Below are 72089 nucleotides of genomic sequence, written 5' to 3' on the forward strand. Positions count from 1 at the left end.
TAGCAAAGGAACAAGCTAGAATTGCCTGAGAAAGAGAAAGTAAGTAGTAATACTCATTTGTTTTTTACTCACAATGAAGTTCAAGAAATTAAGGCCTTTATAATTTTTTTTATTTACAAATGTTAGTTGTTAATTGTTAGTTTTTTTTTGTTAGCAAGGGGATCGAACCCACGACCTTTGCCTTTTTCATTCTTTCTTAATCACTCAACCCACTTTATATCTCCTATTAAGGCGTCATGGAAACTTAAGACAATATTAAAATTTTCTTAAGGCCTTTATAATAACAATATTACAATTTGAACTTAAGACATCATGGAAACTATCATACCCTAATTTCGTCCGGGAACAATTGTTTGCCAACACGTGGAGTTTCACCAACCAAGTTGAGCTGCTTAACACCAATTGTCGCGCATTCCGAAGGGTTTTACGACGTTTCGGAATGAAATGAGCAAAATACTCAAAATGGAGGCAAAATGGTCAATTTTTGGGCATTTCTTAGCCCCTGGGCCCATTAGAAGACCTAGGGGAGAAGCAACCAGCTTGCCTGGGCGAGCTGGGCGACAAGCTCCTCCCCCTATTTTGTTATAAATAGGCTTGGGAGGCTGAGGAGAAAGGGTTCAACACCCTTAGTGAGCAAATTCCACTAAAATTAGTGAGAAGAAGGAGAAAGAAGAAAAAAAATCAAGGCTGAGGCGCTTCCGTAATGCTTCCGTGATCAATTCCGTGAACGTTCTTCGCCGTTCTTTGCTCGTTCTTCATCTGTTCTTTGTTATTCATTCGGTTAGTGCTTTCTTTAAGACCATCAATAAGTAAAACATTTTCTATGGTGGTAGAAGGATTGTACCTATTTTTCCAACTCCAAGAATTTTACCTTTGTTGTTGTCTCCATAGGTCACATGTTTACTATTTTTGGGATAAATATGAATAAACTTTGATGCATCTCCCGTCATGTGTTTGGAGTAACCACTATCAATGTATCAACTTTGCTTCAAGGAGTCCATCATTTATATAATCATATTTTGATTTTGGTACCCAAATTTTCTTGGGTCCTTCAATGTTAGTTTTGACTAAGGATCCTTTTGGAACCCATACCATTTTTCCAATGTTACTACCATTCTTTCTCACATTTCTTTTGCATTTTTACAATTTGAAACTTTGAAATACTCATCCATGCCTAATGCAGAAGTAATTATATTCTTGCCTTTTAAATTATATTAAACCCTTATTCTTTCATCTTCATCCCATTGTTCTCTAGGTTTTTCTATTGTTGCATTCCCCACTATCATTGTTGGAATGAAGGGACCAATTTCAATGGCTTCCCATATGTTTAAATCTATGGCTTCTATAAAGATCTGTAGACAGGTTTTCCAATAGTGATAACCCTCACCATTGAAAATAAGAGGCCTATTAATAGAATTTCCCTCACGAAATGGAAAGTTAGATGAGGCCATAATTATTCTTGAAGTTGGCTGAGGCCATAATTATATGTAGGACAAGTGGCCTCAATAACTTAAGAGAGGGGTGAATTAAGTTTTAAAATTTTCCTACTAACAAACTTTAACCCCCTTTTAAATGATAGGCTCAAAATGCAGGAGAAGAAGAAACAATCAATTTAATAATGTTCTTTAAACGTGCAAGAAAAAATTGATTGCAATAAAATAAATAAGATAAGGGAATAGATAATTGCAAACTCAATTTATACTGGTTCGGCCACTTGAGATTTTCCACTATCTCTGTAAATCCTTTACAGACTTTGAACAAACCTTGGGATCCCTCACCCTTGTGTTCAAGATTCTCCAAGAGACAACTAGTCTCTTGATTACAATTCTCTCAATCCAAGAGACAACCAACCTCTTGATTACAACTGAGTTTAAGAGATGAGCAGAAAGATTCCTCTCCTTTAGAGTAGATCATTGATCGAGGCCGTACCCGAATCAAATAAACATGAAAATGCAGTAACTAGGAAGTGATCCTAGGTCGTTTCCCAACGAACAGTGACAAACCAAATGTTCATAATATACTTGCAGTAACAGTAACGATTGGGGGGGGGGGGGTTTGTTTGTTTTGTGATTAAAGAGCAGAACAAGTAACTGGAATACGAAATTACTAATATTAAAAACGGGTTGTTTCCTCTGATTCAGAAGCCATTTTCTTATCCTGGGTTATGGAGAATTCGTCCCTAACAGTCAACCACTTAATCCAACCCTAATTCAATTTACTAAGCGAAAATCAACTTAGGGTTATCAATACGTGATTAGGCACCACATACACCAGTTAGCCATTCGTCCATTAAGCATGAACGCAAATTAGGCTCAGAGGCAATTAATCGAACACGAAGCGTGCACTGATTAATATTCACGAATTTGGGATAACTGGTGAAGGGAAAACTGTCAGGAAACCACATTACAAGCGAAACCTCAAAGAGAGTTGGGCTTCGTCCTCAAAAGGAAACAACACCAGAAAATCTAGCTTTCCATGGATTCAAATAGAAAACACAAATGAAACATGAAGCAGAATTGTAAATGAACAGAAACGTAAATGAACAGAAATGTAAATGATACAGAAACGTAAATGAGAGTAGAAGAAGAAGCAAGAACGAAATTGAAATTAGAAGCAAAAAACGTAAAATTGCATTAAGAACGAAAACAGTAGCAGCAAAGCAGAAAACGTAAAACCCTAAAACAAAAGCTCTGAATAATGAATAGCATAACAGAATAGCCTTGCACGAATCCCAAGGCTGCTATTTAAAAAGAGTCACTCAAAGTCGCTGGGCCCTATTACAATACTCTGGCCCAAAACGGAATAAACACTGAACAACATAAAATAAAATTGCGAAATTTCCTAATTAGAATTTAACTAAGGTAAGCGCTGCTTAATTTGCCCTCTTCAAGTCCATAACCAAAATCCGGATTAAGCCCAATGTTTCATTAATTCCTGAAATTAGATTAAAAACATCAAATTAGCTAAATGAGCCCAAATAATAAAACTGCCTGATTAATTAACAATTAAGACAAATCAGTAATTAAAATGGTGCAAAAAGGGTTTATAAAATAGAAGAAAATGATGGCACATCAAAACCCCCCATACTTAGCCTTTTACACTCCTGGGCAAAATGAAACAAAGAACAAAATCCAAGGATATCAAAGAGAGACAAACAAAAACATTCACATATTTCTCTATGAACATCAAGGAATGAAAGGAATGGGTAACATCTAACATAAGGAGATCCAAAAAGTCAAGACATTCATGAAAATCATCCAAGCAACCCAATCATGGCAAAATAGTTAATCAGCTCAAGAATGAAAAGTGATAAAGCCTCACAAGATATACACTCTATCTCTCAAGTGTCTAGGCTACTATTTACCCTCAAAGCACCCATGAAAGCAAACACCACATAAACTTGGCAAGATTCTAAAATTGACAATCAACCCATAAACACATGCACATGAGGATCAAAAGGTCTTTTAAGGTTGTAATGGGGCCAAGGACAAGGTATGGAAAAATATGGAATAAGTGGCTAAATCCCAAAGGAATAGAGGAGCAATGGGGAATAAGTGCATATTAAGAAAAAAAAATAAGAAAATAAAAAGAAGTAAAGATAAAATTTAAACATAAAGAGTAGAACCAAGAGTTTCATCATTCTTGTGCCATTTAAGATCTTATTCACTCAACTTTATTGCTTTTTCTTTTTCTTTTTTTCGATTTTTTTTTTGATATAGCCTTTGAGAAACAACATTTCATTCAGCATGTCCAACATTTAACCAATATACAATGTACATCAAGTATGGCCCAAAATACATCATGAAGCATAGCCAACAAAACAAGTTATCCAATGAAACAAAACCCCCCCCACACTTATTCCCAAAACAATTCCAAAGCTCCAAAATTCCTTAAGGATATGGTGATATCATGGTTTTTCATTTAAGGCTTGTAGTGAGCTTCAAAACAAGGAAAGGGAAACAAGGCTCAAAAGGGCTATCAAAGGAATTAATTCAAGGTAAGTCCATTTGGCTAGAAGCTTATAAGAACAAAATTGCCTCAATCATTTCCAAAAATGCATGTGAATTAGGAAGCATCAACAAGAATCAAGCCAAGGCTATTGTGCAAGCAATCAATGGGGCAAAACACACCAAATGATTATGATGATGGATGGCTCAAATTCTCACAAAGGTAAACTCATCACTTTCAAATTGAGCTTTCAAAACTATCATGACATGTAGAGGAGAATCAAGGATTTCAAGTCACAAAATGTCAAGAACTTTTATTTTCAAAACAATTACCCATTTCTTGAACATATCCTATAATTCAAAGAAAAACATGCAAAGTCGTACATGCACACAAAATTGACCCAAAATATTAAACTAAAAATCCGACGAAACTAACAACATTAACAAATTAACACAACTGACAAATTAACAAAACCAACAAAACTAGCAAAACCAAAGAACACTCCCCCCCATACTTAAACAACACATTGTCCTCAATGTAGCACAATTAAAAGATTAAAATCAATTAAATCATTAAAGAGAATCGGACAAGTGTAATAAAAGCAAAGGAGGAGATAGGAAAAGAAAAACTCCCTAAGTCATGGTGGAGGAAGAGTAGGGTGGAGTAAGGAAGTCTCTTCCACCACTACGTCCACTAAAGAAGGGTTCGTGAGGAATGGCTTAAGTCGATGTCCGTTGACCTTGAAGCTCTTGTTTGTGGAGTCGCTTTTGATCTCAACTGTACCATAAGGAAAAACATTAGTAACAACAAAAGGATCAATCCACTTAGACCTCAACTTACCACTCATGAGTCCAAGCCTAGAATTATACAATAACACTTTTTGCCCAACCATGAAGTCCTTTTTAACTATCATGCTATCATGGAACTTCTTGGTCTTTTCTTTGTAGAACTTGGCATTCTCGTAGGCTTCTAGGCGGATTTCATCTAACTCACTCAGTTGCAACTTTCTTTCCTCACCAGCTTGATCCATAGAGAAGTTGCAAGTCTTCACTGCCCAGTAAGCTTTGTGCTCAATTTCCACTGGAAGATGACATGCCTTTCCAAAGACGACCCGATAAGGAGACATTCCTATGGGTGCTTTGTAGGCAGTCCGATGTGCCCAGAGAGCATCATCAAGCCTGGTACTCCAATCTTTCCTGTTTGGCTGCACAATCTTCTCTAGAATTCTTTTGATTTTCCTGTTAGAAATTTCTGCCTGTCCATTGGTCTGGGGGTGGTATGGTGTGGATACCCTGTGTACCACCCCGTACTTTTTAAGCAGGGCATGCATTGTTCTGTTGCAAAAATGGGTTCCTTGATCACTAACAATTGCTTTAGGTACTCCAAACCTGCAGAACAGATTAGACCTGACAAAATCTGCAACAACTTTAGCATCATTAGTTCTAGTGGGTTTGGCTTCCACCCATTTTGAAACATAGTCAACTGCAAGGAGAATGTAAACATAACCAAAAGAGACAGGAAAAGGACCCATGAAATCTATACCCCAAACATCAAACACCTCACAGAATAGCATAGGTTGCTGAGGCATTTGTTGTTGCCACGTAAGTGTATTTCCTGCTCTCTGACACTGCTCACAAGTGCTGCAGATCTTCCACGCATCTTTAAAGATGGTGGGCCAATAAAAACCACAATCAAGCACTTTGTGAGCTGTCCTTTGAACACCCAGATGACCTCCCGGTGCGGAAGAATGACAGAACTGCAGGACTGAGTCAGTCTCATGATCTGGAATGCATCGTCTAATTACCTGATCACTGCACAATTTCCACAAGTAGGGGTCATCCCAAATAAAATGCTTAGCATCACTTTTAATTTTATCTTTTTGGGCCTTAGATGCTAAGGGAGGAAAAACAGAGGCAACTAAATAATTGACAATGTTAGCAAACCAGGGAGTAGAAAGAGAGTCAGAAATACTATACAGTATATACAAATGATCATCCGGGAAATCATCCCGAATGGGTGAATCCGCATCTGATACACGTTCGATCCGACTCAAATGATCAGCAACTAGATTTTGTGCTCCGCTCCTATCACGGATCTCCAAGTCAAACTCTTGGAGCCAGAGCATCCATCGGATCAACCTAGGTTTAGAATTAGCCTTCTTCAACAAGTACTTTAGAGCTGCATGGTCAGTGTAAACAATAATGCGGGTACCAAGCAAATAAGATCGAAAATTTTCAAGAGCAAAAACTATGGCTAGAAGCTCTTTCTCAGTAGTAGTATAATTCGCTTGGGCAGCATCTAAAGTCCTAGAAGCATAATATATCACCCTGGGCAATTTATCAATTTTCTGAGCAAGGACAGCCCCCAATGCATAATTTGATGCATCACACATAAGCTCAAAAAGGGCTGTCCAATCGGGTGCCTGGATGATGGGGGTGGTAGTCAGCGCTCTTTTGAGGCAATCAAAAGCCTCTTTGCATCTGTCATTAAAGTCAAACTCCACCTCCTTTTGCAACAAGTTGGACAGTGGAAGGGCTACTTTGCTAAAATCCCTTATAAAGCACCTGTAGAATCCTGCATGACCAAGAAAAGATCGCACCTCTCGCACACAAGAGGGGTAAGGCAATTGTGAAATAACATAAATTTTTGCAGGATCTACTTCAATACCCTTATTGGAAATAATGTGGCCTAAAACTATACCTTGCTCAACCATAAAATGACATTTTTCAAAATTTAGAACAAGGTTAGTTTCAATGCATCTATTCAAAACTTTTTCCAAACTATCCAGACAACCATCAAAAGAGGATCCATACACAGTGAAATCATCCATGAACACCTCTATGCAATTTTCTAAGAAGTCACTAAAAATACTAATCATGCACCGCTGGAAGGTACCAGGGGCATTGCACAGGCCGAAAGGCATCCTCCTATAGGAAAAAGTGCCGAAGGGGCAGGTGAATGTGGTCTTTTCCTGATCCTCAGGAGCAATAGTAATTTGCATATAACCAGAAAAACCATCAAGGAAACAGTAGTGAGATTTACCTGCCAGGCGCTCAAGCATCTGGTCAATGAATGGCAGGGGAAAATGGTCCTTTTTGGTGACTTGGTTCAACCTTCTATAGTCAATGCAGACTCTCCAACTGTTCTGCACCCGAGTAGGAATCAGCTCCTCCTTCTCATTTTTTATCACTGTGAGGCCAGTCTTCTTCGGGACTACCTGGACAGGACTCACCCATTGGCTGTCGGAGATAGGATAAATAATTCCAGCTTGCAAAAGCTTGGTTATCTCCTTCTTCACTACATCAAGAATCACCGGGTTGAGTCTTCTCTGTGGCTGTCTTACTGGTTTAGCTCCATCCTCTAAATTTATTCGATGCATACATGTGGATGGGCTAATACCAGGAATGTCCGCCAGGGTCCAGCCTATAGCCTTCTTATGCTTCTTAAGAACAGACAACAACTTCTCCTCTTGCTTATCAGCAAGGGAGCAGATATAATCACTGGAAAACTCTTGCTATCATCCAAGTAAGCGTACTTTAAATTTGATGGCAGAGGCTTCAATTCTAGTGTGGTCGGCTGGATAGTGGTAGAAGGAGATGGTTTCTCAGCCTTTACCTCATAAAGAAAGTCAGAGGTATGTGTACTTCCTGAAACATGGTTAGTCCTATCTGACTCTATAAAATCAATCTCGAGAGGTAAAACAACACCACCAGACATGCAATCAATATCACTCTCAGCATCAAATTCAGACATATGATCAAGTACAATTTCAGACTCGGTGCATGAAGAGTGAGAGGCATGCAGATTAGAATAAAGATCATTCATGTATTCATCAACAACATGGTCAATTATTTCAGCACGAAATACAGAAAGATCTTCAGATGGGTATTTCATAGCATCCAGAATATTAAAATGAACAGTTATATCACCAAACTCCATGGATAGTGTGCCTGCATAAACATCTATCTTAGTTCTAGCAGTTTTCATAAAGGGTCTGCCTAGAATGATGGGAACTGATCCTTGAGAAAATCCATCTTCCATATTCAAAATATAAAAATCAACAGGGAAAATCAGTTCACCAACTCTAACTAAGACATCTTCTATGAAACCAACAGGGTAGGCAACACTTCTATTAGCTAAATGAATTACCACATCAGTTGACTGCAAGGGACCTAGAGATAGAGAATTAAAAATAGACAGAGGCATAACACTAACAGAAGCTCCTAAATCTAGCATGGCATTGTCAAACTTACTATTCCCTATAATACAAGGTATGCTGAATGTACCTGGATCTTTGCATTTTTCAGGAATTTGAGGAACAGATTTACCAATCAATGCGGAGACATTTCTGCCCATGCTAATTCGTTCACTTCCTTTAAGCTTCCTCTTATTAGTGCATAGCTCCTTTAAGAATTTGGCATATCTTGGAATTTTCTTTATTGCATCCAGCAGAGGTATGTTTACCTCTACTTTTCTGAATGTTTCCAAGATCTCTTTCTCTGCCTCTTCCATTTTTTTGTTGGAAACTGCTCTTGGAGGGAATGGAAGAGGGGGAATGTGCTGCTTCTGCAAATCAGAATTACCTGTGGAAGAAGATTCACCTGCACATAAATTGTTAGGTAAATTTTTGTCATCACCTTTTTCTGGAGTAGAGTGAAGTTTGGCAGGTTCATTTGCAGATGAGGAAGGTGCTATGGGTGGAGGTGCTTTACACTGCTTTCCCGACCTCAATGAAATGGCACTGACATTTTTGGGATTTTGGACGGCTTGAGAAGGCAGCTTGTCAGAATTCTGGGACTGTTGTTGATTCAATTGGGTAGCCAATTGTCCCATCTGATTGGTTAAGCTCTGAATGGAGGTTGTTGTCTCTTGTTGAAACTGCATGTTCTGCATAGTCATTTGCCTCACAAGTTCTTCGAGGGAAGGTTGTGGAGGGGTCTCAACTGTTGGCTGTTTCTGGGGTTGTTGCTGTTGTTGGATTAGTGGAGGAATGTATGGTCTGCTTGGGCCAGCAGCATTTTGGAAGGAAGGAGCAGGCTGTTGTTGTTCTTGCTAAGGGCTGGACCATCTGAGATTAGGGTGATTCCTCCATCCAGGGTTGTATCTGTTGCTGGAGAGGTCATAATTGTTCTGCTGTGGTTGATTTTGCTACTAAGGTTGAGGAGGTCTATTGTAAATATTTGCAGCATAAGCTTCAGGCTGCTCAATTGCTCCAGGTTGCTGCATGGAAGGGCAAAGGTCTGTATGGTGGTCAGCAGAGGAGCACAAACCACAAACCCTTGCAACAGGTACAGATTTCTGATTCAAGGCCAGCTGGGTTACCAAGTTAACCAATGCATCCAGTTTGCCTTCAAGCTTCTTAGTCTCAGATGATGCAGCTGAGTTTGTAACTACCTCATGCACTCCTCTAATGACTATGGCATCATTTCTGGCGCTAAACTGCTGAGAGTTGGAAGCCATCTTCTCAATTAAATTTCTGGCTTCAGCAGGAGTCATGTCTCCAAGGGCTCCACCACTGGCAGCATCTATCATACTTCTCTCCATATTACTGAGTCCTTCATAAAAATATTGGAGAAGAAGTTGCTCTGAAATCTGATGGTGGGGGCAACTTGCACATAGTTTTTTAAATCTCTCCCAGTACTCATATATGCTCTCTCCACTGAGTTGTCTAATACCTAAGATATCCTTCCTGATGGCTGTGGTCCTGGAAGCAGGGAAATTTTTTTCTAAGAATACTCTCTTAAGGTCATCCTAGCTCGTGATGGACCTTGGAGCAAGGTAATACAGCCAGTCCTTTGCCACTCCCTCTAATGAATGAGGAAAAGCCTTCAGAAATATGTGATCCTCTTGGACATCTGGGGGTTTCATGGTGGAGCAGACAATGTGAAATTATTTCAAATGTTTGTGCAGGTCTTCACCTGCAAGGCCATGAAACTTTGGAAGCAAATGAATCAGTCCAGTTTTAAGAACATATGGGACATCCTCATCAGGGTATTGGATGCACAAGCTTTCGTAGGTGAAATCAGGTGCAGCCATTTCCCTTAGAGTCCTCTCACGGGGTGGAGGTTGTGTCATGTTCTCAGAATGTGCAAAATCAGAATGCTCAGAATCAGAATGCTCAAAATTATAGTGCTCAAGATCAGGATGTTCAAAATCACCAATAACAGAATGCACAGATTCACCAGTAATGGAATGCTCAGAATGATCAAAAGGTATAAAATGATGCCTAACTAATCTATGAAATGTCCTATCTATCTCAGGATCAAAGGGTTGTAAGTCAGATGGATTGCCTCTAGTCATACACTACATTCAGCATGCACACAACTAGTTGCCTTGTCATGTAAATAAAGGTGTAGGTTTGAACTACAGCTACCCTCAAATGATATCCAAATGACTTGAAATTTTGTGAGCAACCTTATAAAATGATGAGAAGATAGCACAAAAAATTTCAGACAAAAATTCAAAGTCTAACTATGAAAGCTAAAAATGGTAGGTTAAGAAAAATAAGTGAATAAAACTTGAAAAATAAAAAACTTTTGACAGAATCGCTTTTCGGCGTAGGAAATTTTTTTCTACCCCAAATACATATATAATAATTGCGATTCTGATAACCGGAGCAAAAGTTATGGCCGTTTGAAGTTTCGACAAAAACAAAATTTGCTACTTTTTTGGAACTTTCAAATCTGACCAAACTAAAGGCTCTAGCTATTTTTCCCACAAAATATAGGTTAAAAGAAGTTACCACAAAAACATTCAGCCAAAAATAACAACCCTAGCTACTAAAACAAAAAATCACAAATAATTCAGCATGGGAGGTCGCTAAAATCCGTCTCTAATTGATTTCTACTACTACTCTGTTTTGCCGCAAGCAAAAGTGGTCGCTAAGTCCGTCGCAAAACACTATTCACAGCAAAACACCCAAGATTGAAACAGGGGAAACGCTTAATGGGAAAACTGAAACAGAACACACACTAAACAAAATACCAGGACACTAAACAACACTAAACAACACTAACACACATACTAACACAATGCTAACAATTAAACATAAAACACGAAAGGATTAAACACACAATACTAGCTAGCTATTATGAACCTTTGGACACTGCTCCCCGGCAACGGCGCCAAATTTGATAGAGGCCGTACCCGAATCAAATAAACATGAAAATGCAGTAACTAGGAAGTGATCCTAGGTCGTTTCCCAACGAACGGTGACAAACCAAATGTTCATAATATACTTGCAGTAACTGTAACGATTGGGGGGGGGTTGTTTGTTTTGTGATTAAAGAGCAGAACAAGTAACTGGAATACGAAATTACTAATATTAAAAACGGGTTGTTTCCTCTTATTCAGAAGTCATTCTCTTATCCTGGGTTATGGAGAATTCATCCCTAACAGTCAACCAGTTAATCCAACCCTAATTCAATTTACTAAGCGAAAATCAACTTAGGGTTATCAATACGTGATTAGGCACCACATACACCAGTTAGTCATTCGTCCATTAAGCATGAACGCAAATTAGGCTTAGAGGCAATTAATCGAACACGAAGCGTGCACTGATTAATATTCACGAATTTGGGAAAACTGGTGAAGGGAAAACTGCCAGGAAACCACATTACAAGCGAAACCTCAAAGAGAGTTGGGCTTCGTCCTCAAAAGGAAACAACACCAGAAAATATAGCTTTCCATGGATTCAAACAGAAAACGCAAATGAAACATGAAGCAGAAACGTAAATGAACAGAAATGTAAATGATACAGAAACGTAAATGAGAGTAGAAGAAGAAGCAAGAACGAAATTGAAATTAGAAGCAGAAAATGTAAAATTGCATTAAGAACGAAAACAGTAGCAGCAAAGCAGAAAACGTAAAACCCTAAAACAAAAGCTCTGAATAATGAATAACATAACAGAATAGCCTTGCACGAATCCCAAGGTTGCTATTTAAAAAGAGTCACTCAAAGTCACTGGGCCCTATTACAATACTCTGGCCCAAAACGGAATAAACACTGAACAACATAAAATAAAATTACGAAATTTCCTAATTAGAATTTAACTAAGGTAAGCGTTGCTTAATTTGCCCTCTTCAAGTCCATAACCAAAATCCGGATTAAGCCCAATGTTTCATTAATTCCTGAAATTAGATTAAAAACATCAAATTAGCTAAATGAGCCCAAATAATAAAACTGCCTGATTAATTGATAATTAAGACCAATCAGTAATTAAAATGGTGCAAAAAGGGTTTATAAAATAGAAGAAAATGATGGCACATCAATGATACAAATTGAAGATCCTAGAAGAATTCTCAATAGATTAGCAAGTGTTTGGCCAATAGTTGTTGAGAGAGCATTTGGTAATTAAGTTCTCTTTTTAATATCTCTTTTTTTTTTAGGCCAGACACATATATATATAGTCCCATCGTGCCTTTTCAAAATGGTTTGAAGAGATGTGTCTTTTCAAAAAGCTTTTTCTGAAATTTTGAATTTCAAATTTCAAATTTCAAATTTCAAATGTCAAATTTCAATTTCAAATTTCAAACTTTCTGAAAAAGATTTTTAAAATAATTTTGCTTATGGTAATCAATTACAATGGTTGGTAATCAATTGCTAGTGGAAAAATATCTTTTTCAAAAAATGTTAACAATATTTTAAAACCTTTTTATAATCAATTTAAAAACTATGTTGTGAGGCCAAACCTTTGCAATCACTAAGAGACTCTTTTAACAAAGATAGACTAAGACTTAGCTTTCTTCTTGATCTTCGTTTTCTTGGTCTTGATTTAATCTTGAAGCAATCTCTGTTTGCTTAACCTTGAATGTTTCTTGAAGCAATCTTGTTTAATTATACTTTGGCATCATCAAAAACCTGTATTCATACATTCACATTCTCCCCCTTTTTTTATGATGACAACCATTATAAAGTCAATTCTTTTTGGCATCATCAAAACCTGCATGATTCAAATTCTTTCTCTTTTTGATGATGACAACCATTATCAAGTAAATTCTTTTTGACATCATCAAAACCTGCATGATTCACACAGGTTCGATGAGAAATTCAAACCTACGTAGTTCTTTAAGTTTGAATGTTTGTGTGTTAAATTGATTTTATGTTTTTGAAAGATTTATTTTAATTGCAAACAAAAATTCGTCTTAGGCATTGGACCTTGAAACGATGTTTTAAATTTTGAAAAGCAGAGAGAATCATTAAGGCGTTGTACTTTGAAACGATCTCAAGTGATATTTGATAAAAAGAAGAAGTTATGAGTTATTTTTATCTTGGTTTTGTTTACTAACTTTCAATCTCTTTTAAAGACAATTTTACGACACTAATGATCAGTTAAGATTAAACTTTACAAAGAAAAATGAGATCATCGATGATAGATGGAGAAGATGAATATGCACATAATAACAAGGGGGACCCCTAAGGGTACATAGATCACATTCAATCCCTAAAAATAAAACTAACCGACCACTATTAGAAAATATGTTTTTTACATCGGTTATTTATGACTTTCTACATCGGTTTTTAACCGATGTTGAAAGTATTATGGTTAACATCGGTTTTCAAAAACTGATGTTAACATAAAACTACCAACATCGGTTATCTAAATAACCGATGTTATATATTAAGAACTACACCAAAAATAAGTGTATAAATGCTGAACATTGACATCAGTTTTTATACAAAATCGATGTAAACACATAAATTAACATCGGTTTTCTAAAAAAACCAATGTTAACTTATACGTTAATGTCTCAACCTACCCTTCGGCGGGAGGGTGAAGCGAGGCTCACGGGTGCGTCTTCCATAAGAGGAATATGCGCGGAGTCGCCACCAACGTTGATTCGAGGAAAACGTCAGAAAAACCGGAAAGGTGTGGTCTACGAACTTTAAGTGTGAAAGGTTCGGGAGTTATTTTTACGCACGGGGAAGGTATTAGCACTCCATGCGTCCATCACAAGGGACGGTAGCCTTCAACCAAGTGTTCAATATCATGTCTTCGATTTGTTTTATTTTCCCTATTTTACGTTTTTATATCTTTTTATGCCTTTTGTATTTTTTATCTTTTTGTGGTCGACAAGGGTGTTTCCCTCGCTCCTACGTATCCTCAATTGCGATGAGGAAATCAGACCTACGTAGTATTTTGAGAACTAAACGTTGGTTAAGTTGTTTTTATCTTTCTTCGCAAGGTATATTTTAACCGAACAAAAAGGTGTTGGACCATTAAACGATCTTTTGATTTTTGGAAAGGAGAGAAACGTTAAGGCGTTGGACCATTAACGATCTCTTGTTTTTGAAATGAGAGAAACGTTAAGGCATTGGACCATTAACGATCTCTTGTTTTTGAAAGGAGAGAAACGTTAAGGCATTGGACCATTAACGATCTCTTGGGGTGGTCGACAAAAGTGGGACTTTTGCTCCTACGTATCCTCAATTGTGATGTGGAAATCAGACCTACGTAGTTCTTGCAAAAGCGGTAAAGTTATATGTTGATTTTATGCTTTTGAACGGTCCATGTTAACCGATAAAAGCAAAGAGGACCATTTAAGGTGTTGGACCTTAAAACGGTTTTGAGTGACTTTTGCGGACGAAGCTTGATTTGTGAGTTGATTTTAGCCTTAGTTTCACTTTAGTCAATTCATTCAAGGAAACTTCCAAAGAAAAACGTCCAATTGATTTTTTTGATTATTTTATTCATAGATATTTTGATTATTTTATTATTATTTTTCAAGATATTTTGATTATTTTATTATTATTTTGCCTTTTTTTGGTTTAACCTTGGTTACAGCGTGAACGATCGGTTAGATTTTGTTTTAACAGTGATTAAACGAGATTACAACACAAATGATCGGTTGAAATTCATTTTATCATTTATTAGGTGAGAAAACGTCTTAAATAAACGGTAAAGAAGCACGTTAAAGCAGAAGAAAAGAAAGCTGAAAGTAAGCAAAATTAAAGTGAAAGTACACAAAAAAAGTAGGGACCACTAAGGGTGCATAGAATGAATTGAAAAGATTCGATTTTGGGAACTTACCGGTTGAAGACTGAAGAACGACGAAGAACAGTGAAGAATGATGAAGAACGATGAAGAATTTCCACAGAATCGCTAACGGAAGCGTTACGGAAGCACTTCGACTTGATTTTTCTTCACGAAAACATGTTTTTTGCCCAAAATAGTTGAAATGCATAGCTTAGGGGTCATGAACATTTTGAAACAGCCCCCCCCTCCCCTATTTATTAGGAAAAAGGGAGGTGCTTGCCGCCCAAGGCTTCTTGAGGAAGATTTGTAAGTGCACCCCAATTACTAAGTTCAGCCCCCTTTTTGTACTTTACGGAAAAGTTACGGAAGCCTTACAGAAGTATTTCGGAGTTGATATTCATCTTTTTTTCTCTTCCCTTTCACCAAAGTTAAGTGAAATATGCTTACCCAAGTTTTTCGGAAATTTTACGGAAGCATTACGAAAGCCCTAGAAACCATTTTTCAACAATGTGGAGGAGCTTGCCACCCAGTTGCTTCCTCCTTAAGCAACCCAACTTCCAAAATGCTCTAGAAGGGCCTAGATTCAAATTGCTATTTACGCCCCTATCTTGATAAGTTCACCCCCCCATTTTTGTGTTGTTGGTTGTTTTCTTTCCGAAATCTCACAAAACTTTACAGATTCCACCGTGATGAGTGTTAAGCCTTCCGAAGCGATCAACAATGGTCCTCAGATGAAATTAGAGTGTAGCAGTTTATTTACACACACCCCACTTTGCTAAATACACTCCCGTTTCGTGTTTTTGAGCGGTTTCTTCTCGAAACATCTCGGAACTTTACAGATTTCACAACAATGGGTATTAAACATTTTGAGGTGGTTAAACGAAGGTCGCATGCCAACAAACAATGGCCCCCAAACGAAATTAGGGTATGATAGTTAACATCGGTTTTTTTATACAGAATCGATGTTAAGTTAGAAACTTTAACATCGGTTTTGTATAAAAACCAATGTTAACGTATAAGCTAACATCGATTTTTCTAGAAAACCGATGTTAACATTTTGAAGATTAACATCGGGTTTTGTAAATAACCGATGTTAATATACGTAAATAACATCGGTTTTTGGAGGAATTGATGTTAAGTTGTATGTTAACATCGGTTTTTTTTCAAAAACCGATGTTATTTGTGTATATTAACATCGGTTTTTGTAAATAACCGATGTTGTTTTAAGGTTTTTTTTATATATACACTTTCTGTTTTTACAAAAAAAACCCAAAATTTAACCTGTGAAAGGCAATTTCAGACCACAATTCATAGCAAACATCATTTGCATTTTCTTTTCAAGCAGTTTTTAGCAGAAAGCTATAGTAAACTATGAATTGATAAATATGAATAAATGATTTATTAAGAACTATCAATAAATAACATTCAATGTTCAAATGACATAGCAAATTGCAAAAATGTAAATCAAGTAGTGTAAACTAATTAAGTAAGCTAAAATGAATTCCTTAGCATCCTAATTTTCCTAACATCCTAAGTTTGATCTCTAAGTCAGAGATAATATTGTGCCCACTGGATGCGAAGCGCCTTTAATCTCTTTGGCTCCAATGGTCTAGCATCATTAAAATACTGCATGATCAAATAAAAGATAAATTAATAATGTAATACCAATTATAAGAATATCAACTTTGTTTGAAATAAACAATTACTGCTTCCCAGTTGTTCCTGAAAATTCCTAAGATGATGGTGGACATCCAGTGCATGATGTAATAGCTGCACTCAGTGCTTCATTTTTTGTCTATTACACTAAATACATAATGAAATTTGGATATTAATTAAACATTAACTACAATTAGTGTACACACACATAAGCAGTATATATAAGTAGAAGTTTTATTTAAATCACGTACCTTAACGATAATCCACTTAGCAGCAGCCTTGGACATAGGCTGTGGAGTATCATCAAGTCCTTTCAAAGCACTGTTGAATACGAGAAACATTTAAAAATTGATGTTGTTGAGTAATGTCAATGCAAATGTATTGAAAACAACACAGACCTGTTAACTATTCCTTTAAGGTAGTTGTTGGCTTGTTATGCAAGGAACAAAACCAGACAACAAGGTTTTCCTTGGGCAGAATGACCACCATTTGCCAGTGTCCGCTGCAGTGGAGATGAATATGGGTTATTGTAGTAGTATACATTATTTAAATTCAATTGTTTTGTTTGACTTACCCATTTAAGTAGGCTCCAAGGTAGACATCGCGTTTTGAACTCTGCATCCAACTCTTGATGTAACTTTCGGAGTCAAACTACGATTGCCCAGATTTCTGAATAGACTGTGGCTCGAGGAATCCATACACATTAGAATTCCCTGCTCACATACTTGTTTCAGTCAGATGCCTATTGTTGTTAAGACAAAGTTAATTATTTATGAATTTAAAGCAATAACTTAGGTAATTAACAATAAGGTAAATTGACTTATAGAATCCACAACTGTATGAAAGATATGCTGAGACATTGACCACCGTGTGCGATTTCAGAGAGATCTTCGTGCTTGATTTATAATGGGAAGTTTGGATTAAACACCCCGAACACGGTAGCATCCTAGTTAACCTAGAAAGGCTTCAAGAAAAGCTCTGGGATGGTCAATGTCAGCAGATATAGCGGATCATTGACCTCAAGATCCGGCCTTTGTGGAGGTTTTGCTGGAGAAACAGCTACCTGCTGATCAAACATAGTTAAATAATTATGTTGAATAAATTAATTGAAAAAAAGAAGCATATAATCAAAGTAAATTACCTGTTCTGATAAATGCTTCATGAGATGTGTCGGCCAAGCAAGGAAGGTGTTAAGTGCCTGCCCCACTAAGGTAACCTCATCAGTGGGTATAGGAACGGGAGCCTGTGCATCTTTAACCTCCTCAACACCAACCTTCACTTGGCCAGGCAACAAAGGAATTTTGTGAACTGTTGATCCCTCATAAACTCTTCATAAGGAAACCAGGCGGGGAGGATTTGCTTCGATGTACAACCCGCACTTGTCTGAGTCACCTGTCTCAGGATCGTTCCCTGAGGGATCAACATAACTCTCCTTTGTGATGACATGAGGACTTGAGGGACCAACCATAAGCTCTGGAGGCAGTGCAAGCCCCTGAGATTGCATCTGGGATTGCATTTGGCTGAAAGATGCTATCAGCTACCAAGTCACTTTTTGTGTGATCGACTCCTCTTGTTGGTCCCTGATTTGTTGGGTCAGCTGTTGTAGGTCTTTAAGAGGCAGGGAGGAAGAGTTGCGGGACGTTTGTGGAGCCGATCCAAAATATTGCTTGATGGTGACACGAGCTCCAACACCACAGACATGACTAGGGTGCTCTGCTCGCCCAATGGCGGCAGTCAGGACATCCTGACGTCCATGAGGGACGAACGATCCCTGTGACGCCTGCTCCTCCAAAGAATCTTGTACAAAACAAATATATTTGTCTTAGGCATTCACAAAATAAACAAACATAGTTAGAATTCTTAATTGAAAATGACTTACGATCTTCTCAGCGATTTCCTTTGCTGCCTCAGACGTCATCTGCCCAGTTTTCTTGATGCAGACCATCTTCCACTTCACGTGGCGTCTGATGGGAGATGGAGGGTCAATGACGCCGTCAGCGGTTCCAAACTGGGCAGCTTCCTCCAGTTTCTTTTTGGTCAACCACTAGCTTTTTGTTCTAAATATTCATAACCCTCATAAGACAACACGTGGGGGGCAGTGTTTTGCTTCTGGATGGTCTGTGCCTTTTTCCGCACATCCTGAAAAAATCAAACATTAATGGTACAAATTACTATAATGAATTATAACAACTGAATCTTTTGTCGAAAACAAATAAAATGACAAAGTACATACCTCCCAAGAAGGGTCTCTGCGTCTCTGGCAAAACTTGGCCCATTTCTCCTTGCTAATGTCGTATTTTTCACAGACAGTGTCGTCCACACCGTCTTGGTCGGCTGAAAGGGCCCATTTACTAGTCAAGTCCGATTTAAACTGCCGCCACCTCTCGCCAACAATCTGAAGAATTTTCTTCTTTGTCCTATTGTCAGAAGCTTCAGGGATTTCAAATTCCGCCTGACAAATAAAAAATTAGGTTTTATTGTAAGTCAATTATAAATTTTGGCTAATAAAGAAAATCAAAGAAGCAAACTAAAATACCTGAATATCCTCCCAAATCAAATCCTTCTGAGCAGTAGGGACTTCCTTCTAGGTCTCGTATGTGATGTCAACCTTATCACGAGCGACAACCCCCAAGTATGTTCTTAATTTCTTCTTATGGGGACCATCGGCCTTGCTGGTTGTAGGGTCGATGTTGACCACTGGTCTCTCTGCCCAAGGTGGTATAGTGGCCAAGGATCATAGTCGTGTCGCTTTGCGTGTCCGCTTCTGGGTGGACAGAGACATTGATGCTACTGTAGGAGGAGGAGGAAGCGAGGCAGGTGGAGTATCCATGGTCTTGTAAAGAGAAAAACTTGATTTAGTTAACATTATAAAAAATCACAGTATGAGTTATGTAAATCAATTTACCGAAATCAAATACAAAATTAGAAAATTACATTAGATGATGCTAATTAATTCTCCTTCATCATGATCATTATGATTAGCATGAACGTCGTCAGCTTCTTCTTCTCCGACAACGTTAGGAGTGATTTGTGTGGACAAAGGACTAACATAAGTGTCCATGTATGAATCATCATCTTCTACATTAACACCAATTGTTTTCCCGTGTAGAACCACACACCACCTTTCATCACAAGGGTCTTGCACATAAAATACTTGTTTAGCTTGTTCTGCCATGATGAAAGGGTCATTGTGGTAACCTAGTTTTTTTAGGTCTACCAACGTAAATCCTATATCATCGGTCCGTACATCAGTGTTGCTGTCAACCCATTTACATTTGAAAACACATAAAGTAAATTTGATATAGTTAAGCTCCCAAATTTCATCAATGAATCCAAATTAAGGGATGGAAGCTACATCGGGATTGTCATCATGCACACTTGCGAAGTGTTGAGATTCAGACCTTAGGGTGACCTCGCTGTTTTGCATTGTACTTTTGTCATCTTGTGCTTTTGTGTAAAAGGAATACTTGTTTATGTGGTATCCTTGCCAAGTTATAACATTTCCTTTAAGCCCATCTGCTAGCTTTCTTAATGTTTCTGAAGCATTTTCATCAGCAAAGATTGTATCTTTAAACCAATCAGAGAAAGTCTTGTTATGCTTTTTCAACACCCAGTTCTTTGACATTTTTTGATTATTTTGTTTGACTAAAGCTTCGTTGATGGAAGCTTGCTTGTGGAGCTTCTATGGAAGCTGGATCTTTGAGCTTCAATGAGGTCCTTCAATGGTGATTTTCCACCACGGAGATGCAACGGAAGGTGAAGGAGAAGAGAAGAGGGGAGGCACCATCCACTAGGGAATAAGCCATGGAAGAAGGAGCTTCACCACCAAGAATGTGCCATGGATAAGAAGCTTCAAGAGGATGCTTTAATGGAGGAAAAGAAAGAAAGAAGGGGGGAGCACGAAATTGAAGGAATAAAAGAGGGAGAGAAGTAGAACTTTGAAGTGTGTCTCATAAGACTTTCATTCATCAAAGTTACAACAAGTTTTACACATGCTTCTATTTATAGAATAGGTAGCTTCCTCGAGAAGCTTTCTTGAGAAAACTTCCTTGAGAAGCTTCTTTGAGAAAACTTCCTTGAGAAGCTAGAGCTTAGCTACACACACCCCTCTAATAACTAAGCTCACCTTCTTGAGAAGCTTCTTTGAGAAAACTTCCTTGAGAAGCAAGAGCTTAGCTACACACACCCCTCTAATAACTAAGCTCACCTTCTTGAAAAGCTTCCTTGAGAAGATTCCTAAAGAAGTTACAGCTTAGCTACACATACCCCCTATAATAGCTAAGCTCACCCCCGTACCAAAATACATGAAAATATAAAAAAAGTTCCTATTACAAAGACTACTCAAAATGCCATGAAATACAAGGCTAAAACCCTATACTACTAGAATGGCCAAAATACAAGGCCCAAAAGAAGGAAAACCCTATTCTAATATTTACAAAGAAGAGAGGACCCAACCTTGGTCCATGGGCTCAGAAATCTATCCTGGGGTTCATGAGAACCCCAAGGCCTTCTTTAGCAGCTCTAGCCCAATCCTCTTGGAGTCTTCTATCCAATACCCTTGGGGGTAGGATTGCATCATTCATGCTAAAGTATGTATGGCAAAACTTCATTACTGTTGTTCAACACATACAAGTGAGCTTGTAACAAATCTTCTACACTTGGAGTGATAACATGCAGTCCTCTTGAACCCTTACCGCCCACTCTATCGTCATGGCGAGACTCAAGAAGGCCAATAGGTTTTTCCTTTTCAATGTAGTCTGAACAAAATTCAATGGCTTCTTCTGCAATGAACCTTTCAACAATAGATGCTTCCGGATGATGTAGATTCTTCGTATACCCTTTTAAGATCTTCATGTATCGCTTAACCGGGTACATCCAGTGCAGATAAACAGGACCACAACATTTGATTTCTCTGACTAGGTGAACAATTAAGTGAACCATGATGTCAAAGAAAGCAGGAGGAAAATACATCTCCAACTGGCACAGTATAATTGCGGCCTCATTTTCCAGGTCATCAAACTTGACAAGATCAAGGACTTTGCTACATATGGCATTGAAGAAAAAGCACAGGCGAGTTATGACTAACCTGACTTTGTTAGGCAAAATGTCTCGTATGGCCATGGCTAACAATTGTTACATCAACACATGACAATCGTGAGACTTTAACCCTACCAGCTTAAGCTCCTTCAACTGCACAAGGCTCTTAATATTTGAAGAGTATCCTTGTGGGACTTTTACCCGGCGCATACACTGAAAAAAAATTATCTTCTCCCTTCTGAACAAAGTATGACAAGCTGGAGGCAAGTATATTTTTTTCCCATTAGACCTTGGATGTAACTGCAATCATATACCCATGTCAGCTAGATCTTGACGGGTATTCAGACCATCTTCCATCTTGCCCTGAATGTTAAGGAGTGTCCCAATGACACTATCACATACATTTTTCTCCACATGCATAACATCAATACAATGTCTAACATCTAGATCAAACCAGTACGGAAGATCAAAGAAAATGGACCTCTTCTTCCTTATGCAACTCTCACTTTTATCCTTTTTTTGGGTCTTTCCAAATACAGTATTCAGGTGTTCAACCCGCTGGAAGACCTACTCACCAATCAACGGTATCGGTGCAGTTTCTTGCTCTTGACTTCCATTAAAAGCTTTTTTCAATCGTCTGTAAGGGTGATGAGGTTTTAGAAAATGGTGATGCCTAGTGTACACTGTTTTTCTACCATGTTTCAGTTGTATATAGCTTGTGTCTTCTTCACAGATGGGGCATGCATGATGACCCTTAACACTGTAACCGCTGAGATTCCCATATGTTGGAAAGTCATTAATGGTACAAAAAAGCATTGTACGCATTTCAAAAGTCTCCTTGCGAAAACCATCAAACACTAAAACCCCCTCATCCCACAACTTTCTCAAGTCTTCAATCAACGGACTTAGATAAACATCAATGTCATTTCTTAGCTGTCTTGGGCCCGATATCATCATAGACAACATCATGTATTTTTGCTTCAAGCACAACCAAGGAGGAAAATTGTAAATTACTAGCAGAACTGGCCATGAATTGTGTTGAGTGCTTAAATTGCCATATGGATTCATTCCATCACTGGCTAGTCCAAGCCTAAGATTTCTTGGCTCTTTCTCGAAATCTGGATACAAAGCATCAATCTTCTTCCATTGCGAGTAATCAACCGGATGACGGACCATTCCATCAGAGTTTCTCCCATTTGCATGCCAGGTAAGGTCTTTTGCGTCGTCTCCATGAGCAAAAAGACGCTTAAACCTTGGAATGAGTGGAAGATACCATAACACCTTCACTGGAGGGCCCTTCTTTGAGTTTTCATCAGAACTGCAGTCCTCATCATCCTTCACCTTGTACCGTGACGCCCTACACCTAGGGCATTTGGACATTTATTGAAATTCATGCCTGTACAGTATGCAATCATTCGGGCAAACATGAATCTTCTAATACTCCATACCTATCGGACACAATATCTTCTTCGCCTAATAGTAACTTTTAGGCAATGTGTTTTCCTCTGGAAGCATATCGTGTACTACTTGAAGCAGTGAAGTAAAGCTTTTGTCACTCCACCCATATCTGGCATTCACATTAACCAGACTTAACACCGCCGACAACAGCGTCAAGGAATTCTTGCACCCCATATACAAAGGCTTCTTTGAGTCACTCTGCAATCCTTCATACATAGGGGCATGTGCTTGGTGAAAAGACTCTTGTCCAAGGTCACGAATCATATCCTCCTAGCGATCTCCCATTTCTACATCAAACGGTTCAGATTGGAACCCATTCTGCATGTTTGTTAATTCACCATGCCATATCCATGTCATGTAATTCTTCTTAATCCCATCACACAATAGATGCTCCTGTATGTCGTCCAATATTTTTCGTCTTCCATTCAAACAATTGATGCAAGGACAATAATATTTTCCATCTTGATGTAAGCTCCATTGGAGCTTGTAGGCCTAGGATCGTCTTCATCAATGGATTCCTTTGCTTCTTGGAAGATGAATGGCAGCAAAATGGAGAAGTAAGAGAGAGAGGAGATGCCACTTCAAGGAGAAGATGAGTCTAGAAGAAGCTCACCACCATAGGAGGCCATGGATAAGAGCTTGGAGGAAGAAGGAGATGAATGAAGGGAGAGGAAGAGAAGAGCACGAAATTTTGTTCTCTAAAAGAGCTCTAAAATCTGAAATTTAATTTTCAAATCATCAAAGTTAAAAAAAAGCACACACATGACCTCTATTTATAGCCTAAGTGTCACACAAAATTGGAGGGAAATTTGAATTTCTATTCAAATTTCACTTGGATTTGAAATTGAATTTGTGGAGCCAAATTTTGGAGCCAAAATTTCACTAATTATGATTAGTGAATTTTAGTTATGGTTCAGACCACTAATCCAAGATCAAGTCCAAGATTCTCCACTAAGTGTGCTTAGGTGTCATAAGGCATGTAAAGCATGAAGGACATGCACAAAGTGTGATTATATGATGCGGCAATGGGGTGTAACAAGCAAATGCTCACCGCCCTCTAAAATTTAATTGGATTGGGCTTCTCCCAATTCAATTAAATTTATTTTCCAACACACACATCAAATATTCACTTAATGCATGTGAAATTACAAAACTACCCCTAATACAAAAACTAGTCTAGGTGCCCTCAAATACAAGGGCTGAAAAATCCTACATTTCTAGGGTACCCTACCTACATTATGGAGCCCTAAATACAAGGCCCAAAAATAATGAAACCTTAATCTAGTATGTACAAAGATAAGTGGGCTCATACTTAGCCCATGGGCCTGAAATCTGCCCTAAGGCTCAAGAGAACCCTAGGGCCTTCTCTTGCATCTCTGGCCCAATCTACTTTGAGTCTTCTATCCAATGCCCTTCTGGGGTAGGATTGCATCACATCTTCATCCGGTCGACCTCTTTCAGAAGCAAATTGCAAGAACTGCTCCACGCCTTCCTCATATTCTGGGCTGATGCGACTTTCATTTATCCAACTTCGATCCATCTAAGTAATAACTCTGTGATACTCAGAAAGTTATTTGATGCATGAAAATCTTACTTTTTACTATAGGTGTGGCACTATCCCATTCAGGAAGACCGTCTTTTATGGTAGCTTCATACGTCGGGGTTAATTCTATTTTGTTTAATTTGACAAAATTTCGACAGCTTTTCGCATTGGTCTCCAAGTACACTACATGAAATCGGTCAAATTAATTTCCCGATAATCAAGTATGCACTCAAAGAACAACTAGAGATGCATTGTACCGAAATTTCATCAAATTAAACAAAATAATGTTAACCTTAACGCATGAATCTACCATAAAATTATTAGTCTCCCGAACTATCCAAACGGACAATTCAAGATTGAATACAATGATTAATGCAAATTGTCTGCAAGAATCATCACATTCAGTCTCAAACGAGAATCTAAGGTTCTCTCATCATGAACATAATTTGTATTTCAAATATCAATCGTCTTTAATGGTAGTGAACAAGTAATAAAAACATTAATTGGTAACAAACATTTGTAAGTAGCACATAGAGTAGTGAGGACAGTCATACAATGTGAATAAGTGAAACAATTTCAAAATGATAATTATTTTAAGAGAAGTAACTGCAGCTTTATTGCCAACCTGCCTCATTCCTTAATTTTTCAACAATGTGATCTAATACTGTTGTTATACTTGTGATTTAGTTCTGTTTGAAACCTTGAGAAGGAGCACAGAAGTATTATGGTAGGTTCTAGAAACAACTAGATAAGTGTTTTATGATCGATGTGTTGTTTTTTGAGGTGGTGCCTAAACAAATTATGCTAAAACTATGTTTATGTTACAGCCTTAAATTAGACAATGGTGTCTGAAATGTCTAACAAAGATGGCACGCCGCGATTGCTAAGCTCTGACACGGCGAGCTTGTTGGACCGGGTGGAATTGGGTGTGCTCGGTTCCGCGAAGATTGCTACAACCATTTATGTGTGTGTGTGTGTGTGTGTGTGTGTGCGTGTTGTTTTCAAATTAATTTTGCTTTGAAATTCATGGGGTTTAGGAGAGACAGAGAGAGGGAGAGAGGAGATAAGGGAGAGATGAGAAGGCAAGAGCTTTAAGCAACTAAGATAATGAGTGGGAATTATATGATATAAAACATTCTAATGATGCCATTTTTCTCTACCTAGATCATAATATTTGGAAAATGGAAACATCATATGTTTCTCACTCCTTTCGAATTTAAATAAAACACCTTACCTGAATTTTAATTACATAAAACTTTTATTGGGATTTCTAACACTTTCATCAGGTTTAATGGCTTGATTTTCATCTACACCCATCTTGACTAGTTTTCTTTATCCCCTTGGGAGGGGTGCAAGGTTGATCTGTTTGTATGCTATTTTGAGGTATATTCCAATTATATTTATCTTCTTTCAACAATAATTGACAGCAACAATATGCAGCAACAAACCATTTTGGAAACAGCAAAAACACAACATGCAGAATATCCAATCAAGGCAAAAATAAGGATGTCGCTGTTGATTTCCCATATAATGAATTTCTTGAGTGTTTTCTTTAGTAGGAGTACATTGGCCTGTTTCATGAGCCTCACCATATACAACTTAGTTGGCAGCTTACCAAGTGTTTCTGTTAAAATTTCCATTTGCTTAGAAAGCAACTTGTTCTGTGCCAATAACATGTCATATGATGATAGCTTTATCAAGCTTTTCTTCGTGGGTTGGTGGGTTCTATCTCGTAGAATGGCATGATCACTGGCTGACATATTCTCAATTAGATCTGTTGCTTCTTTCGGGGTCTTCAGTTTTATCTTTCCCCCTACAGAAGCATCCAACAGTTGCTTGGTTTGTGGTCTCAGCCCATCTATAAACATATTCAATTGGATTGGCTCAAAAAATCCATGAGTGGGAGTTTTTCTTAACAAGCCTCTGAATGTCTCCAATGCTTCACTCAGAGATTCATCGGGAAACTGATGAAATTAAGAGATTGCAGCTTTCCTTTCTGTAGTCTTGGACTCTGGGAAGTATTTCTTTAGGAACTTTTCAACAACTTCTTCCCAGGTTTTCAGATTGTTGCCCTTGAATGAGTGGAGCCACCTCTTGGCTTCTCCTGCCAATGAGAATGAGAAAAGGCTGAGCCTAATAGCTTCATCTGGTACACCGACAATCTTAACAGTGTTACATATTTCAATGAACGTTGCCAAGTGTGCATAGGGGTCTTCATTAGGTAATCCTTAAAATAATTTCCCTTGTATTAAATGAATTAAGGAATGTGGATAGTTGATGTTCTTAGCTTGCACTTTAGGACGTGCAATGCTGGTAAAAAATTGTGGTACTGAACTACTTGAATAATCCTCAAGGGTAATCCTCTGGTCATGCTCTTCTGCCATGGTAATGGCTTCAGGTAATTGAGTGGCAGATTCCCTTGATGATGGTGAATCAGGTGATAATAAGTCAGAGAAATGAGTCTTCTCCTCAAGAATGGATGCAACTGTTCTATCTTGCAAAAGTTTCCTTCTCCTATCGGCCCTGTTCCTTCGAAATGTAGCTTCAATTTCTAAGTCCAGAGGAACTAAATTGCCTGTGGGAGATCTATGCATATACAATACTAACATAACAACGGTTATCCTGGTAAACAGAAAAAGACAAATAGAATTTATGAACGAATATTCACAAAAACAATCAAAGAATAACAAATAAAGAATAGACACCTATAAACGAGCTAACTTCCCAAATAAAAAGAAGTTCCCTGGCAATAGCGCCAAAAACTTGTTCGGGCTTCCAGCAAGTGCACCGGATTGCACAAGTTGTATAAAATGGTAAGAACCGAGTATCAAACACTCGAGGAACTTGTGTTATTTGGTAAGCTATTTCAGCAAATAGGCATCTAGTGTGTAAAAGTAAGTGTGAATATGAACAAGTGTATAAACTATCTGTGCAAAAAGAAAGAAAATCACGCAAGAGAAATGATGTGTAAAAACAAGTAGAGAACACGTTGGTCTTCCTAATAGGTGCCTGATGCTAAAAAGATATTCTCTATCTAACAATGCTCATGTGTTCTTATGATGTCTCCTGAAATACTAAACCTCGATTCCTCATGATAGCTTAGCCTAATCCTGATCAAGCATCGTCCACAGATTCCTCTTGTAAGACTTAACTCAACCAGGACCGCATTAAGACACACATACTCAACTAACTTATTGCACCCTGATTCCTCGTGAAAGCACAACAACTTAGCCCTACACTATCAAGGACTTTAGAGTCAGACCAGTTTCCACTGTTGAATGACCCTAACAAAGCATGCATCTACGTGATCAAGGTAAAGGCATACTGGAATGAAAACCAGATAGCACAAAGAGCACACAAAACATCATTAAATAGATAAACATATATTTACATCAGGTACCTATAGGGAAGATCCAATAGAGGATTTAGCTTTCCATACCAGGAAGCCTTCTTAACAACAAAGAGAAGATCAAGATGAAAGATTGCAAAACTGCAAGTGGTGAGGATGTCTCCTTCACCTCTAGGATCTCACAATCACTCACAAACTCATCTCAAGCTCTCTGTGGAAGCAAAGCTTCATGATGAATCAACAATGATTCAAAGGTGTTTTGATGATAACAATGATGACATCAAAAGATGATGACAAAAGTGATGAGCAAAAAGCTCAAGTGAATCAAAGAACATCCATCTCAAGTGAATCAAAGAACATCCATCTCAAGAGAATCAAGAACAAGTCAAGAGTTCAAAAATCAAGAAGAAAGCCTACAATCAAGAATCAAGAATCAAGATTCAAGATCTCAAGAATCAAGATCAAGATTCAAGACTCAAGATTCAAAAATGAAGAAAAGACTCAATCAAGATAAGTATTAAAAAGATTTTTCAAAACTTTGAATAGCACATGAGTTTTTGACAAAACCTTTACCAAAGAGTTTTTACTCTCTGGTAATCGATTACCATATTGTTGTAATCGATTACCAATAGCAAAATAAGTTTGAAAATGTTTTCAAACTGAATTTACAACGTTCCAAATATTTTCAAAAGGCTGTAATCGATTACAATGTTTTGGTAATCGATTACCAGTGTCCTTGAACGTTGAAATTCAAATTTAAATGTGAAGAGTCACATTGTTTCACTCAAAAAGCTTTGTGTAATCGATTACACATATTTGGTAATCGATTACCAGTGTTTGTTTCTGAAAAATCTAAAGATGTAACTCTTCAGAAAGGTTTTGACTTTTTCAAATGGGTTTTAAGTTTTTCTAAAAGTTATAACTCTTCTGAATGGTCTTCTTGATCAGACATGAAGAGTCTATAAAAGCAAGGCTTTGTTTTGCATTTTGCATCAATCATTTTTCCAATCTTTCTAACAAACTCATACAATCTTTTACAAGCCTTGAATCTCTTGAAATCTCTTTGAACTTCTTCTTCTTCTTTGTACCAAAAGCTTTCTGAAGTTTTCTGGTTTTCCAAACCTTGAAAACTTGTGCTACTCATCCTTTTTATTCTCTTCTCCCTTTGCCAAAAAGAATTTGCCAAGGACTAATCGCCTGAATTCTTTTTGTGTTTCTCTTCTCTCTTTTCCAAAAGAAGGAAGGACTAACCGCCTGAATTCTTTTGTGTCTCCCTTCTCCCTTGTCAAAGAATTCAAAACGACACAGTCTGAGAATTTTTTTGATTCTTCCCATTCCCTAATACAAAAGCGTTTAAAGGTTTAACCGCCTGAGAATTCTTTTGTATCCCCATTCACAAAGTATCGAAGGTGTAACAGCCTGAGATCTTTGTCTTAACACATTGGAGGGTACATCCTTTGTGGTACAAGTAGAGGGTACATCTGCTTGGGTTTGACTGAGAACAAGAGAGGGTACATCTCTTGTGGATCAGTTCTAGTGGAGGGTACATCCACTAGGTTCAATGAGAACAAGGGAGGGTACATCCCTTGTGGATCTTTGCTTGTAAAAAGTTTTTTACAAGGTTGAAAGAAATCTCAAGGACCGCAGGTCGCTTGGGGACTGGAGGTAGGCACGGGTTTGTGCTGAACCAGTATAAAAATCCTTGTGTGTTTGTTTCCTTCTTCCCTACTCTTTTACTTTCTGATGTGCATTTAATTTCCGCTTTTACTTTTTGTTAAGTTTCTCTTCTACTCCTCTTTCTCTTAACAATTTAGTAAAAGCCTTAAAAGAGTAATTTTTAATTGGTAAAGTTCTTGGAATAATTAATTCAACCCCCCCCCCTTCTTAATTATTCTGAGGCCACTCGATCCAACACTCTCAAACCGGCTCCTGCTTCGAGCTCTGGTCTATGCAGATCTTCACACAACAAAATCTCTCAAAACTCTCTGGAAATTGGACCTTTCTCTCCCTAGAAACCCTAGACATGCAAAGCTCTGAATCCCAATCCAAACTTCCTTCACAAAATCTGATTTCAGGCTTAAAAAGGCGGCCTTGTTCATGCTCGTGCGCTTAGCGCACGTATGGACCGCTTAGCACACATTAGTGAGTTTTGGCTTAGCACGCCTTTCTCGCTTAGCAGATGAACTGTAGCGGTGCGCTTAGAGAGATGAAGCGGTGCACTTAGGAAACCTGTACAGCTCATCTTCTTCTGGATTCTTCCTCGCGCTTAGCCCAAGAATGTTGCGCTTAGCGAATGCTTGCTAAGCCAGCATATTGGCTTAGCGAGAAGGTGAAAATAGCCTTTTCCAAAGCTTACCTAATTAACCTGAAATTGAGAGAAAATGATTATTAAACACACAAGATGGAAATACTAAGTATTTATTACCTATACGTAATAGAAAATACTTATAACATTACAAAATAACCATAAATTGGGAGAGTTTGATACAATTTATACAAGTTTTATACACAAAAGTTAGTCGTTTTCACAGACTAACACAAGGCTATTCCTGTTACAGAATTGCAAGTGACTAATGGCTCTGGGGTACTCCTGGGAATTTGTAGTTGCTTTTGGGGATAAACAGTGATTTTCTTGTCTAGAGAAACATTATAACGAAGAAAAAAATGATTGCTTACTAAACAAAGGGAGTATTTATTGACTCAGAATGAAAACAAACTAATTGTCAATATACTTTAACCACGATAATTGAATTTAGGCTGCAGAATTTAGGCTGGATTTCATTCCTATATTTCAAAGAAGTCAGACCTGCCAAGAGCATAGTTTTAGGCTGGATTTGGTATGAATAATTGAGTTGCATATTACATCAGAAGCCAGACTCAAATTATTAGCAGCAACCCTACTATTAAATCCATCTCTACCACAGATACCACCCCTCACATAACACTCTCACAGGACATTGAGTATTCTACGAAATTGTTTGATTACATGGATAACAGGGACCTGGTTTCATGGCATTCGTTGATCTCATCCTATACTCAGATTGGGGATATATGTGAAGTTTTGTTTCTTTTCAAGACAATAAGGTTACAAGGTTTTGAGGCTGACCCGCAGACTTTTGGGTCCGTTTTATCTATGGCTGCACCAAGGGTTGAGTTGAAATTGGGAAGGTGCTTGCATGGGCAGATTTTAAGAGCTGCTTTTTACTTGGATGCACATGTTCAAACATCATTGATTGTAATGTACTTAAAAGGTGGGAAAATTGACATTGCATTTAGAATGTTTGAAATTTGGAGTGAAGCCATCTACTGCTACTATGGCCAGTGTAATCACAACTTGTGCACAACTAGGGTCTTATAATTTGGGGACATCGATCCTTGGTTACATCAATTACCACCTACATCATTCATCATTCTTCAAGTTTTAAGCTCAATAGAGACCAAAATGTTATTCTTTAATAAGGATCAACATACACATAGCTCAACTAGTTCAAATTATAAAACCATATATCTTGATAATATTACCAAAAGTAAGTCATTCATTTCATCTAAGAAGTAAAAAAGCACAAAAGGTTCAGCTTCAGCATCTTGTACCGACAAAACTAGCTAAGACAACAGCAAAAACTTGTATTTGCACTGGACCTGCAGATTTTACTGTTCCCGGTTCGGGCATACATCAACTATGACTCATTGCTGGTTCTGCAGATTTTACTGACTGACTCTAAAGACCCAGCTGCACCCAATGGTAGTTTTCTGCAGATGTTTTTCAGCTAGTGTCCAAGGTTGCTCTCATATAGAGAGATGGGTTTTTCAAATTTATTCTTGACTTGGAACTAAAAAAGAGTGGAGTTACTTGATTAAAAAACTTTTACTACTATGGGTGGGGAATGTAGGAGGGGAATAGGGGAAGAAAAAGGTTTCAAATAAATGTCAACCTTACAGGTTTGGGAAGTTTTTATAAAAAACAGTTTGAGGAAGTTTTTATAAGGAGAAGGTTTCAAATAAATCTTCCCCACACTTCCCCGACAAACACATGTCCTTGCATGGTTGCTGCAGCATGCTGTTTTCAATTAAAATCACTTGGAAAGCTTGAAATACAGATGAAGATTTTGCACGGCAGGAGACCCATAAAAATGTCAAAGATGGCATAATTTCATACACAAATGCAGATGTAGTTGTTAAGCTACAGGGCTAGGATCCTGCTTATGCAAAAAATGTAGCACAAGCATGTTTAAGTGCCCTAAAACAGTTAATCCAGTCAGACAAGAAACTTCCAGGTAATTGTTTAGTGGGTTCAATGCTCTCAGGTTGATTCAATCCATTCATTAGTCATTTCTTTTCAGTCATAAAAAAATTTAGAGTAGAAGGTCACTTCAACACTTCTGAAGAAGTTAAAAACAACATATAGGAAAAGGTAGGGTGCAGAGGAACCTGAAGTCAGATACTGGATCCACCACCAATTGTAGTCTTCACCACACAGCTGAAAGTAGGGAAACTTGTAGTGCTTTCAATTGAACCAATAAAGTGATGTTTCTGCTTAAACCCCTATATAAAAATAACCAATTGAATATTTAAGCTATAAATTTCTATGTTATTTGAAATCTATTTGTTTTGGTTTAACTTATCCTCAACTTTTTAAAATGGCATAAAAATTATCCCAAATGACAGACTAAGCTGAAGTGGGAACCAAGAAAGTGCTTCACTAACCAACTTTATTCAGAGAAACTGAAAGACAAAAGGTAAGATGCAGAACCTCAATGTTCAACACAAAAGAAAACAAATTTGTTTTTGTTGAATTTAACAGATATTTATAGCTTTGGATAAGTAAACCATTAAGATTCACATGCCAATATCAAAATGAAATAAACATGCAGAGCATTTAATTAAGTTCACACTTGCAGGATCTTATGTCTAGGCCAAATTACCTTGTAACCTTCACTGTTGGCTATGATCAGGAAAATAATATTGATGCAATTGTGAAAAAGGTCTTAATCAGTTCATTCCTCTCTGTGTTTGCATTTGCTTGTTCACATACTCTGAATTGAGGAGAATTTTTTTCTAACTCGGGATTTATTTGTAAACCATTTTCACTCTTATTATTTCCTCCTAATTACAATTTGAAAGAGTTTCTAAGAGAAATGAAATTGAGAGAATTTGAGAACAGAAAGTGGAGTTTTGTTTTAATCATTTCTCAACTGAAAAAAGGTTACTAATACCACTGGTTATTTCTCTTCCCTCTAAATTCAGTGGGTATTTCTCATCTTCTCCAGCCCCCATCACCTAGATCTGTCTGTCTATACACTCATTGTTTGACAAAAAAGAAAATAACAATGGGAAGTTTAGTCATTATTGAGAGCTGACTCTATCTAGAGTATAATAATAAGATTAAGATCATCCATCCAACAAGACGGAGGAAGTGTGTTTTTGATTGGATCCACAATATTCAAGATTACTCCAGTTAATTTGGCTGGCCAGTTTGGTGACACAACATTCACTAAGGTGTTTGTTGGAGGCTTGGCCTCGGAGACTCAAAAGGAGACAATGAAGAAGTATTTTGAGCAATTTGGTGAGATCTTGGAGGCTGCTGTCATCACTGACAAAGCCACTGGAAGATCTAAAGGCTATGGATTTGTATGCTTAATTATCTTCTTTTATTCTCTATCCCTTATCTCTCTATATCACTATATATATAGCATCATAAATTATATTCTTGAATTATTATTATATAACAGTAGCTAGCTACCTAGATCTCAGGTCAAAATGAAGTATATTACATGTTTTTTTTTCACTAGCCTCTCAGTGGCTTTGCCAAATTCATATTCCTTCTTGTGCTAACTATATATGAATTCATGTTTATTAATGATTACCATTTCAGGTTACTTTTCATGAACCAGAAGCTGCCATGAGAGCTTGTGTGGATCCTGCTCCTATAATCGACGATGGGAAAGCTAATTGCAACCTTGCTTCTTTGGGTGTCCAGAGATCTAAGCCTTCAACCCCAAAACATGGTCCGTATATCTTTTATTTTAGCTTTGACACTATAATTAATAATCTAGCTAATCTATAACCAACTAGCTGCATTCCAAACCCTAATAGTAGTAACTAATTAACAAACTAACTAACAATCTATAACCAACTAGTTTTCATAAGAACAAATTACGATGGGAACATAAACATGCTTCAAAGAGAAGTGAGCACAAAGAGCACGTACACAGAAGCACAAAGTTACAATGAAGACATGAAGCTTACCTCAAACTCAACACCGACAATGGCAGCGAGACTCAGCTATTCAATGGTAGCGGCAATGGGTCTCAGGTCACCATGAGTTCCCCAATCCTTGCACCAGAAACCAAAAAAGGTCCTTAGGTTAACCAAAGGTTCCAGAAACAAACCTAGCTATTCAATAGAACAACACAGGTAGACGAAATGAAACGTACCTGTCACGGTCTTTAGCGCAATGGAGAATAACAAGCTTTGATGTTAACGGAGAAGAAGAGAGCGCGAGAGAATACACGGAGAAGAAGAGAGCGCGAGCAAAATAGGTTGCGTCAAATATAATTTAAAATGTAATTTCAACATCGGTTTTCAATAAAAAAAAACCGATGTTAACAAATTGATGTTAAATGATCATACGTTAACATCGGTTTTCTACAAAACTGATGTTAACGGATACACATTATTTACAATTATGCCACCGCGTGTATGTTAACATTGATTTTGTCAAAAACCAATGTTAATCTGTCGATGTTAAAACTGCTTTTTGTAGTAGTGGACGGTCGCACGAAGAACACAGAACAAGAAAACGACGTAGGGAATGATCGTGGTTGCAATTCGGTAGCGCCTCGGCTTCGTTTCCTCTTCTTTCTCTCTTCTCTTAATTTTTTCAACTTCTGAACCTTGGAACCCTTTAAAACCCCGATAGGGATTTTGAGAGAAGAGACCCTTTTGCCCTCCTTTCTTGGTATATTTTGTCTTCTTGATTGAAACACCGAATGGTTCTTTGCTTTGCATTGTAACTGGCGTTCAACACCATAAGTCGACTAGCAAGGATCAAAAGATCAATGAACGATAGTCCCCGAACGAAATTAGGATATGACAAAGGAAAACATATCCATGATGTACCTTTAGGACTAGGAAACTCAAGCTATAGCATGAACAAAACTTCTCTAAACAACAACAACAACACCAGCAATGTAACAGCTCCTACCCCTATTAGGCAGTGACTAATTATTCTAACTCAGCAAGTTTCCCAAACTCACTTCATGAAATAAAGCCACTAATTATAGGAATAAGAAAATCACGAGCATATACTAATTTTGGTGTACTAAGATTAGAGACTAGAACTACAACTTTCTCAAGCTTGACAAGAGTTAGGCCTTGTTTAAACTTTCAATTTAGTGATAGGAGAGACAGAAATGTGTTGACCTTGAATTCTATTATTTTTCTGTTGCTTTTGTTCAATTGCTTTCTAACATTAATACTAGTTGTTAGAATTTCTAGTTTGGTATACAAATGTCTACTCTTACTAGTTATGGTTACTTTGGATTGTGTGGTTGACTATAAATTTTTCGATTAAAGTCCTTGTTTGTTAAAATTATGAAATAGTCAGGAAAATGTTCATGGTGTTGAGAAATTTGTCTAACTCTAGAATAAATGCTAAACTTATACTTTCTCACACTATTTTATCAACAAATCTTTTACTATTAGATGGACCTCACATACTGTAAGTCCTACTAAACAATAAATGAAAACAAATAAGAAATGAAAATTTAGTGGACTTCCCTTCTTTTTTCTCTAATAAAGTATATTAATGCGATGTTAGAATTTGTTACTTCAATAATTTATATTTTTATTTAATAAAAAAAATCTAGTTCCAATGTTGGATTCTTTCAATCACTCTGTTTATTTGTGTGTTCACCACTGTATTATTTTTACTAATTTTGTCATTAAAGGGAAAAGCATTATACTTCCTTATTCTGTTTCAAAACTTTAGATGCTTAAGGCTAGTGTACACTCACTAAAAAATATATGCTTAAGACCGATTTCTTTAATGTATTTGTTCATCGAGCTTGTTTATGGATACAATAAAGCTGTCATTTCTATTCTAATTTTTGGTTTCCTAACAGGGTGTAACGTTATAATAAAAGCACCATACTAAATTTAATATTAGTAGCATGCCCACTTTTATTTATTTGAAAACAAAAGTATGATCACCATGTTGATTCTCATTCCAATTCCAACCAACAGTCTTATCCATATAAAACATAATTTCCACCATTCCTCAAAAAAACAAGAAACCTAAAAGGGAAAATGCAGAAGTTTAAGAGGTGGGAAACAAAGACTAAAAAAGAGGGACAAAAAATGGTTCTCAATACAGTGTTAGTCACTGCACTATGCCATGGTAAAAGAAGACATAACTAGATGTTGAATGTGCTTCAAAGACATGTTTATCCCTAACAGGACCAAGATGGGTGCCTTGTAAAGCTCCTCCCTAGGCATTGTTATTAAGCTTTCTTTTGTTCATGGATAATCCTGATGAGGTCAACTTGTGGTGGCTGGTTGGTTAAAGTTCTCAATCTCATAAAGTAGGGAAACATAGTCTCTTACAATGCATCTTTGCACTTGGGGCAATGATGCAGCTAGTGAGGTTCTAACCGAAAAGCGTCTATTGTTGGTTGAAAACTATTTCCAAACCCCCTCTTAGGTCTAGGTTCACCCTAGGCCTTTGAGAATTTCTGGAAGGGCTTCCTCAAGGGCAAAGCCTTACGAGCCTTACCAACTATTTCCAAACCCCCTCTTAATTAAGTTTGCAAGACTTACTCCTATGGTAAGTGAATTTCCTATATATCTATGTCATCCTAAACTATTTATTAGTTTTTAAGAAGGAGATTAGGGTAAAAAAAAGTCTTTCATTTTGGTTACCTCTTTCAATATCAATTGTTGCTTATGGAATTTTGGATTGAGCTCTGGGAATTCCTATTTTAATTTTGGTCTAGCTTGGTATGCATTATATCTAAATGATAGCCTAGCTTGAAACAAGCTGATGATTACCTCTACTTCACTGTGTTATGCTACTTAGTGGAATTATACACCTATAAGAGAGTTTGTAGCTATCACTCAATTGTGTTATGCTACTTAGAGGAATTACACAATGCTTTCTAAGACGGTTATGTCATTAACCGTCTTAGAAAAACCAAACTTTCAAAGGCGGTTGTCTAAGATGATCATCTTCGAAAATGATATTTTTTTGTTAAATTAAATAGCAAATTCTAAGACGATTTTTTGTGGCAAACCATCTTAGAATGTGCAATTTGAAGACGGCTTTTCACCAAAACCGTGTAAGAAACAAATAGTTATTGTCCTTTTTAAAAAAAAATTAAAACATATTCTAGTTAAGACGCTTTTCGCCTAAAACCGTCTTATAAAGAAGTGTGTTTTCATTTTTTTAATTCAAAACCTCTTCTAAGACGGTCCTCTATAATAACCGTCATAGACACTTACGTGTACAATGCCAGTCAACTGACCATCGTTGAATTCACTGACCTACCATGACATGATATTTTAAGACAGTTAAAAACTGTGTTTGAAGACCCCTAAGAATCATCGTCGAATAGCTTTTTTTTAGTAGAGCCTATTTTTTCAAGACTTTGTTGTTATAAGGTAAGTCAATAAGTGTTTTTTATTTGGTCCACAGGAGTGCAGAATTAATTTGACAACTTAATTAGAAGCTCACCGAAAGTTATCACATTAAATGATACAAAATGTCTTTATTAAATTTTCTTAATTAAGACAAATTTACTTTTCTCTTTGATTAATTTTAATTATTTTAAAATTATTAGATGAGGAAATTGCAGTGTTACAATCACATTATCTCAAGTTATCAACAAACATCTCTAGAAACCAAAAAACGGTTCCATATTCTTGGTACACCTTATTTCATATAGAAAATTATTATAATTAAAAAGATGGAAGAATAAAAAACAGTACACGCATTGAAGTTATGATTTATACTTTAAAAATTAAATGAGGTATTTATATTTATAACATAGGAATCCATAAGAGGGGAATTATTTACGTTATATGAAAAATATGTATTTGCAATTTTTTTTAAAAAATGAGTTGTTCTATAAAATTTATAATTTAAATTTAGTATGCTGAAATTTACTATAATTTATCATCGCAAATCCTAAATGATGATCTTTTACCGTTTTAGGTAAAAAGCAAGAGGATAAACTAAAATATATAAATTCTTTTAAATGGTTTCCAATCGAAAAAGATAAATTTTGGATATCTTTTATCCACAATTTATATAATGCTTTCTAAACATGATATTTTTCCAAATCAAATTAAATCACCTATAGTGAAATTAAATAAAAAAAATTATAAATAATTAAAATTTTGGCAAATATAATAATAGGTTATTAACGAGTGATTCAAAATTATTTGTCAAAAGCTGGAAAAAATATCAACCAGACAACTAAAAAAAGGAAAGATATAATTAGATAATAGTTGTTAATAATGTTTATGGTCTTAAAGCCTTGCTACTCTAATATAAATATAACCCAATCATACTCCGGAATCAATTCATTCAAGAGAAGTTCAAAAACAGTGTAACAAAAAGAAAAAGAAAAAAAATATGAAGTTCGCTATAATCACAATATTGTTCTCTTTATTTCTTCTTGACTTTGGTTTTGCACAACAGGGGGATCTTGACATATCAAGATTTGGAGGAAAACCAAATACAAATATAGGCCAGGTATCGACATGTAACATTGAACAAAAAAAATTCATTTCAACATTTGATAAAAAAAAATAGGCGTAGTCTCAAAGGTAGGATCTTTTTAATTATTATCACTTCTTCTTTTTAATTGATTTGTCATTTGCATATTCTAAAGGCTTTCTTAAGTGCCTGGACTCAAGCATGTGCATCACCAACTACTGTCAAAATTGTGATTCCAGCTGGCACATACCAAATGGGTGCAGTTGATGTCAAAGGTCCTTGCAAGGCTCCTATTGAGGTTCAAGTTGATGGAACAATTCAAGCACCTGCAAACCCAACTGACCTTAAGGCGGCTCATCAATGGTTTGTTGTTCAATATGTTAACTCTTTCACCCTGTCGGGTAAAGGTGTTTTTGATGGTCAAGGGGCAACTGCTTGGAAACAAAATGATTGTACAACAAACAAGGACTGCAAGATGCTTTGCATGGTAAATAAGTATTAATATTGAAATTAAAAATATCTTGTGCCTTCTAACACAAATTTAACTCCCTTTTATGCTTTATTTCTCAAATGTCAACAGAATTTTGGTTTTAATTTCCTCAATAATTCAATTGTCCGTGACATTACTTCCAAGGATAGCAAAAACTTTCATGTGAATGTTTTGGGGTGCAACAATTTCACATTTGATGGGTTTAAAGTTAGTGCACCAAAAGATAGCCCCAACACCGACGGGATCCACATTGGAAGATCCACAGATGTGAAGATTCTTAACACAAACATTGCTACCGGAGATGACTGTGTCTCATTGGGTGATGGTTGCAAAAATATAACTGTCCAAAATGTGAATTGTGGACCTGGTCATGGCATTAGTGTTGGAAGCCTTGGGAAGTACGATGCTGAAGAGCCCGTTGCAGGTCTTCTAGTTAAGAATTGCACTTTGAATGGAACAGATAATGGTGTGAGAATTAAGACTTGGCCTAACACGCCAGGAGCAATTACAATTACTGATATGCATTTTGAAGATCTTACCATGAATAATGTTATGAACCCTATCATCATAGACCAAGAGTATTGTCCTTGGAACCAATGCTCCAAACAGGTATTTAATTCGTTATCCATTAATGTATAGGATGATGACATTATTTTAGTGACTAAATAGTTCATACACTAAATTGATTTAAAAGACTGATTTTTATTCCATTTATTGTTCTTATGATGGCATAGAATCCGTCAAAAATCAAGATAAGCAAGGTTTCCTTCAAGAACATTAAGGGCACTTCAGGAACTAAAGAAGGGGTGGTTCTTGTTTGTAGTAGTGGTGTACCATGTGAGGCTGTAGAGATGGCTGATATTGATCTGACATTCAACGGAAGTGCAGCAACAGCTAAATGTGCTAATGTCAAGCCCACAATAACAGGAAAAGCTCCTACTTGTGCAGCCTAGAATGAGCAACAATAATGGCCTTTTTCCTTATCAATTTTCTTTTACTATTTTTCCTATGTAGAGAAGCAAGCCATCCCCATTAAAAGAGGAGGTGTCTAGTAATTGTATTCTCCTGTGAATAAATACTTCAACGTGACTATGGTAAAATAATTATCATATATATAATGTTTCTTCAATAGCAAAAGAAGTCTTCTTTATTCATCTTATTAATTAGCTTGTAATATGTCCTAAATTCATACCCAAGTTTAAAATTTAGAAAATTTAGAAAGTGTCGAGGAATCATATACAAGTGTAGAACATGCAAACACAATGACTTCGTTTATTATTTATTAATACACTACAATAATAGCTGTTAATATACACTAAAAGACTCAATGGACCTTTTCCATTGGTGAATTGATTCAACTAATACATTAAAATGGTTACAAAACTAAACTTATTCAAAGTTACCTCAAATTAGATCAAACAAGTGTAAAATGTTTTTTAAAATCTATCATTGTCTAACCTATGAAGAAGATGAGATTAATAATTCTTTCTTGAGGTAAGAATTTTCTTAGTGGTCAAAATATTGTTGAATATGATGATATTAGAATGTCAAATTTATAAATTAGAAATTTTACTCAAGACTATTTGATGTAATACGAAGCTTTAGCTTAGTAGAATTTACTATTTAAGAACTTGAAATTTAGGTGAGAAATTTATAAGAATATTTTCATCTACTTAACTGTATTTTGTTGATATGGGTAGTAGATTAGACGAGTGCTAAAAATATGGAGGTTTCAGGTGTAATACCCTATAGGATATAACCTCTTTCCTTCTTATATTACTAAATTATCAAAACTTAGTATAAAATAATATCAGAGTTTAATATGCAAAAATATAGAGTTTAAAGATACATTACATAAATAAATCCTTCATCTTGTGCATATCGCTTCGACATCATTTTCGATCACATACAACCCCATCATAGAAGGTTTCCCTTTCCTCGGTCTCACTAAAAAATAAATGATGAACACAAACATCACAAACACACGTGCATTCAAGAAAACCTCCCATAACGAACCCATTTCGATTCTTCTAATTTGAAAATGCATCACCTTTTGGTCTCAAAGAGGTTTTGATAGCATTTCTTACTGCTATTAAGATGTCAGCATGTAAAGCGTCTTTATTTTAAAAGAAGCATAGAAAACTATGTTGTAAGACAATTATAATATGACTTCTATACAAATGTAATTTTTTTATTAAAAAAAAATCACATCCTAAATTTGTTGGATCAAGTGGCTTCAAAATAATTAAGAAGGGGGGGTTGAATTAATTATTAATAAACCTTTACTAATTAAAAAATCTACCCTTCTTAGGATTTTACTATAATGTTAAGAAAGTAAAGAATAGAAATATAAACTTAACCAAAATTAAAAGCGATAATTAAAGTGCATAGCGGAAATTAAAGAGTGTAGGGAAAAAGAAGACAAACACAAGAGTTTAAACTAGTTTGGCAACAACCCGTGCCTACATCCAGTCCCCAAGCGACCTGCGGTCCTTGAGATTTCTTTTCAACCTTGTAAAAGCCTTTACAAGCAAAGATCCACAAGGGATGTACCCTCCCTTGTTCTCTTTGAGCAACCTAGTGGATGTACCCTCCACTAGAACTGATCCATAAGAGATGTACCCTTTCTTGTTCTCAGTTACAACAACCCAAGTAGATGTACCCTCTACTTGTACCACAAAGGATGTACCCTCCAATGTGTTAAGAAAAAGTTCTCAGGCGGTTAGTCCTTTGAAATCTTTTGTTTTAGGGAAAGGGAAGAATCAAAAGAATTCTCAGGCTGTGTCGTTTTGAATTCTTTGACAAGGGAGAAGGGAGACACAAAAGAATTTAGGCGGTTAGTCCTTGGCGAATTCTTTTTGGCAAAGGGAGAAGGGAATAAAAACATGAATAGCACACTTTTGTTTTCAAGGTTTGGAAAACCAGAAAACTTTAGAAAACTTTTTGCAAAGGAAGAAGAAGAAGAAGTTCAAAGAGATTCAAAGGTTGTAAAAGAGTATGTGGAAAAGTTGTTTGTAAAGGTTGTAAGTTGTCTTTAAATTCAAATCAAGGTATTTCTTTTATAGATTCTTCAAGTCTGATCAAGAAAACCATTGGAAGAGTTATAACAATTAGAAAAACCTGAAAACCATTGGAAGAGTTACATCTTTTGATTTTTCTTCAAAACTTGTCACTGGTAATCGATTACCAAATCCTTGTAATCGATTACACAAAGCATTTTTGTGAAAGGATGTGACTCTTCAAAATTGAATTTGAATTTCAACGTTCAAACACACTGGTAATCGATTACCAATATCTTGTAATCGATTACACCATTTTGAAATTAATTGGAATGTTGTAAATTCAGTTGAAAGCTTTTGAAAACAAACTTTGCCACTGGTAATCGATTACAGGAATCTAGTAATCGATTACCAGAGAGTAAAAAACTCTGGTAACTTAGAAAATTTTGTGAAAACTTCTTTTGAAAAACAAAACTGTGCTATGTTTGTTTTTTGAAAAATCTTTTCAATACTTCCCTTGTGAAGTCTTCTTGATTTCTTCTCTTGAAACTTGAACTCATCTTTTCTTGAATCTTGAAATCAAACTTCTCTTAATTCTTGAGTTGTTGACTCAATCTTGAAATCATTAACTTCTCTTGATTCTTGAATTGTTGACTCATTCTTGAAATCATTCTTTTGGGCTTTTTGTCATCATCTCTTGTTATCATCAAAACATCTTGAATCAACTTGATTCATCATCATGAAGCTTGCTTCTACAAAATTATTTTATGATTATTAAGTTATTATTTATATTTTTAATTATATATGAAATACTTTCAATATTATTAATATTAATAATTAAATATTAGTAATAATGGATTGTTAATATCAAAATGGCGAATGAATTAATTTTGGTCACTAAAATTGTACGTTCTGAAAGCCTTCTTGAGATGGAAATCTATTTCGGTGGCTACTTTGAAATTTATTTTGGGTAAAATAGCAACTAAAATTGATTTGATTGCTAAGAAAAAGAATTGTGTTGTTAACTAGTGAACGAGAAAAAATTAGTGTTATTCCTGACATCATTGACACTATTAGGGACTAAAATGCAGTCGATCACTGAGTTATTGAAAATTAGGGCTCAAAATCAATCGTTAGAATTTCCATAAAACAAATTTAAATATTTAAATCTGTAGAAGCAAGCTTCATGATGATGAGTCAAGTATGAGTCAAGTAGTTTTGATGATGACAAAAAGCCCAAAAGAACCCAAAAGAATGATTTCAAGAATGAGTCAACAAGTTCAAGATCAAGATTGATTTCAAGATTCAAGAAAAGACATCAAGAAGAATCAAGATTCAAGAGAAGAAATCAAGAAGCAACAAGTCAAGACTTCACAAGGGAAGTATTGAAAAGGATTTTTCAAAAACCAAACATAGCACAATTTTGTTTTACAAAAAAGTTTTCTAAGTTACCAGAGTATTTACTCTCTGGTAATCAATTACCAATTTCCTGTAATCGATTACCAGTGTTAAAATTTGATTTCAAAAAGCTTTTAACTGAATTTGCAATGTTCCAAATGATTTTTAAATGGTGTAATCAATTACAATATATTGGTAATCGATTACCAGTGTATCTGAACGTTGAAATTCAAATTCAATTGTGAAGAGTCATATCTTTTCATTAAAAGCATTGTGTAATCGATTACATGGTTATGGTAATCGATTACCAATGACAAGTTTTGAATAAAAGATCAAGAGATGTAACTCTTCCAATGGTTTTCTCAAGATTTTCTCAAGGTTATAACTCTTCCAATGGTTTTCTTGACCAGACAAGAAGAGTCTATAAAAGCAAGACCTTGACTTGCATTCAAATGACTTTTGAACTTCTTTAAACAACTTTTGAGAAATCTTGAAACCTTTCCTACTCATCTTTCTTCTTCTTCTTCCTTTCCCAAAAAGCTTTCTAAGTTTTCTGTTTTCCAAACCTTGTTCTTCTGCAAGTGAAAATTCGGCAGAAAATAAAAGTGTGTTATATCTTTTCATTCTATTCTCTCTTTGCTAAAAAGAATTCAACAAGGACTAATCGCCTAAATTCTTTTTGTGTCTCTCTTCTCCCTTTTCCAAAAGAACGAAGGACTAACCGCCTGAATTCTTTTGTGTCTCCCTTCTCCCTTTTAGAGAATTCAAAAGGACACAGTCTGAGAATTCTTTTGATTCTTCCCTTTCCCTTAAACAAAAGATTTCAAAGGACTAACCGCCCGAGATATCTTTTGTTTCCCCTTATAAAGATTCAAAGGACTAACCGCCTAAGAATTCTTTGTCTTAACACATTGGAGGGTACATCCTTTGTGGTACAAGTAGAGGGTACATCTACTTGGGTTGTTGTAACTGAGAACAAGAGATGGTACATCTCTTGTGAATCAGTTCAAGTGGAGGGTACATCCACTTGATTGTTCAAAGAGAACAAAGGAGGGTACATCCCTTGTGGATCTTTGCTTGTAAAGGATTTTACAAGGTCAAAAGAAATCTCAAGAACCGGTGGTTGCTTGGGGACTGGATGTAGGCACGGGTTGTTGCCGAACCAGTATAAAATTCTTGTGTTTCTCTTCTTCTTCCCCACACTTTTTAATTTTTGTTGTGCACTTTACTTTTACGCTTTACTTTTGTTTAAGTTACATAACTTAGTAGTAAAGCCTAATTGAATCTAGTAACATTAAGAAGTTTAAGTTTTAATTAGTCAAGGTACATTAATAATTAATTCAATCCCCCTTCTTAATTATTCCGAGGCCACTTGATCCAACAAAATCACATTGTGACCGTGTTAGCGACAAGAAGTATTGTCACATAAAAATTTGGTTGTAAAAGTGGTTGTTGTTTTGTGGAAATGACAAATATTTTTGTCAAGGTTAGATCGCCTCAGTGTGCGACCAATAATTTTCAATCGCTTATCAATGATTTGCTGGTAGTGAAGCTCGCAAGTGGTTAGCGAAATTGTCTTCATCCATTTATCCTCTTTGTTGCTCCTCATTTTGGTTACCGATGCCAACATCATTTCGGGCCACTCCAATTTGATTTACATCAACTACAAAGATTTCACTTATGTGTTTGTTAGTGGTATTTTCTTTGTATAGAAGCAAATGACTTTGATGTTTTGATGATGATCATGATGATTTGATGCAAATGATGCAAATGCGCTTTTCAAGTTTAAATTCAAGATAATGACTCAAGAATACAAGACACAACATCAAGATGATCACTAGTATTTTAGGAAGGGAATTCCTAATTGATATAGCAAAAGGTTTGGCCAAGTAATTTAAGTTAAAAAGTGTTTTTCAAGAGATTTACTCTCTGGTAATCGATTACCTGAGGATGTAATCGATTACCAGTGGCCAAAAATGTTTACAACAGCTATTAAAAATTTGAATTCAAATTTTAGACTGTGTAATCGATTACACAATATTGGTAATCAATTACCAGCAGTTAATAAACGTTTTTAATTCAAATTTTAAAACCTGTAATCGATTACACAAATCCTGTAATCGATTACCAGAGGAGATTTTCAGAAAAATATTTCTAAGAGTCACATCTTCTCAAATGGTTTTTACATGACCACCAAAGGTCTATATATATATGTGACTTGAAACACGAATTTGCTAAGAGTTTTTCAGAACAACAAGTGTTATTCTCTCAAAGAGCAAAAACATTTTATCCTCTTGAGAATTCCTTGGCCAATACACTTGCAATTCAATAAGGAATCATTTGAGTGCTCAGATTGTAAAATCTATCTCTTTCAAGAGAGATTCATTCTTCTCTTCTTTCTAAATTCTCTAAGGGATTAAGAGACCGAGGGTCTCTTGTTGTAAAAGAATTCTGAACACAAAGGAAGGATTGTCCTTGTGTGCTCAAAACTTGTAAAAGGATTTTACAAGATAGTGGAACTCTCAAGCGGGTTGCTTGGGGACTGGACCTAGGCACAAGGGTGTGGCCGAACCAGTATAAATCCGAGTTTGCACTTTCTCTTCCCTTAAACTCTTTTATTTATTATTGTTTTATATTTATATTCAGATTGTTCTATTTGAATCATTATTTAAGAGTTCATTTTTAAGGAAATTTGTAACTTGCATAGAAAGTGAAATAGAATTTTAATTGGGGAAATAGTTTGCAATATCTTAATTCAACCCCCCTTTCTTAAGATATCTGAGGCCACTTGTCTAACAAGTGGGATCAGAGCTTCATTCTTGTATAAAGTTTTGAAGCTTCAAGAAAAATGGCCTCAGCAAACTTCTTATTTCCAAAAGGAAATTCAATCAATAAACCTCCAATCTTTAATGGAGAGGGTTACCACTACTGGAAACCTGGATGCAAATTTTTATTGAGGCAATAGACTTAAATATTTGGGAAGCCATAGAAATAGGGCCTTATATACCCACCACAGTAGAAAGAACCACAATAGATGGGAGCACAACAAGTGAAAGCATAACAATAGAGAAACCTAGAGATAGATGGTCTGAAGAGGATAGAAGGCGAGTACAATACAATTTAAAAGCCAAAAACATAATTACATCTGCCCTGGGAATGGATGAATATTTCAGGGTTTCAAATTGTAAGAGTGCTAAGGAAATGTGGGACACTCTACAATTAACACATGAAGGTACAACAGATGTTAAAAGATCTAGGATAAACACATTAACTCATGAATATGAACTATTTAGGATGAATGCAAATGAAAGCATGCAAGACATGCAAAAGAGGTTCACACATATAGTAAATCATCTTGCAACCTTAGGAAAAGAGTTTCAAAATGAAGATCTCATAAACAAAGTATTAAGATGTTTAAGCAGAGAATGGCAACTTAAAGTAATAACCATTACTGAATCAAGAGATTTATCTAACATGACTCTTGCTACTCTATTTGGAAAGTTATAGGAACACGAAATGGAATTGTTGAGACTAAATCAACATGAAGAAAATGACAAGAAAAAGAAGGGAATTGCTCTTAAAGCCTCATCTTCAATCCAAGAAGAAAGTGATAAGGAAATTGATCTAGATGAAGATGATGATCTTAGCCTTTTTGTCAAAAGATTCAACAAGTTTCTTAAAGTAAGAGGAAATCAAAGGCGACCCAATTTTAAATCTAAACGAAGGACATAAACTTAATCTTCTACTCCAAAATGCTTTGAATGCAATCAACCAGGACATCTGAGGGTTGATTGTCCTATCTTCAAGAAAAAGATGGAGAAGTCTGAAAAGAAAAATTTTAGTGAAAAGAAATTGAAGAAAGCATACATCACATGGGATGACAATGATATGGAATCTTCTGAAGATTCAGAAAATGAAGAGATAAACCTCTGTCTAATGGCTAAAAGTTATGAAAGTGATGAAGAGGTAACATCTTCAAATAACTTATCCATTTCTTTTGATGAATTACAAGATGCATTTGCTGATTTGCATAAATAGTCAATTAAACTTGCAAAGTTAGTTTCATCTTCTAAGAAAACAATTTCAGATTTAGAAAATGAAATTTCAAAATTAAATAAAGAATTAGATCATCTTAGAACTGAAGTCTCAATTTCTAAATCAAATGAAAAAGTTCATATCTCTACTATTTCTGACAAGAAAATATCTAATTCTTGTAGTTGTTGTGAAAAATATGAAAAAGAAATTAAAGAGTTGAAAAACTCACTTGCAAAATTTTCTTATAGTAAAAATAATTTAGATGTCATATTAGGAAAACAAAGATGTGCCTCTAATAAGGCTGGAATAGGATATAAACCTGAAAACAACAAAAATTTCATAAAAACCTCTTTACTTCCACACAAAAATATAATTCTAGTTCTATCACTTGTTTTTACTGTGGAAGAAAAGGGCATGGCATATCTACTTGCTACTTTAAGAAAAACTACGACAACATTAAAATGATATGGGTCCCAAAAGGATCTTCAGTCTACACTAACACACAAGGACCCAATAAAGTTTGGGTACCTAAGTCAAAAACTTGATTATGTAGGTGTCTTTGAGGAAGGAGTGGTACATAGATAGCGGATGTTCAAAACATATGACTGGAGATGCATCTAAGTTTACACATATCTCTCCCAAGAAAAGCGGGCATGTAACATATGGTGACAACAACAAAGGTAGAATCCTTGGAGTTGGTAAAATAGGTACAAATTCTTCAAACTCCATTGAAAATGTTCTACTTGTTGAAGGTCTTAAGCACAGCCTGCTTAGTGTTAGTCAATTATGTGACAAAGGCTATCTAATATCATTTGATTCTAAAAAATGTGTTATAGAACATAAGCATGACATTAATATAAAGCATGTAGGACATAGAGTCAACAATGTATACATGATAGACTTAAGCCTAAAACTAGATAACAATCATTGTTTTCTTAGCAAAGATGATGATCCATGGTTATGGCATAAAAGAATTGCTCACATAAACATGGATCACTTAAACAAATTAATTTCAAAAGATTTAGTAGTTGGTTTGCCTAAATTGAAATTTGAAAAAGATAAACTATGTGATGCATGTCAAAAGGGTAAACAAACTAGAGTCTCATTCAAACCTAAAAATATTGTTTCAACCACTCAACCCTTACAATTATTGCATATGGATTTATTTGGTCCATCTAGAACCATGAGTTTTGGAGGAAATTACTATGCTATTGTCATAGTTGATGATTTCTCTAGATATACTTGGACATTATTCATTACTCATAAAAGTGATGCATTCCAAGCATTTAGAAAACTTGCTAAAGTTATACAAAACAAGAAAAATCTTAAGATTGCATCCATTAGAAGTGATCATGGGGGTGAATTTGAAAACAAAGATTTTGAATTATTTTGTGAAGAACATGGTATTGAGCATAATTTTTCTGCACCTAGAACCCCTCAACAAAATGGAGTTGTTGAGAGGAAAAATAGGTCATTGGAAGAAATTGCTAGAACTTTATTAAATGATACTTGTCTTCCAAAATATTTTTGGGCTGAAGCCGTCAATACTGCATGTTACATCATGAATAGGGCCTTAATAAGACCCATTTTAAAGAAAACCCCATATGAGTTATATAATGGTAGAAAACCCAACATTTCACATCTGCATGTTTTTGGTTGCAAATGTTTTGTGCTTAATAATGGTAAAGATAATATAGGAAAATTTGATGCAAAATCTGATGAAGGAATCTTTCTTGGATATTCATTGCAAAGTAAAGCATATAGAATATATAACAAAAGAACTATGAGTATTGAGGAATCCATTCATGTTACTTTTGATGAATCTAATGCTATCTTGTCAAGAAAGAATATGCTAGATTATATTGCAGAATCTTTAGAACAAATTCATATTCATGGACAAGATTCTAAAGGAAAAGGGAAAGGAAACAATGAAGATCCTCCAGAAGAAGCCAAATCAAATAATGAACTTCCAAAAGAATGGAAAGCCTCAAAAGATCATCCCCTCGACAGCATTATTGGTGATATCTCAAAAGGGGTAACAACTAGACATTCTCTTAAAGAATTATGCAATAATATGGCTTTTGTATCTATGATTAAACCTAAAAATATAAAAGAATCCATAATAGATGATAATTGGATAATTGCTATGCAAGAAGAACTGAATCAATTTGAAAGAAACAATGTGTGGGAACTTGTCGAGAAACCTAAAAACTATCCCATTATAGGAACAAAATGGGTATTTAGAAATAAGTTAGATGAACATGGAATAATCATTAGAAATAAGGCTAGATTAGTTGCAAAAGGTTATAATCAAGAAGAAGGTATAGATTATGAAGAAACATATGCTCCAGTTGCTAGATTAGAAGCCATTAGAATGCTCTTAGCATATGCATCCATAATGAATTTTAAGCTTTATCAAATGGATGTTAAAAGTGCTTTTCTAAATGGCTTAATTCAAGAAGAAGTATATGTTGAACAACCACCAGGTCTTGAAATATTGGATAAGCCAAATCATGTCTATAAATTGAAAAAGGTTTTATATGGCTTGGAACAAGCCCCCAGGGCTTGGTACGAGCATCTAAGTAAGTTCCTTTTAGAAAAGGACTACTCTAGAGGAAAAGTGGATACTACTCTTTTTATAAAGAGAAAATCACATGATATTTTATTAGTTCAAGTTTATGTTGATGATATTATTTTTGGATCCACTAATGAATTATTGTGCAAGGAATTCTCCCATGACATGCAAAGTGAGTTTGAAATGTCAATTATGAGAGAACTTAATTTCTTTCTTGGATTGCAAATTAAACAAACCAAGGATGGTATCTTTGTCAATCAATCCTAATATTACAAAGAGTTAATCCACAAATTCGACATGGAAAATGCTAAGCACATGGCTACACCAATGAGCACTGCTTGCTATCTAAATAAAGATGAAATCGGTCAGTCAATAGATGTTAAGCAATATCGAGGTATGATCGGATCACTTCTTTATTTATCTGCTAGCAGACCTGATATAATGTTTAGTGTGTGTATGTGTGCTAGATTTCAATAATATCCTAAACAATCACATCTTAGTGTTGTTAAAAGAATCATAAGATATTTAGTAGGCACTATGAACATAGGTTTATGGTATCCTAGAAATTCCACATGCACCTTAATTGGATATTCTGATTCAGACTTTGCCGGTTCTAAAACAGATAGAAAGAGCACAAGTGGAACTTGTCAGTTCATTGGTTCTGCTCTAGTTTCTTGGCATAGTAAGAAATAAAATAGTGTTGCTTTATCCACTGCAGAAGCGGAATATATTTCTGCCGGCAGTTGTTGTGCACAAAAGGAATCCTTCTTGACCATATAGAGTTTTAATTGGGGAAATAGTTTGCAATATCTTAATTCAACCCCCCTTCTTAAGATATCTGAGTCCACTTGTCTAACACTTTGGTCTCACCGAGGGTGACCTCTTTGTTGTTTTTGCTCAGTAAAATCCTTTTTGCTTCCATTTCAATTGATCAAATCATTTTTTTATATTATTTATTGGGTTGTGTATTTTTAGGTTTATCAGTGATACAAACCAAGGATCCAAAGTGGTTCTTCTTCTATCCATAGGACCAAAAGTATCCAAACAGACATCGATTGAATAAGATACGAATAATGGGTATTGGAAGGCAACTATGAATCAACTATGGGATGAGTTAGATTGGAATGAAGAAGACTTATATGTTCTACAGTGGTGGTGTACCCAAAAGGAACATGACCATTCGGGTTATGAATGAGTATGACCTTACTTTGAAGGAGCTTGGTGGTACCAATCCTAGGCAGGTTTATAGGGATACTATATGTTGATAATTAAAAAAAAACATAGTGATACTCTGCTACAATTTACAATTAGTTAAGGAATTATATAAAGTGGTGATGATTTCTTTATTAGTGTTAGTGATTTTAACTTGGGGTTGAAGGGCTCTATTGTAGGTTTTGAATTCTACAAAGGATTCTTGTCATGATGTTTCTCGTTAAAGGATATTTCTCTTTAACTTAGGTAAGTTTGTCCATTTTTAATTTTTCACTTTCTCTAATTTCTAATTTGTTTTTTGCAGTTTTTTATGGATCACGAAAGATGAAAGGTTGAGTGAATTTCATCAGCCTAGTGTATGGAAATCTATAATTTATTTCTTTTATTTTACAAGGGGAGAGGTTGTTTAAAATTCAACATTAAGATTGTCAAAACTAGTCGCAACAACTCCCATGATACAATATTTCTCAGTTTGTGGGAGAGGAACATGGAAGGTTTGGAATAAACTCTTGTCTTCAGTCATCTCAGTTTGTTGGAGAGGAAAAATAAAGCTTTGGACTTTTCTTCATTCATCTCAGTCATTCGGATCGGTGAAGGGAAGCTTTGAATTTTTCTTCATTTATCTCAATCTATAGGAGAGCAAAACAAAGCTTTGGTTTAAATTCTTTTATTCATTCATTTGTGGGTATCATATTTTTGAGTCCTTTCTTATTTTTAATAGCTTAACCAAATGTATCTTGATTGTCTCTTTTTTACTTGCAAGAAGCTTTGGATTAGACTCTTTTTTGTTGTTCATCTCAACCCGTTGTGAATCATGTAGGTTTTGATAATGTCAAAACGAATATACTTGATAATGATTGTCATCATCAAAAAGGGGGAGAATGTGAATGTATGAATACACACTACTAAAAATACTATTTTTTACGACACGATATTTAAGTCGTTCATAAAAAACCGTCTTTGTTTATATCAGAGTGGCAAATTTGTAAATATTGTTAACATTTTAAAAACGATTTTGGAAAACTTCCTTGGAATGCTTCAAAACAAAGACAGTCTTCGGAAAACCCGTCTTAAATTGTTGCTATTTTTAATTATCGCTTTCTCTTTCTCTCTTTATCGGGAAGTGTACCAGGCCACTCTCTCTCTTATTCTCACATTTCTTGTTGTCGCCTCAGCTTCTTCGATTCATCGCGGCACTGCGGGAGATGAGGAAGCCCAAAAGTCCACCATCTCCTTCAAGCAACTCTACCACACCCGCCACTGCTGGGAGCCAGACTCGGTTCGGGTTCAGAATCATGGTTGGGGTCGATGGTGAGATTCTCCCGGAGACACTACAAAGAATGCTCTCGATCTGCGACCACATGTTCGTCGACATCCAGGCTCTGGTTTGCAGGTTCGACAACATCAACGGTCGCGTGAGCCACGTGGTGCTGAGAGGCAGCGGGTTCTTCTACCTCTTGCCGCGCGTCACGTTTCTGAAGGCTTCCACGGATGAACCCGTTTTTATTGACGTGGAGGTGAGGAAGTGGTGTTGCATGGTCGTCATGCACGTGAAGGATGGCTGCGAGGTTTTTTGTCCAAACGGTGCGTTTAAGGTGGTGTCGTTCGTGGCTGATTAGGTTGATCCCACCGGTGCCGAGGATTGCTTTCTCGGCGGGTTTTTGGCGGGGATTGCCAAGGGTTTGGCCATGCCCGATGCTGCTCTATTGGGGAACTTCTTTGGGTCCATTGTTGTGGCGCAATTGGGACCACCGAAGCATGACTTCAACTTGATTCAAGTTTGTTTCAAGCTCATACAAATCTATCTCCAGCTGATACATGTTTGTTGATAATGAGAATGTGCATCATCATGTTTTCACTGGCAGTACGAGAGCCTGGAGTTCTATTGTGGCATGGTTTTACACTGCAGCAATTTGTTCATCAGTGCTTTGGAAACACACCTGATTTTGGAAAAGGCAGGTAGATGGTTAGTTGAAGTTATATAACTTACTTGGAGTTAAAATTAACTTGTTAGTTGAAGTTATCTGATTAAGCTTTAAACCTTATTTGGATAAACTTCTCAGTAAGAACTTATGAGTTAAAATTAGCTTGTTAGTTGAAGTTATATAACTTACAAAGAAATTTTATTCATTTTACCTTATTATTTTTTTCTTCTATTAATATTTATTGAGAAATTCATCTAGTGTACTCTTTATTTGATCAAATATATAAAATTCAAGTCTATCAGAAGCATAGAAAACATATGTTAATTTTTTCCTGTTTGGATAGGTGATGGTATTGTAGTTAAAGGTAAAGCTTATGGCATCTGTAGCATTAGAGTAGATGGAAATGATGCTCTTGCTGTTTATAGTGCAGTACACACTGCTAGAGAAATCGCTATAAGAGAAAAAACGTCAGTTTTAATGGAGGTGCATTGAGCTACTGTAAAATCACAGTAATGTGTGACTGTGATGTGAGTGTGGTGCAGAGGGAAAAAAGGGGCAAAACAGATTTGGAGGGAAAAAAAGAGAAGAGGAGATGCTGGTGGCGAGGCAAGAGACGTGCGATGGAAGAGTGAATGCTCATGTAGACATGGATTGCTTCTACGTTCAAGGTCACATAACCCTTCCATTCTGCTTTAATTTGAGAAGTGAATTTAGTGATATATTATTATACGATGTTGTTTGTGTTTGTGTAGTGGAACAGAGAAAGCAACCAAATTTAAGAGGCTTGCCCTCTGCAATCATACAGTACAACTCCTACAAATGTAATTCATTTCATCTTAGTCCCTAAATTTAATAGCTTAATATTATCACTTAAGACACTCTTTCCATGTAACTTTGGATTAAAGTGAGTGACGGATTACAATTACATATTCTGGATTTTTTTTATTTTTTGAATTTCGTTAATTCTAGGGACAAAAATGACACCGAATCATAGTTTCAGATACTAAATTGGCCATTTGCTGTTTATAGTGCAGTACACACTGCCAAATCATTAATTTATTATTCTTTTAGAATAAATCGGTCTCTTTTTTTTGTTGGCGGAGTGGGTAGATAGCAGATATGCTTATGAATTTGGGTTCAAACTTTATCATGCATTGTTGTTTTTGATAAAAAAAAGTGTTTATTTGACTGATAAGTCATAATTCTTTTATTTTCTTGCTGTTGTGTGTAGTGTGTACTGATGAGAATATATTTGTCTTTGTGAGCAAATGTTGCTTACTTTTGTTTATTTCTTTTTTAAATATAGGTTCGGGCTAAACACAAGGAAGTCTGCCTACACAAAGATAGTTCGTTGGGAGAAATAATTCTTATTGCTTACTGCTATATCTTTTGCTTATTGCTATTGTTATACATCTTATTCAGTATCTTGTCTTAATTAATACTCATTATTTTTTTGGTTATTATATATTATTTTACTTGTTGATTGCCAGGTTGGTAGGAACATTTTCAGGCAGAGGCTTGAGGCTGGGGATCATGAAGCGGATATTGAGCAATGTCGGGTAAGTCAATTCAATCGTGAGGCTTGAGGTTGGTAGGAACATTAGTGTTTTCACAAGTCACAATCAAATTATGTGGTATTTTAATTATAACTTGTAAAGTGGTTATTAACTTATTTTAGAAGTTAACTATTTAATCATACTTAACAGTCTATAATTAGATGGCAGTATAAAAAACATTTATATTAATAGTATATTTAAATCAAGTTCTTATTATTTATTTTTTAAAAAACCCTCCAATATATCATACTTTTAGAAATAAAAAAAGGTTCCATATTCTAGATGCACGCTATTTCATATAGAAAATCATTATAATTAGAAAGATGGAAGAATAAAAAATAGTACACGCATAGAAGTTATCATTTATAATTTAAAAATAAGATATTTATATTTATAACATAGGAATCCATAAGGTGTACGTTATATGAAAAATATGTATTTGTAATTTTTCCAAAAAAAGAGTTATTGTAAATGTTGATCTTTAATAATTTTTATGTAATTTATCGTTACACATTCTAAATGTTGATCATTAATAATTTTAGGTAAAAAGGAAGAAGATAAACTAAAATACATAAATTCTTTTTAATGGATTCCAATCGTGGAAGATAAATTTTGTATCTTTTATCCATAATTTATATAATGGTTTATAAACTTGATATTCTTTTGAATCAAACTAAATCACTTATAGGGAAATTAAATCAAGTTCTTATAAATAATTAAACTTCCGGCAAATATAATAATAGGTTATTAACGAGTGATGTAAAATTAATTGTTAAAAGCTGCAACAAAAAAAAAAAAAATCAACCAAACAACTAAAAAATTTGTGATTGAATTAATTTGGGTCGCTAAAATAGTATGTACTCAAAACCTTATTGTGATGGAAACAAAGTTTGGTGGCTATTTTGAGATTTATTTCGAAAAGAATAGCGACCAAAACTTATTTGGTTGTTAAGCAATAGAAATGTGTTCCTAACCAACGAACAAGAAAAAATTAGCATTATTTCTAACATCTTTAACACTATTTGGGATTGAAATGCAGTTGGTCAATGAGTTATTGAAAATTAGGTCTCAAAATCAGTCTCTAGAATTTCCATAAAATAATTTTCAAGATTTAAACCACATTGTGATTGTATTAGCAACATGAAGTATTACCACTAAAAAATCTGGTCACAAAAAAGGTTATTTTATGCAAATGAAGAATATTGTTATCAATGAGCAACTCGTCGTAGTTTGCAGCCAATACGTTTCGGTCGCTAATCCGTGATTTTCTAGTAGTGAAGCTCACAAGTGGTTAACAAAATCATCTTCATCTTGTGAGCCTTTCTGTTGCTCCTCTTTTTGGTTATGGATGCCAACACTGTTTCCGGTCACTCCAAGTTGATTTACATCAAATACAATGATTTTGCTCATGTGTTTGTCAATGGCATCTTCTTTGATCTCATCGAGGGTGACCTCTTTTGCCATTTTTGCTCAAACCTTTTTGTCTTTCATTTTAATTGTTCAAATCTTTTTTATTTTTTTATATTTTTTATTGGGTTGTGTATTTTTAGGTTTATTGATGATTCAAACCAAGGATCCAAAGTGGTTCTTCTTCTATACATAGGACCGAAAGTATCCAAATGGGCATCGATTGAACAAAGAGATTAATAATGGGTATTGGAAGGCAATTGTGAACGATCATAAAATCAAGTATGAGACAAGTTTGATTTTAATGAAATAGACTTTGGTGTTCTACACTAGTCGTGCACCCTAAGGGATGACCATTTGGGTTATGCATGAGTATGACCCCACTTTGAAGGAGCTTGATGGTATCAATCCTAGACAGGTTTATAGGGATACTTTGTATTGATAAAAAAAAAACATAGTGCTATTCTGTTATAATTTACAATTTGTTAAGTCTGGATGATCCACTAACCACTAGTTGACCTATCATACATTGGATTTTGATGATTACAAAAGTATAAAAATTGTTGGTGAACTAATGAGTTGTTGTGAACATGACCTACTTCATAAAAGAGCTCACTTTTAGTGAGGTAATGAGTTGTTGATGAACTAATGAGTTGGGTTATCTTTTAATTTTCAAAATTTTTTTTCTCTTCCCATTTTAAATATTCAAATTCATGGAAAATATATCTAAAACCCCTCCTATTGATTTTCCAAAAAAAATTTCCTATCTTTAATAGTTTAATATTACCTTTTGTCTCTTAAATTTTATTTTTCTAAAAATGTTTCTACTTGCTTTAATTAAAAAAATATAATCAAAAATTTTTTTGGCTAAATACTTTATTCTTTATATAAGTTTTCTATTTAGTTATTATCTAGTATTGTCCAAAAATATCACTTTCCCCTTTTTTAGAAAGAAATAATAAATATTTCTTTCTTTAGTATTGCATAGAAGTACAAAAATGGCCGAAGACCCAACCATGGCCAAAGTAGAAGCCCACCAAGGCATAGATATAAATGAACATATTCGTCCACCAGACACAGAAGAACATTAATTAAATCTTGTTAGAGATAGGGGGAGCAACATGAAGATTGAGACTAAGAAGAATTTTGACTTTTACATGTCCAACTCTGAATTGAGTGGCCTTTGTATTGCTTGTTACTTATTATCCTTAGTCAATCTATGTGTACATCATCCATGTATCATCATATAGAAGTAGGAAAAAAGTTTCTAAAATAAGAAAAATCATTTGTGCTATATAACTCACTAGTTTAATTGATTACCACATGTGTGTAATCGATTACATAAGTCTTTAAAAACTTGCAAAGAAATCATGGCTCTGGTTTAATCGATTACTATTTATTCGTAATCGATTACACAATTCAAATTGAGACCATGACTATTCTTTTAGGTCTCTGGTTTAATTGATTAAGAGGATATAGTGATTGATTACATCATTCTTGAAAGTGTTCCCAAAAGTGATCAAAAGCACTTTAATCGATTAAATGGGTAATGTAATCGATTACTTTCATGAAATAATCGATTACATTGTCAATTTAATTGATTACATGCACTTATAATTGTTTTTTTCTATTATACCCACCTTGTGTTCTCACTTTCAACCAACATTTACAAACTTTAGTTTTCGTTTCTTGGAGCTTTCTAAAGCAAAGTTTCTCCGAGGTTTATGTGATTAGTGAGTTGTAAACACCCTTGAGATCAATAGAGGTTCATTCAATCAAGTCTTTTGTGCACGCATTTGAATGTAAATGTTGTATCTCTCCTTGATTCTGTTTCATATACTTTTTTCACATTGTTACTGCATGTGCAAGAGTTTTACTGCATGCTAGAATAGGTGTTTCTAGTTTGAAGCTAAAAGTATGTTTCTCTAAGACTTATATTTACTAAGGACCCTAGGGTTGGGTGCCTAAGTTTCATTTTCTAGGTAGAATTTGAAATTGCATGTGATTGCTTGTAAAAATCACATTGCATAGTGAAAATCTAATTTGGGTGGAATTAGATAACTGGATTAGCTTATCTAGAAATAGATAGCGAACCAGTATAAATCATGTTCTCTATCTTCTCTTTAACTCTCATCTCTCTCTATTGCATTCTTTATCAATTTGCTAAGTTTTAAATATATTTCAAATTGATGCACTTTAACAAAAAGGGTACTATGTTTGGATTGATTCAATATTGATATATAAGAACGTTGTGATACGATCCTTGATGCAATCCTACCCCCCAAGGGCATTGGATAGAAGACTCCAAGAAGATTGGACCAGAGAGTTAAGAGAAGGTCCTAGGGTTCTCATGAGCCTTAGGGTAGATTTCAGACCCATGGGCTAAGTATGAGCCCACTTATCTTTGTACATATTAGATTAGGATTTTTATTTCTGGGCCTTGTATTTAGGGCTCCATAATGTAGGTAGGGTACCCTAGAAATGTAAGATTTTTTCAGCCTTTGTATTTTAGGGCACCTAGACTAGTTTTTGTATTAGGGGTAGTTTTATAATTTCATATGCATTACGTGAATATTTGATGTGTGTGTTGAAAAATAAATTTAATTGAATTGGGAGAAGCCCAATCCAATTAAATTTTAGAGGGGGAGGTGAGAATTTGCTTGCTACACCTCATTGCCACATCATATAATCACACTTTGTGCATGTCCTTCATGCTTTACATGCCTCATGACACCTAAGCACACTTAGTGGAGAATCTTGGACTTGACCTTGGATTAGTGGGATGAATCATAACTAAAATTCACTAATCATAATTAGTGAAATTTTAGCTCCAAAATTTGGCTCCACAAATTCAATTTCAAATTCAAGTGAAATTTGAATAGAAATTTAAATTTTCCTCCAATTTTATGTGAGACTTAGGCTATAAATAGAGACCATGTGTGTGCATTTTTTGGAAATTTGATCATATTGAGAATTACACTTCAAAGTTTAGACCTCATTTGAGGCACAAAATTTTGTGCCCCTTCTCTCCCTCTCCCTCCACTCCTCTTCTCCTACCTTCAAGCTCTTATCCATGGCTTCCTATGGTCGTGAGCTTCTTCTTGACTCATCTTCTCATTAAAGTGGCATCTTCAATCATCTTTGTTGCATCTCCATTCTTCTGCCATTGATCTTCAAGAAGCAAAGGACTCCATTGATGAAGAAGATCCAAGGCCTACAAGCTCCACATAGGAGCTATATCATGTGGTATCAAGAGCATTGTTAGTGCTTAGCTCTACTGAGCTTTAAAAGATTGGCTAAGATTTTGTTAAAACATAAGCACTTAGACAATGAAGGAAAGCTGGAGTTGCTGCACATGATGTCCAACGTTATGTCAAGGAATAAGATCGGGCTGCACAATGCACAAGGCAAGATAAAATGTCAAATGAAGAATTGAAGCTGCAGGATCCACGATGTCGGATACAATGTCCAGGACATCCTGCCCGAAAATACTGGAGTTGCTGCACAATGCACAAGGCAAGATAAAAGTCAAATGAAGAATTGAAGCTGCAGGATCCACGATGTCGGATACAATGTCCAGGACATCCTGCCCGAAAATACCGGAGTTGCTGCACAATGCACAAGGCAAGATAAAATGTCAAATGAAGAATTGAAGCTGCAGGATCCAAGATGTCGGACACGATGTCCTGACATCCGGCCCGAAAATACTGGACACATAAATCTGTTATATCTTTAACAGATTAATGTGCAGTTAGCAACAGATTTGGCGATCTATCTTTAGGAACGAATTAAAAGATAATTAAAGTTCGAATTACAAACTTGAATAGTTCGTTCAGGGATTAAAGATTAAAGATAAAAACTAAAAGATCAAACTGTATCTTTTAGATCTTTAAGTGCAGATTTTCAGGAAAATGATAGATCTCATCCAGCACAAGTAGTTGCAGCCCAGATACGCACACTGCTATATAAACATGAAGGCTGCACGAGTTCTGTACCAAGTCCGGGATTGAAGAGTTATTTTGTGAGTTTTGGGACTTGAGTGTTTTGTGAGCCACCTTGATGTTATCCTAACATCAAGTGTTGGACCTGAGTGTGTAGAGTTGATCTCTATAGTTTGTGTAGAGTTGATCTCTATAGTTTGTGTAGAGTTGATCTCTATAGTTTGTGTAGAGTTGATCTCTATTGTTCAGAGAGCAATCTCTGGTGTATATTTGATTTGTTTGTAAACACGGGAGTGTGATTGAGAGGGAGTGAGAGGGGTTCTCATATCTAAGAGTGGCTCTTAGGTAGAGGTTGCACGGGTAGTGGTTAGGTGAGAAGGTTGTAAACAGTGGCTGTTAGATCTTCGAACTAACACTATTTTAGTGGATTTCCTCCCTGGCTTGGTAGCCCCCAGATGTAGGTGAGGTTGCACCGAATTGGGTTAACAATTCTCTTGTGTTATTTACTTGTTTAATCTGTTCATACAGTCAAATACAATCTGCATGTTCTGAAGCGTGATGTCGTGACATCCAGTACGACATCTGTCCCCAGTATCAGAATTTCAATTGGTATCAGAGCGGGCACTCTAAATCACTGAGTGAGATCTAGGGAGATAAATTCTGATGAACATGGAGAAAGAAGGAGGACCAGTGAACAGACCACCAATTCTGGATGGAACCAACTATGAATACTGGAAAGCAAGGATGGTGGCCTTCCTCAAATCACTGGATAGCAGAACCTGGAAAGCTGTCATCAAAGGCTGGGAACATCCCAAGATGCTGGACACAGAAGGAAAGCCCACAAATGAATTGAAGCCAGAAGAAGACTGGACAAAAGAAGAAGACGAATTGGCACTTGGAAACTCCAAAGCCTTGAATGCTCTATTCAATGGAGTTGACAAGAATATCTTCAGACTGATCAACACATGCACAGTGGCCAAGGATGCATGGGAGATCCTGAAAACCACTCATGAAGGAACCTCCAAAGTGAAGATGTCCAGATTGCAACTATTGGCTACAAAATTCGAAAATCTGAAGATGAAGGAGGAAGAGTGTATTCATGACTTCCACATGAACATTCTTGAAATTGCCAATGCTTGCACTGCCTTGGGAGAAAGGATGACAGATGAAAAGCTGGTGAGAAAGATCCTCAGATCCTTGCCTAAGAGATTTGACATGAAAGTCACTGCAATAGAGGAGGCCCAAGACATTTGCAACATGAGAGTAGATGAACTCATTGGTTCCCTTCAAACCTTTGAGCTAGGACTCTCGGATAGAACTGAAAAGAAGAGCAAGAACCTGGCGTTCGTGTCCAATGATGAAGGAGAAGAAGATGAGTATGACCTGGATACTGATGAAGGTCTGACTAATGCAGTTGTGCTCCTTGGAAAACAGTTCAACAAAGTGCTGAACAGAATGGACAGGAGGCAGAAACCACATGTCCGGAACATCCCTTTCGACATCAGGAAAGGTAGTGAATACCAGAAAAAGTCAGATGAAAAGCCCAGTCACAACAAAGGAGTTCAATGCCATGGGTGTGAAGGCTATGGACACATCAAAGCTGAATGTCCCACTCATCTCAAAAAGCAGAGGAAAGGACTTTCTGTATGTCGGTCTGATGATACAGAGAGTGAACAAGAAAGTGATTCTGACAGAGATGTGAATGCACTCACTGGAAGATTTGAATCTGCTGAAGATTCAAGTGATACAGATAGTAAAATCACTTTTGATGAGCTTGCTATATCCTATAGAGAACTATGCATCAAAAGTGAGAAGATCCTTCAGCAAGAAGCACAACTAAAGAAGGTCATTGCAAATCTGGAGGCTGAGAAGGAGGCACATGAAGAGGAGATCTCTGAGCTTAAAGGAGAAGTTGGTTTTCTGAACTCTAAACTGGAAAACATGACCAAATCAATAAAGATGCTGAATAAAGGCTCAGATGTGCTTGATGAGGTGCTACAGCTTGGGAAGAATGTTGGAAACCAGAGAGGACTTGGGTTTAATCATAAATCTGTTGGCAGAATAACCATGACAGGATTTGTTCCTGCCAAAAACAGCACTGGAGCCACGATGTCACAACATCGGTCTCGACATCATGGAACGCAGCAGAAAAAGAGCAAAAGAAAGAAGTGGAGGTGTCACTACTGTGGCAAGTATGGTCACATAAAGCCCTTTTGCTATCATCTACATGGCCATCCACATCATGGAACTCAAAGCAGCAACAGCGGAAGGAAGATGATGTGGGTTCCAAAACACAAGACTGTTAGTCTTGTTGTTCATACTTCACTTAGAGCATCAGCTAAGGAAGATTGGTACCTAGATAGCGGCTGTTCCAGACACATGACAGGAGTCAAAGAATTCCTGGTGAACATTGAACCTTGCTCCACTAGCTATGTGACATTTGGAGATGGCTCTAAAGGAAAGATCACTGGAATGGGAAAGCTAGTCCATGATGGACTTCCTAGTCTGGACAAAGTACTGCTGGTGAAGGGACTGACTGCAAACTTGATCAGTATCAGTCAGCTGTGTGATGAAGGATTCAATGTAAACTTCACAAAGTCAGAAGAGTGAAGTTCTAATGAAGGGCAGCAGATCAAAGGACAACTGTTACCTATGGACACCTCAAGAAACCAATTACTCCTCCACATGTCTAATCTCCAAAGAAGATGAAGTCAAAATATGGCATCAAAGATTTGGACATCTGCACTTAAGAGGTATGAAGAAAATCATTGACAAAGGTGCTGTTAGAGGCATTCCCAATCTGAAAATAGAAGAAGGCAGAATCTGTGGTGAATGTCAGATTGGAAAGCAAGTCAAGATGTCCCACCAGAAGCTTCAACATCAGACCACTTCCAGGGTGCTGGAACTACTTCACATGGACTTGATGGGGCCTATGCAAGTTGAAAGCCTTGGAGGAAAAAGGTATGCCTATGTTGTTGTGGATGATTTCTCCAGATTTACCTGGGTCAACTTTATCAGAGAGAAATCAGACACCTTTGAAGTATTCAAGGAGTTGAGTCTAAGACTTCAAAGAGAAAAAGGCTGTGTCATCAAGAGAATCAAGAGTGACCAGGGCAGAGAGTTTGAAAACAGCAGGTTTACTGAATTCTGCACATCTGAAGGCATCACTCATGAATTCTCTGCAGCCATTACACCACAACAAAATGGCATAGTTGAAAGGAAAAACAGGACTTTGCAAGAAGCTGCTAGGGTCATGCTTCATGCCAAAGAACTTCCCTATAATCTCTGGGCTGAAGCCATGAACACAGCATGCTACATCCACAACAGAGTCACACTTAGAAGAGGGACTCCAACCACACTGTATGAAATCTGGAAAGGGAGGAAGCCAACTGTCAAGCACTTCCACATCTTTGGAAGTCCATGTTACATTTTGGCAGATAGAGAGCAAAGGAGAAAGATGGATCCCAAGAGTGATGCAGGGATATTCCTGGGATACTCTACAAACAGCAGAGCATATAGAGTATTCAATTCCAGAACCAGAACTGTGATGGAATCCATCAATGTGGTTGTTGATGATCTAACTCCAGCAAGAAAGAAGGATGTCGAAGAAGATGTCAGAACATCGGGAGACAATGTAGCAGATACAGCTAAAAGTGCAGAAAATGCAGAAAACTCTGATTCTGCTACAGATGAACCAAACATCAATCAACCTGACAAGAGACCCTCCATTAGAATCCAGAAGATGCACCCCAAGGAGCTGATTATAGGAGATCCAAACAGAGGGGTCACCACAAGATCAAGGGAGATTGAGATTGTCTCCAATTCATGTTTTGTCTCCAAAATTGAGCCCAAGAATGTGAAAGAGGCACTGACTGATGAGTTCTGGATCAATGCTATGCAAGAAGAATTGGAGCAATTCAAAAGGAATGAAGTTTGGGAGCTAGTTCCTAGACCCGAGGGAACTAATGTGATTGGCACCAAGTGGATCTTCAAGAACAAAACCAATGAAGAAGGTGTTATAACCAGAAACAAGGCCAGACTTGTTGCTCAAGGCTACACTCAGATTGAAGGTGTAGACTTTGATGAAACTTTCGCTCCTGTTGCTAGACTTGAGTCCATCAGATTGTTACTTGGTGTAGCTTGCATCCTCAAATTCAAGCTGTACCAGATGGATGTGAAGAGCGCGTTTCTGAATGGACACCTGAATGAAGAAGCCTATGTGGAGCAGCCAAAGGGATTTGTAGATCCAACTCATCCAGATCATGTATACAGGCTCAAGAAGGCTCTGTATGGATTGAAGCAAGCTCCAAGAGCTTGGTATGAAAGGCTAATAGAGTTCCTTACTCAGCAAGGGTATAGGAAGGGAGGAATTGACAAGACTCTCTTTGTCAAACAAGATGCTGAAAACTTGATGATAGCACAGATATATGTTGATGACATTGTGTTTGGAGGGATGTCGAATGAGATGCTTCGACATTTTGTCCAACAGATGCAATCTGAATTTGAGATGAGTCTTGTTGGAGAGCTGACTTATTTTCTGGGACTCCAAGTGAAGCAGATGGAAGACACCATATTCCTCTCACAAAGCAAGTATGCAAAGAACATTGTCAAGAAGTTTGGGATGGAAAATGCCAGCCATAAAAGAACACCTGCACCTACTCACTTGAAGCTGTCAAAGGATGAAGCTGGCACCAGTGTTGATCAAAGTCTGTACAGAAGCATGATTGGGAGCTTACTATATTTAACAGCTAGCAGACCTGACATCACCTATGCAGTAGGTGTTTGTGCAAGATATCAAGCCAACCCTAAGATGAGTCACTTGAATCAAGTAAAGAGAATTCTGAAATATGTAAATGGCACCAGTGACTATGGGATTATGTACTGTCATTGTTCAGATTCAATGCTGGTTGGGTATTGTGATGCTGATTGGGCTGGAAGTGCAGATGACAGAAAAAGCACTTCTGGTGGATGCTTCTATCTGGGCAACAATCTTATTTCATGGTTCAGCAAGAAGCAGAACTGTGTGCCCCTATCTACTGCAGAAGCAGAGTATATTGCAGCAGGAAGCAGCTGTTCACAACTAGTTTGGATGAAGAAGATGCTCAAGGAGTACAATGTCGAACAAGATGTCATGACATTGTTCTGTGACAACTTGAGTGCTATTAATATTTCTAAAAATCCTGTTCAACACAGCAGAACCAAGCACATTGACATTAGACATCACTATATTAGAGATCTTGTTGATGATAAAGTGATCACACTGAAGCATGTTGACACTGAGGAACAAATAGCAGATATTTTCACAAAGGCATTGGATGCAAATCAGTTTGAAAAACTGAGGGGCAAGCTGGGCATTTGTCTGCTAGAAGACTTATAGCAATTACTTCTATTTGAATGTGCTCAAACGTTAATAGCACATTCATTACTGGGCCAAAACAGATTCGATCGTTGCTTCACACGCCCCTCTACATTCTTCATTCAAATTTATATTTTCGTGGCATTCTTGTTTTCATCAGCATTCCCCAACACCTCTCGGAATTTCACGAAACCATTTCAAAAGCTCTGCTTCTCCATGGCTACCTCACCAAAAGAAACTTCAGCTCCTGGTTCACCCTCTGTACCATCATCTCCATCATCCACCAAAGCACCATCAAACCAGGAACGACCTGAATTCAATATCCAGCCCATACAAATGATTCCTGGTTCAGCCCCTGTTCCTGAAAAACTGGTCCCCAAACGACAACAGGAGATTTCTGAAAACCCTAGCCTTGCAACAAGTCCCAGGGAAGTAGACACGGAGATGGACAAGAAGATCCGCAGTATTGTGAGTAGCATTTTGAAAAATGCTTCTGTCCCTGATGCTGATGAAGATGTTCCAACATCTTCCACCCCAAATGTTTCTGTGCCTGATGTTGATAAAGATGTTCCAACATCTTCCGCCCCAAATGCTGAAGTCCTCTCTTCCTCCAGCAAAGAGAGATCAACAGAGGAAGATGATCAAGCCACAGAGGAGACCCCTGCACCACGGGCTCCAGAACCTACTCCAGGTGACCTCATTGACCTTGAAGAAGTAGAATCTGATGAGGAACCCATTGCCAACAGGTTGGCACCTGGCATTGCAGAAAGGTTACAAAACAGAAAAGGGAAAACCCCCATTACTAGGTCTGGACGAATCAAAACTATGGCACAGAAGAAGAGCACACCAATCACTCCTACCACATCCAGATGGAGCAAAGTTGCAATCCCTTCCAAGAAGAGGAAAGAAATTTCCTCATCTGATTCTGATGATGATGTCGAACTAGATGTTCTCGACATCAAGCGGGCCAAGAAATCAGGGAAAAAGGTGCCTGGAAATGTCCCTGATGCTCCATTGGACAACATTTCATTCCACTCCATTGGCAATGTTGAAAGGTGGAAATTTGTATATCAACGCAGACTTGCTGTTGAAAGAGAACTGGGAAGAGATGCCTTGGCTTGCAAGGAGATCATGGACCTCATCAAGGCTGCTGGACTACTGAAGATAGTCACCAAGTTGGGAGATTGTTATGAAAGCCTAGTCAGGGAATTCATTGTCAACATTCCCTCTGACATAACAAACAGAAAAAGTGATGATTATCAGAAAGTGTTTGTCAGAGGAAAGTGTGTTAGATTCTCCCCTGCTGTGATCAACAAATACCTGGGCAGACCAACTGAAGGAGTGGTGGATATTACTGTCTCTGAGCACCAAATTGCCAAGGAAATCACTGCCAAACAGGTCCAGCATTGGCCAAAGAAAGGGAAGCTTTCTGCAGGGAAGCTAAGTGTGAAGTATGCAATTCTGCACAGGATTGGCGCTGCAAACTGGGTACCCACCAATCATACTTCCACTGTTGCCACAGGTTTGGGTAAATTTCTGTATGCTGTTGGAACCAAGTCCAAATTTAATTTTGGAAACTATATTTTTGATCAAACTGTTAAGCATTCAGAATCTTTTGCTGTCAAATTACCCATTGCCTTCCCAACTGTATTGTGTGGCATTATGTTGAGTCAACATCCCAATATTCTAAACTACACTGACTCTCTGATGAAGAGAGAATCTCCTCTATCCCTGCATTACAAACTGTTTGAGGGGACACATGTCCCAGACATTGTCTCGACATCAGGAAAAGCTGCTGCTTCAGGTGCTGTGTACAAGGATGCTTTGATTGCTGAACTCAATGACACATGCAAGGTGCTGGAAGCAACCATCAAAGCCACCACAGAGAAGAAGATGGAGCAGCTGAGGAAGAAGAAGAAGCAGCTGTGGAAGAAGAAGAAGCAGCTGAGGAAGAGGAAGATGCAGCAGAGGATACTGAATCAGATGATGATGATTCTGAAGCCACCCCATGACCATCAGACCTTTATTTTTGCTTTTTACTCTTACTAGCTATAGGGGCATGTCCCTTTGAACAATTGATTGCTATTGGTCTGTAATGTTTGCATGCATTCTACTTTTGTCAAATTCTGTCTAAAAAGGGGGAGTAATAGTATTATTATGCATGATTTTGAGTAGTAGGATACGATGTATGCATGATTCATGATTTTGAGGGGGAGTTGTATGTATATGATACGATGTATGCATGATTCATGATTTTGAGGGGGAGACTGCTGCTGCTGATGATGACTGATGTAAGCTACTAGTAGCTGATAGAAGATGCTGCAGTAAGAGCATGGAGACAGGGGGAGCAGAAAGCTGATGTCACATGAGATGTCTTGACATCCTGGAAAAGACTAGTAGCTGATAGAAGATGCTGCAGTAAGAGCATGGAGACAGGGGGAGCAGAAAGCTGATGTCACGTGAGATGTCTTGACATCCTGGAAACGACTTGCAACTTGCAGAATTTTGCTGTCGCCACTACAGATACCGCTGTGCTTGATTACTCTGATAATGAAAGTTGCTGATCCCACTTGCATAACTGCTCGTACCTGCTCAGGAAGTGTCTAAGTATGTTTTAGACAAAATTTGCCAAAGGGGGAGATTGTTAGTGCTTAGCTCTACTGAGCTTTAAAAGATTGGCTAAGATTTTGTTAAAACATAAGCACTTAGACAATGAAGGAAAGCTGGAGTTGCTGCACATGATGTCCAACGTTATGTCAAGGAATAAGATCGGGCTGCACAATGCACAAGGCAAGATAAAATGTCAAATGAAGAATTGAAGCTGCAGGATCCACGATGTCGGATACAATGTCCAGGACATCCTGCCCGAAAATACTGGAGTTGCTGCACAATGCACAAGGCAAGATAAAAGTCAAATGAAGAATTGAAGCTGCAGGATCCACGATGTCGGATACAATGTCCAGGACATCCTGCCCGAAAATACCGGAGTTGCTGCACAATGCACAAGGCAAGATAAAATGTCAAATGAAGAATTGAAGCTGCAGGATCCAAGATGTCGGACACGATGTCCTGACATCCGGCCCGAAAATACTGGACACATAAATCTGTTATATCTTTAACAGATTAATGTGCAGTTAGCAACAGATTTGGCGATCTATCTTTAGGAACGAATTAAAAGATAATTAAAGTTCGAATTACAAACTTGAATAGTTCGTTCAGGGATTAAAGATTAAAGATAAAAACTAAAAGATCAAACTGTATCTTTTAGATCTTTAAGTGCAGATTTTCAGGAAAATGATAGATCTCATCCAGCACAAGTAGTTGCAGCCCAGATACGCACACTGCTATATAAACATGAAGGCTGCACGAGTTCTGTACCAAGTCCGGGATTGAAGAGTTATTTTGTGAGTTTTGGGACTTGAGTGTTTTGTGAGCCACCTTGATGTTATCCTAACATCAAGTGTTGGACCTGAGTGTGTAGAGTTGATCTCTATAGTTTGTGTAGAGTTGATCTCTATAGTTTGTGTAGAGTTGATCTCTATTGTTCAGAGAGCAATCTCTGGTGTATATTTGATTTGTTTGTAAACACGGGAGTGTGATTGAGAGGGAGTGAGAGGGGTTCTCATATCTAAGAGTGGCTCTTAGGTAGAGGTTGCACGGGTAGTGGTTAGGTGAGAAGGTTGTAAACAGTGGCTGTTAGATCTTCGAACTAACACTATTTTAGTGGATTTCCTCCCTGGCTTGGTAGCCCCCAGATGTAGGTGAGGTTGCACCGAACTGGGTTAACAATTCTCTTGTGTTATTTACTTGTTTAATCTGTTCATACAGTCAAATACAATCTGCATGTTCTGAAGCGTGATGTCGTGACATCCAGTACGACATTTGTCCTCAGTATCAGAATTTCAAGCATCTTCTCTAGGTGATGTTCTTTTTCTTCCTCTATCTTTTTGTTTGGTGAATTCACTTTAATTCCTTGTTCTTTGTCTTATTCTCCATGTATATCCTCCATTGTCTTCTGGTTTGGTGCTGTTTAGAGTAGATTCAAAAAAGTAAACCGATTAAATATTAGATCTACACTTGTTCTTGCATTTCTATGGTTCAAATTTTATAGATCTACTCTTGAATCATGTTTTTGTGTTGATTTTAGGTTCTATCATTTTTCAGTCATAATCTTCTTGTGCTGAACCTCTACATCTAAATTTTCTTCCAAAATATTGATTAGAAAAAAAAACACAAAAATCTAAGTGTAAATCACTTAATCCATGTTGTCTTAGAGCCATGTTTAGTCATAATAATTGTCACATTATGTTCTAAGTTTGTGTTGAATTTTTATTTTGTTGATTAAATTATAGATACATTTGTTCATGTATTCTTGTCATTATAGATACAATTTTGTGTGACACCTAGGCTATAAATAGAGGTCATGTGTGTGCATTTTTTTCAACTTTGATCATTTGAATATTAAACTTCATATTTCAGAGCTCATTTAGAGCACAAAATTTCGTGCTCTTCTCTCCATCTCCCTTCATTCATCTCCTTCTTCCTCCAAGCTCTTATCCATGGCCTCCTATGGTGGTGAGCTTCTTCTAGACTCATCTTCTCCTTGAAGTGGCGTCTCCTCTCTCTTTTCCTTTCTCCATTCCACTGCCATTCATCTTCCAAGAAGCAAAGGAATCCATTGATGAAGAAAATCCTAGGCCTACAAGCTCCAATGGAGCTTACATCATGTGGTATCAGAGCATCTTCATCTAGGTGATGTTCTTTTACTTCCTCTATCTTTTTGTTCGGTGAATTCTCTTTAATTCCTTGTTCTTCATATTATTATCCATGTATATCCTCCATTGTCTTGTAGTTTGGTGCTGTTTAGAGTAGATTCAAAAAAAATAAACCGATTAAATCTTAGATCTACACTTACTCTTGCATTTCTATGGTTCAAATTTTGTAGATCTACTCTTGAATCTTGTTTTTGTGTTGATTTTAGGTTCTATCAATTTTCATTCATAATATTCTTGTGCTGAACCTTTAGATCTAAATTTTCTTCCAAAATATTGATTAGAAAAAAAAACACAAAAATCTAAGTGTAAATCACTTAATCCGTGTTGTCTTAGAGTCATGTTTAGTCATAGTAATTGTCACATTATGCTCTAAGTTTGTGTTGAATTTTTATTTTGTTTATTGAATTCTAGATACACTTGTTCATGTATTCTTGTCATTCTTAGCCTATCTTTTGAATTTTGAGTCTAATTCATGCATGTTAATTAGTTCGTAACATGTTCTAAATCAATTCCTAGAAGTAGTCTTGTTGTTGAACTCTTTTTTGTTTCCTAAGATTCCTACATGATGCCTATGATGAAGTTGAGTTGTGGTGCTGAGTTGTGGTGCTGAGTTGTGGCTTGATTTGTGAATCAAATAAGTCTTAAGCTCTCTTGAATTGTGTTATTGAAGATAATTGAGGATAAGAAAACACAAATTGTAACTATCCAAGCCTTAAGCAACATAAACACTACTCTTAATTTATAGGTTGAAATCTCTGGTGCTGGCAGCTTGAACATACGAACTTGTATAAATTACTGGGAATTGGTCACTATGAACTCGGAGCTGAAAATTTTTCTAAAGTTTCTAGACATCTGTAAAAAAATTATAAAAAAATAACCAAGTGATTTGGATAAAAGGAAAAAATAAGAAAAATCACACAAGTTGGCAGAAAAATCAGTGTCCAGGAAAACAAAACTGAAAGGGAAGTGTGCTTGTTGTTTTGGCTCGAAATTTATTTTATAATTGGTGCCTATTTTATACCAATATTAGTTCTGAAATTTCAATTGAAAATTAGTTTGAAAACAAGTGCCAAAACTAGAGGTTTCTTGAGTCTTTTTTTTTAGTTTTTCTACTCTACTCTAGAGCCATTCTAGGATTCTCTTTGAGTCCTAGCTTGCTTTTATGTGCTTGTCATTGCTTTAATTGTTGAATAATCCTTGAAAATTTGTCTTGATAAAATCTATTGGTTTAGCTTTCATTTCATTTTTTTGGTCTTTGGTTATTGCTTGTCTCTTTGTTTCCTTGTTTGTGAGTTACCATATAGGGAATTACAGAGGAGGATTGGTGCCATCCCTTTAAGAATTTGAGTCAAGAAGCAAGGGGTCAACCACCTTAAGAGCTATTGGACTGAGAAGCACTCCAAATTGAGTGAATCACCAAAGAGAGAGCAACCACCAAAATTGAGGACCTTTTTGTAATTTTGTTATCGACAATTTACTTACCTTCTTTGCTTTCAAATTTTATAACAAAAAGGACTTTCATTGAAAGTAAGTTGGGAGCCTCCAATAGGTCACCCTACTTCCATTTGTGTGTGCTAATTTTAGGCAATTTTCCCTTAGGATAGTGAGTGTTTTGTTGGGAACCTTAAATGTGGTCATCCAAACACTCTTAGGATTCGCCTAGTTTACATTTCTTGCACTTTAATTTCTTGCTTACTTTCATAGCTTATTTCCTTTACCTTCCATTGTCAAACCGC

General features: G+C 36.5%; 2 protein-coding genes and 1 non-coding gene across 3 annotated transcripts; all 3 read left to right on the forward strand.

Annotated features, from left to right (window-relative positions):
* Positions 1-30953: 30953 nt before the first annotated feature.
* On the forward strand, positions 30954-34289 carry LOC100803774 (RNA-binding protein 24-A). The gene is made up of 4 exons (XM_006603283.1): positions 30954-31290; positions 33423-33595; positions 33840-33972; positions 34105-34289. Exons 1-4 carry the CDS (start codon positions 30954-30956, stop codon positions 34287-34289), a joined length of 828 nt encoding a protein of 275 aa, XP_006603346.1.
* Positions 34290-36576: 2287 nt separating this feature from the next.
* Positions 36577-36727, forward strand: LOC113001504 (U4 spliceosomal RNA). Its single transcript, XR_003266899.1, has one exon. It is a non-coding gene; the product is annotated as a U4 spliceosomal RNA (small nuclear RNA).
* Positions 36728-38551: 1824 nt separating this feature from the next.
* LOC100795460 (polygalacturonase) lies at positions 38552-40311 on the forward strand. The gene is made up of 4 exons (XM_003552001.2): positions 38552-38720; positions 38860-39171; positions 39265-39783; positions 39909-40311. The coding sequence occupies exons 1-4, from the start codon at positions 38601-38603 to the stop codon at positions 40125-40127; spliced, it is 1170 nt and encodes a 389-aa protein (XP_003552049.1). The 5' UTR covers positions 38552-38600; the 3' UTR covers positions 40128-40311.
* The last annotated feature ends 31778 nt before the right edge of the window (positions 40312-72089 follow it).

Source organism: Glycine max, chromosome 4 (assembly GCF_000004515.6).
Source record: "Glycine max cultivar Williams 82 chromosome 4, Glycine_max_v4.0, whole genome shotgun sequence".
In the NCBI taxonomy this organism is placed as follows: domain Eukaryota; kingdom Viridiplantae; phylum Streptophyta; class Magnoliopsida; order Fabales; family Fabaceae; genus Glycine; species Glycine max.

What these genes read in the sequence shown, in the direction of transcription:
- LOC100795460 (XM_003552001.2), top strand. Translation starts at nt 38,601, where the DNA reads ATGAAGTTCGCTATAATCACAATATTGTTCTCTTTATTTCTTCTTGAC. An exon ending in CAAATACAAATATAGGCCAG is followed by an intron (nt 38,721 to 38,859) that starts GTATCGACATGT and finishes CATATTCTAAAG; the next exon opens with GCTTTCTTAAGTGCCTGGAC. An exon ending in ACTGCAAGATGCTTTGCATG is followed by an intron (nt 39,172 to 39,264) that starts GTAAATAAGTAT and finishes AAATGTCAACAG; the next exon opens with AATTTTGGTTTTAATTTCCT.
- LOC100803774 (XM_006603283.1), top strand. Translation starts at nt 30,954, where the DNA reads ATGGATAACAGGGACCTGGTTTCATGGCATTCGTTGATCTCATCCTAT. An exon ending in GATCTAAAGGCTATGGATTT is followed by an intron (nt 33,596 to 33,839) that starts GTATGCTTAATT and finishes TTACCATTTCAG; the next exon opens with GTTACTTTTCATGAACCAGA. An exon ending in GCCTTCAACCCCAAAACATG is followed by an intron (nt 33,973 to 34,104) that starts GTCCGTATATCT and finishes ATAACCAACTAG; the next exon opens with TTTTCATAAGAACAAATTAC.